The 69,879-nt window shown below is 46.7% G+C and overlaps 4 protein-coding genes across 5 annotated transcripts in view; 3 read left to right on the top strand and 1 right to left on the bottom strand.

Moving 5' to 3' along the window:
• Positions 1–8,671: 8,671 nt before the first annotated feature.
• CCNG1 (cyclin G1) lies at positions 8,672–16,500 on the top strand. Its single transcript, XM_004611457.2, has 7 exons — positions 8,672–8,899; positions 9,700–9,963; positions 12,566–12,819; positions 13,620–13,698; positions 13,800–13,898; positions 14,736–14,930; positions 15,283–16,500. The coding sequence occupies exons 2-6, from the start codon at positions 9,700–9,702 to the stop codon at positions 14,925–14,927; spliced, it is 888 nt and encodes a 295-aa protein (XP_004611514.1). The 5' UTR covers positions 8,672–8,899; the 3' UTR covers positions 14,928–14,930; positions 15,283–16,500.
• Positions 16,501–22,227: 5,727 nt separating this feature from the next.
• On the bottom strand, positions 22,228–27,416 carry NUDCD2 (NudC domain containing 2). The gene is made up of 4 exons (XM_004611456.2): positions 27,163–27,416; positions 24,745–24,793; positions 23,942–24,093; positions 22,228–22,743 (listed from the first exon to the last, which is right to left on the bottom strand). Exons 1-4 carry the CDS (start codon positions 27,349–27,351, stop codon positions 22,660–22,662), a joined length of 474 nt encoding a protein of 157 aa, XP_004611513.1. The 5' UTR covers positions 27,352–27,416; the 3' UTR covers positions 22,228–22,659.
• Positions 27,417–27,940: 524 nt separating this feature from the next.
• On the top strand, positions 27,941–58,929 carry HMMR (hyaluronan mediated motility receptor). The gene is made up of 18 exons (XM_055126909.1): positions 27,941–28,077; positions 29,896–29,976; positions 30,881–30,960; positions 34,362–34,406; positions 37,232–37,420; positions 39,247–39,330; positions 39,413–39,513; positions 40,924–40,998; positions 41,117–41,292; positions 44,846–44,994; positions 45,099–45,313; positions 48,098–48,190; positions 49,146–49,292; positions 50,721–50,870; positions 52,050–52,149; positions 54,295–54,471; positions 56,605–56,764; positions 57,488–58,929. Exons 1-18 carry the CDS (start codon positions 28,032–28,034, stop codon positions 57,505–57,507), a joined length of 2,088 nt encoding a protein of 695 aa, XP_054982884.1. The 5' UTR covers positions 27,941–28,031; the 3' UTR covers positions 57,508–58,929.
• A 3,845-nt stretch (positions 58,930–62,774) lies between these two features.
• The window catches only part of MAT2B (methionine adenosyltransferase 2 non-catalytic beta subunit), a 19,163-nt gene continuing 12,058 nt past the window's right edge, over positions 62,775–69,879 (top strand). The window contains exon 1 of one of the 2 annotated variants that reach the window (XM_004611455.3): positions 62,775–63,113. In XM_004611455.3, the coding sequence (XP_004611512.1) occupies positions 63,084–63,113 (30 nt within the window). In that variant the 5' untranslated portion in view covers positions 62,775–63,083. Of the gene's footprint in view, positions 63,114–65,459; positions 65,630–69,879 lie in introns of those variants that run through there. The other variant, XM_004611454.2, reaches the window with a different exon arrangement.

Raw genomic sequence — 69,879 nt, 5'->3', positions numbered from 1 at the left:
TCTCCGAGGACAAGTGAGAGGATATTGATGCTGTGGTAAATATACGTAGTGGAGACTACCCAGTGGCAAGGAATGATGAATTCATGCAATGTGCTTCAGCCTGGATGGAACATTTACTCCACGGCAAAGTAAGTTAGAAGCCAGACAAATGCCAGGTGATCTCACTTATCTGTGGTGTCTGGAATAACAGGACAAGGGAATGCCAGGCACCACGGGTGGGGGAGGGGGTGTGGGGATACCCAGATTCCAACAGTCCCTAGATTACACAACTGACAGAGATGGAAGGAAAGAAACTGGGAATGGGGAAAGAAGAAGAGGCAGACAGGAAGTACCGAGGCAGGGGCCTAGGATATCCGCACTGGCGATGCAGAGGGATGGCATATTCATATATCAAACTGCAAAGCCAACAACTCTGGAAGCCGGAGGTGCCAACGAAAACCACCAAAGGGAAACACGCGCCTGCCCAGGAGGGAACCTGGGGATGCTGGCAGAGGACAGCTGATCGGGGTTGGAACATTGCATGCCTGAAACTCAGCTATGAACCGTTTACAATAGCCAGAATCTGGAAAAAACCCGAGTGCCCAAGAACAGATGACTGGTTAAAGAAACTTTGGTACATCTCCATAATGGAATACTATACAGCTATTAGAAAAGATGAAGTCAGATGCGTGCCAAAAGTAGACTATAGATTGGACATGAAGGCCACTCAATGCCTCTATTGCAAACTACTACACCCAACAGGAGAGAGAACAAAAGGGAATGCCCTGCCACAGAGGTGGGGTAGGGGGGGTGGGGGGTTGGGGGGTGGGAGGGATACTAGGAACATTGGTGGAGGAGAATAGGCTCTGGTGGAGGGATGTAATCAATCACTGTATGACTGAAATGCAAACATGAAAGTTCATAAGTTTGTAACTGTACCTCCCGGTGATTCACTAATAAAAATTTTAAAATAAAAAAAAAAAAGAAAAGATGAAGTCATGACCTTTGCATATAGGTGGATCAACATGGAAAGTCTCATGTGAAGTGAAATGAGTCAGAAAGAGGGATAGACATAGAAAGATTGCACTCATTTGTAGAATATAAAGTAACAGAATGGGAGTCTAACACCCAGGAACAGCAGAGGTAAGTACCAGGAGGATTTACTCCACGGCTTAGAAGCCGGCCTTGCATGCTGAGGGCGAAGGCAGCTCAGATAAGAGAAGGGACCACCAAGCAAAGGGTGCTAGGAGGACCCATTCAGGATGGGAGATGCAGGCTGAAAGTAGACTATAGACCAAACATGATGGCCACTTAATACCTCTACTGCAAACCACAACACCCAAAAGGAGAGAGAGCGCAAAAGGGAATGCCCTGCCACAGAGGCGGGATGGGGAGGGGGGGACAGGGTGGGGGTGGTGGGAGGGATGCTGGGACCACTGGTGGTGGAAAATGGGCACTGGTGGAGGGATGGGCACTCGACCACTGTGTAACTGAAATGCAAGCACAAAAGTTTGTAAGTCTGTAACTGTACCGCACGGTGATTCACTAATAGAAAATTTTTAAAAATTTATAACCTAGTAAAAAAATCTAAAATTCAGAAGTACAATAAACCAAAAATTTGCTAAAAGAAGAATGTGGTAAATAAAACAAAAATTATTTAAATATAAACCAGAAAAAAATTTTAAAAAAGAAACTCGGCTGTGAATAACTGTGCAAATCACCAGTGCTTTGAAAAAACAATTTCAAGAGAGAGAGAGAGAGAGAGAGAGAGAGAGAGAGAGAGAGAGAGAGAGAGAGAGAGAGAGCGCTCTGCCTTTCATCTGTGCCTTTCCACATACTGTGGCTTTTGTCCCTTGCCCTCTGTGCTGACCTCCGCATATGGCCAAATCTTGCAAAACCCCGAACAAGAGTCACCGCTTCTTGGATGTCTTCCCAGAGAATTCCCCCAGCCTCCGGGCTGAAGCCTCCTCACGTGTTCCCCTGCTGCCCGGAGCCCCACCCAGCCACCGGCCCTCTCCACGCCCCCCCATCTGCTGTCCTGTAACGGTTTTCATTTTACTCGGTCTTGCAGACAAACGGCCTGGAAGGGGAGACAGCCCCCATCTTTCAAATTGTTCCTGCACACTCATCTCCAGCCTGTCCAAGGCCAGGCTCCCCTTTTCTTCCACCCCAGGCAGATGTTGGGGGTGGTTTTTCCAGATTCTGGCTATTGTAAACGTTCCATAGCTGAGTTTCAGGCATGCAATGTTCCAACCCCATCAGCTCTCCAAGCTTTGCCAAGAGAGAAGCAACGCCCTGGGGCTTATGGATTGCTAAAATGCAGATCACAAGGGATTAAAAAGAAGAGCAAGGGGGAGACAGGGCATGGGAGGGAAGGCTCTTGCCTTGCATTAAAAATAAGAGCAAGGGGCTGGAGCCATAGCACAGCGGGGAGGGCGTTTGCCTTGCACGTGGCCAACCCGGGTTCGATCCCCAGCATCCCATATGGTCCCTCGAGCACCGCCAGAGGTAATTCCTGAGTGCAGAGCCAGGAGTAACCCCTGAGCATCGCTGGGTGTGACCCAAAAAGAAAAAAGAAAAAAAAAAAAGCAAAGGGGAGAGACCAGGAGGGAAGGCGTTTGCCTTGCACTTGCTGACTCCCATTCACCCCCGGGTCATCATGGGGTCACCAGGTGCAGCCCTGAAAGCCCCCAAGCACTGCTAGGTGTGGCCAAAGTAATCTGCACCGCCCTGGTCCAGCCAAATCACATTTTCAGGCTTCTGAGCACTGCTTGGGAACCCCATTCACTCCCCTCCCCCATCCCTTCCCTCCATGGGAAAGAAAAACATAAAAGCCAAAGAGTAACTGAAGTGCGCAACTATGAATAGCTTTGTAAATCAGCCCAGCTAAGGGAGAGGGAAAAAAAATTTAAAAGGATGGTGAGAAAGGAATTGTTATGTATTGTTTGGGGGGGCATCCACACCCCCGCCCCCGCTGACCCCTGGCTCTGCATTCAGGGATTACTCCTGGTGGGTTCCGGACCTATATTGGATGCGGGGGGGGGGTTCTAACCCAGGTCAGCCGGGTGCAAGGCCAGCGTCCTACCTGATGTATTATGGCTCCGGTACCTCCAGAAGTGGTTCCTCACCCAGAGAGGTGCCAAGGATCATTAAGAACACAGCTGCGAGAGGTGGTGCCTGGGGGACGCAGGGGACAGGGGCGACGTCGGTCCTAGCCACTGGCCTTGGCACCAAGACATGGCGCAGAAACTGTCCTGAATCGTCACGGAACGGCCACAGCCAAGCCCAGGCGACAATCCACGACACGGGCTCACGCCTCGCGGTCAGTCTGGACCCCACCCCTGAGAACCAGCGGAAGCCACAGCTCCGGAGGGTGGCCCGGGGTCCAAGGCCGCCTTTCCCGAGCCTCGGATCCGAACCGGCCACCACGCTGGAGGGGGCAGTAGCCGAGAAAGGCCAGAAGAGCTCCCGGGACAGGTGCTGGGGAGGGGACAAGGGTGCAAGGCCGCGACCCCCACCGCACTGCCCAGGGGGGCTCAGAGGTGACCTGAGCGCCGGCCCCGCGTGCACAGACGCTTCGGCTCAAACGGACCTCGCATCTCGCTGGCCAGCAGCCAGTGGGGCTTAGGAGCGGCCCCCGTCGCTCAAAAAAAAAAAAAAAAAACTGGGGTACAAACATGGGGACGAGATAATTAAGAGGGCCGGGAAGGCCGCACTTACCGCGAGCCCCGGGCCGCAGGGACGCAGAGACGCAGCGGGACACGTGCACGCAGGGACGTGGGGAGGTGGGGACGCAGCGGGGCGGGGGCAGGGGCGGGAGCGGGGGCGGCTGTGGGTTGAACTGGGGTCGCACCGGCCTCTCACCGGCTCTCTCGAGGTGCCGAGGCCAGGCCCCGCCGTGCACAGGCCAGCTCCGGGGTTCCCTGTGGGCTGTGCGCTCTGAGCTGGCGCGCGGGCTGGAGTCCGCAGGCATGGGCAGGCTGGTTGGTGACCAAGGCGTTGGTCACCCGGGGCCTGTCCACCTGCCCCCTCTCCACCTCCCACCCCCCTCCACAGCTGCCTGCATGGTTCCTCTGCATCCCGCTGGGCCAAGGGTCCAAGATAAAGCAGGTGCCTTCTGGCCTAGCCCCTCAAACTAGAGAAACACGACCCCCACTCTGGGGTCCCCTGAAAAATCTTCAAGAGTTTGTTCTAAGTGTCAGAGAAGTAGTTCTGGGACGGGAGCGCTTGCCTTGCGCACGGCTGACCCGGGTTCGGCCCGCCAGCGCCGAAGAGGATGCCTGCAGTTCGGCTAGGACTGAGCCCTGAGCACAGAGCCAGGAGTAAGCCTAGGCATACTGCCAGGAATGGCCCAATCCCTCCTCCACGCGTCCAACTTTGGGTTAAAATCCCTTTATGATTTTTAATTACAGCATCCCTCGTTTATGTACCTGAATACCTGGTGTCGCAAAGACTTTTCTCTCGGGTTTTTTTTTTTTTTTTTTTGGAGGTGGGGTGGGAGGCTACACCCAGCGGTGCCCAGGGCTGGCTCCTGGGTCTGCACTCAGGGATCTCTCCTGGAGGGACTCCTCGGAGGACCACACGGGGATCTAACCTGGGTCGGCCCTGTGCAAGGCAAGCAAACGCCAACCCCCGTGTACTATCTCACTCTGGCCCCGACTCAAAGACTTTTCTCTTGGCTAAAAGGCCTTGGAGGCGGAAGGTTGAAGCAGCCCCGCCCGTACTGAGCACCTGGCCGAGTTGGAGGAGCTCTTAAAGCCTTAGGAGGGATCGGGGTACAGCAGGGAAGGAACTGAGCTAAGATGCTTGTGTGTGTGTGTGTGTGTGTGTGTGTGTGTGTGTGTGTGTGTGTGTGTGTGTGTGTGTGTGTGTGTGCGCGCGCGCGCGCGTGTGTGTGTGTGTGTGTGCGCATGTGTGTGCATGTGTGTGTGTGTGTTTTCTTTTTGGGTCACACCGAGCGATGCACAGGGGTTACTCCTGGCTCATGCACTCAGGAATTACTCCTGGTGGTGCTGGGGGTGGGGGGGGTGGACCCTATGGGATGCTGGGAATCAATCCCGGGTTGGCCACGTGCAAGTCGCATCCTACCCTCTGTGCTATCACTCCAACCCCAGCATTTGATTTTTAATTAAAAAAAAAAATTTCTTTTTGCCTTCCCAGTGATGCGGGAAGGGGTCGGGGAGGACCTCAGAGCTCCACTTGGCAGTGCCAGGTTCAAACCCGAGGCCTTGTGTAAGCTTGGCGCCCACCCCAGTATCCTCAGTGCTATGGGTCAGATGGCAGCTGAGATCCTTTTGATCTTGTCTGGCATCGCAGTGGGATGCACGGGCACCCAAAAGCTGGGGACAGTTGTTAAGGAGCCTGAACTGAGGGTCAGAGTCAAAGCTTCCTGGGCTCTCTGGGCTGCCCGCAGCTGTTGGGAGCTACCCTATGAGTCAGCGCTGAATAGTGGTGTGCAAGCATTTGTTGTTGTTCCTCAGCAGGCTACAAAGTAGGGATTATGACTAAAGAGGCCCCTTGGGGCTTGGATTTCGTGCCCAGCAGCCTCCTGGCTCTGATTGCTAGCTTCGGGGACTCCTTGCACTAAATTGCAGTTAGAGGAGAAAGTAGGAAAACCGGAACTGAAAATATCATGGAGTCTAGAAAATACCCTAGGAGTCATTCGCTTGAGAAATTTTTCATTTTCATGATTAAATCTCCACACCTTTAACAGGAAACCATAAGTACTAAAGAGCTCAATCTCTCGCTCTCTCTCTGCAAGAGGAAGTGACTGAGTCTTACATTTTGCTAATTGGGCCTTTTAAATTATGTAAACGATGGTCTAATTCTCATATGGGGTTACAGGGGTTACAATGGTAGTGGCTTAGGGGAAGGAGAAAAGGTAAAAAAGTTTATTTGGGAGCTGGAGTGATAGTACAGCGGGGAGGGTGTTTGCTTTGCACACGGACGACTCAGGTTTGATGCCCGGCATCCCATAGGGTCCCCTGAGCACCACCAGGAGTACCTACTGAGTGCAGAGCCAGGAGGAACCCCTGTGTATCACTGGTGTGACCCAAAAAGCAAAAAAAAAAAAGTTTATTTGGCTTCATTTTATTTAAAGTGTTTCTTCCAGTGTAGTTAAAGCCATTTTTTTTTGCCCCACAGTATGGGACATTCTAATTTTTTTTTTTTTTTGCTTTTTGGGTCACACCCGGCGATGCACAGGGGTCACTCCTGGCTCATGCACTCAGGAATCACCCCTGGCGGTGCTCAGGGGACCATATGGGATGCTGGGATTCGAACCCGGGTTGGCCGAGTGCAAGGCAAACGCCCTACCCGCTGTGCTATCACTCCAGCCCCGGGACATTCTAATTTTTTAATAAAAGGTATTAACCAGCTACTCAAGTAAGAGGAAAAACTTTTTTTTTTTTTTTTTTTTTTTTACTTTTTGGGTCACACCCGGCGATGCACAGGGGTTACTCCTGGCTCTGCACTCAGGAATTACCCCTGGCGGTGCTCAGGGGACCATATGGGATGCTGGGAATCGAACCTGGGTCGGCCGCGTGCAAGGCAAACGCCCTACCCGCTGTGCTTATCGCTCCAGCCCCGGAAAAACTTTTATTACATAAAACAATGACCTAAAGCTTTGCATGGGAATTGTAAGTATAAATATGATGTTGACATGGGTAGATATGATTTATTTCATGTTTAATAGGATTAAACACCATTTTTGTTTGTTTGTTTGTTTGTTTGTTTCTGGGTCATAGGGGTACTCAGGTCTTATCCTGGCTCTGTACTCAAGGATCTCTCCTGTCAGGCTCAGGGAACCATATATGGTGCAGGGATTAAACCCAGGACAGCTGCCTACAAGGCAAGTACCCTACCTGCTGTTAAATTTTGCAAGGAACTCTTAAGGCTCCTATTCCAGATTGCACAGCCTTATCATAGATAAAACAGTTAAATATATAATTTGGGCAAGGAGTGTGGCTCAGTGGTAGAGCACATGCCTCTGTGAGAGATCCTGGGTTTGATTCCTGGTACACACACACACACACACACACACACACACACACACACACACACACACCACGTGTTTGATTAATAGACTGTCATCAAGTGTTCATTGGGTCCTCGGGAAGATTCCTACATTTTATATTATAGCCACTATTTAATCCTCTCTATATCCCTATGAATAAGATTCTTCTACTTATTTGTGAGAAAAGAAAATGGAAAGCTACAACGTGATTTTAAAAGTTTGCAAATAATCACCTAGTTAAGTAGCCCATGACTTGAAAAGTTCGTTTTATTCCAAAATTCATGGACACGTTCTTGTAATCGGTGTTTTAAAATCAAATTAGTTTATAGGTTTTCATTTCCCACTGCTACATAATTTAAGTTCAAGGAGGATCAGCACCCCTTCCCTCTTTGTCCAACTGACCTGACTTAGTAATTTTGAGGGGAAAAAAAAAAACAACCTTTTCTCTGGAGTTTTCCTCCAGCGTCCTCTCCAGAGCCGCACTCTCCTTTCAGGCCTCCTTCTATAAACTTGGCTCGGGGAAGTGCATGGCAGGGCAGAAGGCTGAGCTGCCAGAGTTTCACTTTGCTCAAAGCATATTTAGTGAGCTGCAAACCAGGAGAGGCCAGAACAGACACATCCGCTGGCAGTGGGTGAGAAGTGGTGGCTGTTTCCCAAGGACCTGACGCAGGCTCACAGAGAGCCAGTTCAGTTACTGTAAATGCAGAGAATTAATTAATATGCAACGGGAGAAGGGGGTCCTGGTGTTTAAAAATCACTTTTCCCCCCATGTATTCTTCTTAACTGTTTGCCACGCTTCTTCAGCTTTAAACCATGAGGGAAACTACTTTCTTTTACCATTTCAACTTGCTTTAAAACCAGATTCAGAAAACTCACTTCCCAAAGTTCAGAAGGAGACACCTCCGGAATTTAATAAACTACATCAGAAAATTCACCACCTGTCACTCTGATGTTTTCTTTAACTGTAAGCTGTTCATGATTGAGTTTCAGTCCTACAGTATTCCAACACCCATCCCTCCACCAGTGTACATTTCGCAGCACCAGTGTCCCCAGAATCCCTCCCCCCACCCCCCACCCCTACCCCCTGCCTGCCTCTATGGCAAATGCTTTTCTTCTCTCTTTCTCTCTCTCTCTCTCTCTCTCTCTCTCTCTCTCTCTCTCTCTCTCTCTCTCTCTCTCTCTCTCTCGGGCATTGTGGTTTGCAATACTGTAATTTTTATCAAGGATTTTTTTCTTTTTCTTTCCTTCTTCTTCTTTTTTTTTTGGTAACCGGCCACTGTATTTTTAGAAAGAAGAGGCAGAGTCACTCTCCTCAAATACACGGAACAAAAACTCCGAGTACATTTTTGGACCGATACCCGGTACAGCCCGGTTGCCAAACAGTCTTTGCTCGGGGCTTGCCACTTGCGGCTGGGGTGGGATCGAAGCAGCTTCGGAAGATTATTTGTCCAATGAGCGACGCCTCCAGGTAGCGGGGCGTGGCCTCCGGGCGCCGGAAAACTTGGAAGTGCGTATCCTTAAGGAAGTCTGTGATGATTGGCCGAGCGGCGCCCTTGAGATTACTTTCATTGGCCGGCGGGAGCCATCCGTCCCAAGGGCTCCGCCAATGGGCCGCGGCACGGCACCCCGGCCCCGCGGGGTGGCCCCGCCCCCCGCTATATCTTCGGGCCGGCCGGGCGCGGCCGCGCAGGCTCGGAGCTGACCCTGATGCGGCCGGCGGCGTCGGGGCGGCCGTGAGGAGACCTCCCCCTCCCCACGACGGTGCCACCTCCCCGGGCCTCGCCCCCGCTCGGCCGCGAGCCCCCTCGCCGCGCTAGCGCCCTCGGATCTCAGACCGCGCAGGGGCGAGGGGAGCGCCGGCCCGGGGAGGGGGGTCACCGCCGAGGAGCCGCGCTCGCCGACAAGGTGAGCGCCGGACCCGGGCTGGGTGAGGGGCGGCCGAGCTGGGGCGGGGGTCCCGCGCGGATGGGGGGGGGTCCAGTCCACGCCGAAGAGACAAGTCCAGGCTAGCCCGGGCGAGCCTTAAGGGGCGGCGCCCCGCGCCCCGCCTCCTGGGGAATGGGGCGGAGTGTCTGTCTGTCTGTCTGTTTCGGGGGGGGGAGGTCCCCGTGCCCCCCAAGTCCCGTCCGCCTCCACAGCCCCGAATCCCAGCTGGGCTGTGCCCCCCCCCAGTGCCCGGGACCCAGCGTGTGATGCCATAACTGGGGGTGCATCCCGCACCTGAGCATCCCCCCCCCAATTGCCCCTGTATCTCGGCGGGCGGGGGGGTCGGGGGCTCGGTGGAGGCAGACCCCGCACCCCCTGGACACACAGGTGGGCGGGAGCCGCGGTCCGGCTCGTCGTTAAATCACCCGCCGCCCGCCGGGCACGTCGTTGCCTGGTGCCCCCGGGCACGCGACCCCGCCCGTGTCCAGTGTCCAGTTCCAAGCGTCGGTGGTCGGTGTCCGCGCTCGCGCCGGAAGCTGCCCACCGGGAATGGGGCTTTCTCCAAGCTACATTTTTTTTTTGTCTTGAAGCTTTTTTTTTTTTTTTTTTTTTTTTTTACTTTTCCCTCCACCCCTCCCCATACCTCCTTCACCTGGAAGCCCCTCCCAGGTGCTCCTCGGCCGGTGCCCGAGGCCGGCCAGTGGCCAGGGGCGCCCTGCGAGGAGCCGCCGGCGGCCGGGAAGGCTATTCTTACCCCCGCGCCCGCCTGCTATTTATAGATGATCGAGGTGCTGACGGCCCCCGACGCCCAGAAGCTGCTCCAGCAGCTGGACGCGCTGCTGGAGCAGGAGTGGCGGTGTCAGCCCAAGGCCTGCGGCTTGCGGCTCATCGAATCCGCGCACGACAACGGCCTGCGGATGACCGCCCGGCTGCGGGACTTCGAAGTCAAAGACCTCCTCAGCCTCACGCAGTTCTTCGGCTTCGACACGGAGACCTTCTCCCTCGCCGTGAATTTGCTGGACCGCTTCCTGTCCAGGATGAAGGTGGGGTTGCAAGGCGGGGGGGCGCGTTGCCCGGGCTGGTCTCAGACGGGGGGGGGGGGGGGGGGGGGGGGGGGAGGGAGGGGGTTGCTGGCTTTGGGGCTGGTGTGCATATATTTCTTTTTTTTTTTAAAGCCAAAAACCTTTCTCCCAGTAAATTAAGCCCACACGTTAAGGCCGTTCTGTATTATTGATGAATTCTGTCTTCTTTATTCAGCAGAAGTTAGAAAGAACTATGTGAGACCTTGACTTCCAACACCAAGAAGTGTGAGATGAAATAATCAGACTCCCAGCAGAAAGAAGCGGGAGTTGTTTTTTAAGTTGTGTTTCTTGGGGAGGCAGGAGAGAGAGAGTTCAATGAGTTAGCACTCACCGTGCACACGGCCCACCTGCGTTCAATCCCTGGCGTGGTCCTGACCACAGAGCTAGGAATAAGCCCTGAGCACCACCGGGTGTGGCCCAGATACCCCCACAACCCAGGAAAAGAATGACAAGCTTGGGGCCAGGGGTTGAAGTCGGTAATAAGAACACTTTGCCTTGCATGTGTAAGGTCCTGGGTTTCATACCCACCAAATATATATATATGTATATATAACAAGTCTCACAGTGGAGACGTTACTGGTGCCCGCTGGAGCAAATCCATGAGCAACGGGATGACAGCGATACAGTGATATATATATATATATATATATATAAAAGCATTAAACATATATATAATTTGTAATATATTTTTATGTTTACATATATTTTTTCCCCTTTAATGCTGTTAACAACCTGGTAAAGTTTTATTTCTTCAACTCTACTTTACGTAAACCTACTATTGTTTTAGCTTTAGACCTTGTTATAGGCTTGTCATGCCCAGCATCCATTTCCATTGAGTAAGTAGAGGATCTTCTGAAGGAGGAAGAGAAGTTAGAAACATGTTCTAAAATAAGCAAGACATCTGTGTAGCTCTTAGTGTTCAGGTTTGGTGTTTGTTTTGTTGTGTGTGCCAGGAATTAAACGCTGGTCTTCATACATGCAAAGTATTCATTCTTCTACTGAACTCTGCTCCAGCTTTCAGAATTTAGCTTTTAAAAAGTTATCTGCCTTTCGGCTGAAGAGACAGTACAGCAGGAAGGGTGCTTGACTTGCAAACAAATGAGGTTCCAAGTTTTCCGGTGCCCGGAGGCCACGCCCCGCTACCTGGAGGCGTTGCTCATTGGACAATATTTTGCTGAAGCTGCTTCGATCCCACCCCAGCCGCAAGTGGCAAGCCCCGAGCTGGGTTCGATATCCAGCATCTCATACGGAGCCCTGAGCACCAGCAGGCGTTAATTCCTGAGCACAGAGTCAGGCGTAACCTCAGCATCTCTGGGTATGACCCCAAAACCAAAAAACAACAACGAAAATTTTATCTGCATTTTATGTTTAGCAGTGTCAGTAGTTGATGAGGTACTGTGATAATTAAAATGGAATCAATTTTCAGTCCTCAGCATCTAAAATTCACTCATTGACACTAGGTGTCTCTTTAGGTACCAAGTGCAGACTCTACAGGTGATTTTAAATGCTACATAGAACAATGTGCACCTGCTTTATAAGCATATTAAAATTTTATGTAATACTTAAACTGATTACTACCATATAATAAAAGACTTAAGAAAAATTTACATTATACGTCTAATAAGGCGTATAATTGGTGAAGGAGTTCCAAGAGAAAGAGAGCACACGTAATAATACTTTGTTATTGGTAAAGGTAAATTTCTTTTGATTTGTTTTTAAATAATTTTAAATTATAGTTTAGGTGTGGTGTTTATTTTGGTTTTTTGATCACACATACTATCTGTGATGCTCCTTAAACTGTTGTTTAAGTTTCAATGGACTACAGGCTACCCGTAGCGTAATGGATATGCCAACAACAGTAACAATAATTCTTACAACGAGAAACGTTACTGGTGCCCACTCGAACAAATTGATGAGCAACGGGATGACAGTGATAGTGACTTTACAACGTAGACATTCAGAAAAATGATTGAAAAACATTGGTGTGGTGGATTGAGCTTTATAAGGCAGCATAAACAGTATGTGCAATAGCATGCAAAAAGTTATTTAAAACTTCTAAAAAAAATTAAAATAATTCAGTGCACTGTGTTCTGAAGTCACCCACATCCCCGCTTGACCTCAGTTAATTTTTTTTTCTTTTACTTTATGGTGCTCTCTCCCTACCTCCCCCCACCCTATTCCTGTCTCCCTTCATGTTTCTTAAATAAGACTATTTTATTTTATATGTGAAAAAAACAGACTGGGAAAACACAACTTTGTGGGAAGCTGACCACCTAATTGGTCCAAATAGAAAGTGTTCATTGTTCTACAGTAGCAGATGATATTTTATGTGCTGAATTCAAACACCCACATATTGAAATTCTGTGTAGTATCTCAAAAACTGGTTCCAAGTAGGGTTGCCTCTAGGCTTGACAGGGTACAGCTGAGGTGTGACTGGATTTTTCCTAAATCTTCACAGTTGAGAAATATGCTTTCAAGACATATTTTTGAAATGATGGGTTGGAGTTGAGGAAATTCTGTTATCTCAATGTAGGAAACAAAGGCGTGGATTTATCCTTTCTAGGTACAACCCAAGCACCTTGGATGTGTTGGACTGAGCTGCTTCTATTTGGCTGTGAAATCCATCGAAGAGGAAAGAAATGTCCCACTGGCAACTGACTTGATCCGAATAAGTCAATACCGGTTCACAGTTTCAGACTTGATGAGAATGGAAAAGATTGTACTGGAGAAGGTGTGTTGGAAAGTCAGGGCAACCACTGCCTTCCAATTTTTGCAGCTCTACTATTCACTCCTTCAAGAGAACTTGTCATCTGAAAGGTATGTTGAGCAAAGGAAACCGGGAAATCGAATTGATGAATGAGATTCACCAATGCTGCATAAACTCAATTATCCTGGTACAGTTCTAATCAAAATGAGTAAAATAACAACTGCAGTCTTTGAGTACTACTTCACTTTTCCTTAAAAGTGAGAGGACTTTCTGTTGTTAATGGCTTTTTAAAGCCTGTGAAGGCTTTTTCTTGGGATTAGATAAAAGGACCTTTGAACTTGTAATTACAGTTTCCATTTATAAACCTAATTTATAAAACCTAGTAGCAAAGACTAGCACAGAAACCTGGGGAAAGTAACTTTAGTGGAAACAGAAGTGGATTCCTTTTTTAAATAAAAAGAAACCTTGACAAATGTAGCCTGATGCTTTTCATGGTCCAGCATTTAAATCTCACATATGTCTTGGGGACCGGAGAGATAGGACAGTGGGTAAAGGCACTTGCCTTGCATGTGGCTGACCCAGACGTGATAACCATGAACCTACCTAGTTCTTCAAACCCCCCCAGGAGTGATTCCTGAAATCAGAACTAAGCCCTGAACATTGCAGGATGTGGCCACCAAACCAAAAATAATAAAACTTTTTAAATGAGTAAACTCCACATATATCCTAAAGAAGTTAATGTTTCTGTAGAGGGAAACTCATAATATCAAGTAATTTGTTTTCTTTAGTAAGTGTATACTTAGCTTCACTTTAAAAACTGGTTTCAAAATTTTTCTGAAAATTTGTCTTCTGACTCGATTTAAATTTATCTACATAAAATTGCATTTACTTTGTTTTTTTTTTTTTAAAGGAAAAATACCCTTAATTTTGAAAGACTAGAAGCTCAACTTAAGGCATGCCATTGCAGGCTCATATTTTCTAAAGCAAAGGTAAGCAGCTTACAGCTATTCGCCTATTCCAAGGTCTGTTTTTTTATACTATGTCCGAATATTTTAAATCAACCTTTACTTCAGAATTAAATTTCTTCTAGCCTTCTGTATTGGCGTTGTCTATCATTGCGCTGGAGATCCAAGCACAGAAGTGTGTAGAGTTGACAGAAGGAGTAGAACGTCTTCAGAAACATTCCAAGGTATGTCATTGCCGTAGTTCATATCCTGTTGATCTCTTTATGACACTAAGCCATTTGTATCCTCTCCTGTGCTACAGTGGGACATGTCTGAAAACTTACTTTGTGCATCCTCAAAATCTTCTGATGCGGAAAGACATGTTACCATGTTAGGATCGCAGTGATTTCTGTAGCTAAATATGGTGGTACTCAGTCTGCCTTCCGGTGCCATCTCAGTGCACCGACGACGCTGGCCCAGGGGTTCCCAATTGAATCCCAAAATGGATTAGCGCCCCACAGAGATGTCTCTGGCCTCCAACCATTTACAATCTTAGGATTCCAGAAGCTCGCGACCTCTCATATTCAAAGTGAGCAATAAAACATAAATGACCTAGCATCTGCCCCTGACAGGCAGGCTTGAATAGTGATGGGAAAATTCAGGCAAATGATAATGCCCCAAAGTAGAGTGTATTGGGGAAATTGTCCCCAATTAGAGGCAGGGTGAGGACTGGGATGGGGGTGGGGAGATACTGGGGACATTGGCAGTGGAAAATGTGCACTGGTGGAGGGACGAGTGTTCGATCATTGTATGGCTGAAGCTCTAACATGAAAGCTTTGCAACTATCTCAGAGTGATTCAATAAAAATAAATAAATACAAATAAATAAATAAATATGGTGGTATTCTGAGACTCCATTCCAGAGACACCTACATCCACGTTCGGGGGGTGTAATTTTTCTTCCTTTACTTTATGGGGCTCTCTCTCTCCCGCCTCTCATATTTTCTAAGTCCTTTTTACTTTGAAAACACATGTGATGGTATTTTTAATTGAATAACTTACCTCTTAACAACCTGCATCCAGATAAACAGCAGAGATCTGACCTTCTGGCAAGAGCTTGTCTCCAAGTGTTTAACTGAGTATTCGTCAAACAAGTGTTCCAAGCCAAATGTTCAGAAGCTGAAATGGATTGTTTCTGGGCGCACTGCGAGGCAGCTGAAGCACAGCTTCTACAGGATAACCCACCTGCCAACGATCCCGGAACTGGGCCCTTAATCGGTAAAAATTTCAACCTAAACTTAACACACAGTAATGACCTGTTTTCTCTTCAATTAAATGTTAACATGTATTTATTTTGGTGTTTGGGTCGTATTGTGGCTATGCTCAGGGGTTACTGCAGGTTTCCTGGCTGAGCTTGCAGGGGACCCAATGAGGCGCTGAGAATCGAACCCAAATGGGTTGCAAGCAAGGCAGGCATTCTGCCTGCTGCACTATCACTCCAGCCCCTAAAGGTTAATATTTAAACAGTTCTCCACAAGATTCTGAACTTTAGATAGGAATGCTTCATTTTTAACAGTAATATTTGTTGGGCAGATGTACTATAACAAACTTTTGTTTTTGTTTCAAATAGGCATCTCCAACAACAGAAACCCTGAAGCCTTTCTTTACAGTCCTGAGCTATGAAATATGTTACAACGAATGTCAACTGTGAAGCCTCAAAACATCACAACCGGATTAGGATGGAATGTTCTGAGATTTGAAAAAAACTGCCTAATTATGCTATGTTGGTATTACCCTTAGGTTTGAGTTCATCTACGAGGCATAGAAATCAAAGCTAAGAGCATAAATGTGAAATACTAATGACAGGACAAAGCTGGGAAAGTAAACTGTGAATCTTCATTCTCATACTGATGCAACTTTCTATACTGAGTCAATATACTGTATTCCGATGCTATTTAAATTTGAATGTAAAACAGGTTACAACAAAACCAACATTTCACAAATGCACTTTTAAGGCATAGCAATGGTCACTGTTACAGGTGTGTAAATGGTTTCTTGGTACCCATAATGTTAAGATAATCCAGAGGCATGGAGCTACATCAGAGTTACATTTAGATTTGAGGGCATTTTCTGTAAAGCAAAACTATAGTCATTTTGGCATATGACATTTAAAAAATTTTTTTCCTAGAAAACGGGTGATGTTTCTATCATAAAAAGGTTTTATATAAAATATACTGCTTCAAACTAGTCCTATTGAGAAACTTTTTATTCTATTTGTAACTCAAAAATAACATCACTCTGAAAAAAAGCATGCTGATTTAATAACACTCCAGAAGTTTTTGCTAAAGTTTTTTAAATAAAACTCTTCTACTGCTCCTAATTTAGAATTTTGATTAAAAGAGAATATACTTTCACTAACTGCCACTGTTGTGCCAAAATGATTTTAAGAGAAGAGGCATTCTCCTGATGATAGGGTTGCTGAGGTAGTATTCTAATAGGTCAGTAGATAGAAGGAGATCAACAGTGTTACAAGCATTGCAAACTGCAACGTACTGCCACGGATAGCCACACACGCTGTCTGTAATCAGTTTTGATATCATGTTATGGATAAATATGCACTGGGAAGAAAAACACAAAAACCAAAGAACCACATGGAACCACAGTATAGCTTATGACTGTTGTAAAACCATATTCTGTGGGTGACTTTTCAGTTTTCCCGAGAGGTTCATGTATTTCAATATTTGGACTCCAACAGGGCTACTTTTGAGTCAGCAGCAGAACTTGAACCAACTGCCATTGTGTTTTTGGTACTAAGGCATCTACCTTTCAATAAAATTATTGAAATGCATTCCATTGCTGAGTGGTTTTCTTTCTTTTCTGATTGAATTAATTCTTGGCAATATACCAGGACCAAGATGAGCAATGATTGCTCTTCACTGAATTTAGCATATCAGATACCATGGCAGCAGAAACGAAATCTCTTTCAGTAACATGATTATTACCTGAGGGATACCTTAACTAATTGTTTTAAGTAGACACGAGGTAATAATTAAATGTGCTTAGTGTGCACTAAAAAGCAGGTGCCGATGCACTATTGATCGCTTGTTGTTTAGACTCATCACTGCCACGGACATACCAAGTACAGACTTACCCTCTGAGCCAATCAACCCAACTGAAGTTCTTTCCCGACTGGTCGAACACCTTTCCAGCTTGGAAGGACCAACACCTGGAATCCTAGGTTATAAAACATTGTATCTGCCTGTTTAGGTCTAACTCAGTAGTTAGGGCTGAAAGTTTGAACTATTCATGTTTAATCCAGCAAGGCAGACACTACAAAGCAATGACTGACAAAGAAAAACTTAGAATTTGTAAACGCAAAAGTTCCTTTGCGCTTAAGTGACCCTCGTAAGATTATTTTTTGATGTTTTTGTGAGTTTTTTTTGGCAGGTGGGGTGGAGCACAGCTGCAAGGTATCCTTGGGAACCAGCCCAGACTCTGTGCTTCAGGGTTGCTCCTGGCAGTGCCCAGGGGACCATCCAGTGCTGTGCATAAAGTGCACAGAACCCAGGCCTCCGCCATGCCATGCGGGCACTCAGAACTGTTGAGCCATCTCCACTGCCCAGGGGTTCTTTTCAAAAAGAGCCCCTAAATATATATGTGTTTTTAATGAAGTGATACACTACCTAATAACCCATTACATAACAATTTTTAGGTTTCTGATGTCAAATGTTTTCTATGAAGCATCTCAAGTGATAAACTTATGTTATCCCTGTTATGTGATGATCGAACGGATGTCATCCTTGTTTATTAATTAACTGATTAGTTGCAGGTCAAAACCTGGCACTTAAGGTATTCCAAACCAAGCATTATACCAAAGTTATATACTCTTTCATTAATTGTTCGGACCACACCTAGCAGTGTTCAGGGGTGACTCTTGGCTCTGTGCTCAGGGATTACTACTGGTGGTGCTCACAGGACCCTATGGCACCAGGGATCAAACTCGGGTTGGTCATGTGCAAGGAAAGCACCATACCTGGTATACTACTGCTCCAGCCCCCAAAGGCTATGCTCTTTACTAGTATTACCTCCCCATAGAGAAGATGTGAACCATGAAATTGTGTGATCACCAATCGAAATGCTGGGCCAAAGATGTGGTTTAGTCTTAGAGGGCAAGCCTCACGATGGGTGACTGTAAAAAATGTTACCCTCAAGAATTAATTTAGCTTGTGTGAATAATACATAAATTTGTAAAATGAGCTTTTTATTGCGGTATTCAACAAAGCGGATGTAAGAGCAATAAAAATAGCCAAAGGTAGCAAAGGGCAATAATTGATAAAATAATTCACCAAGACAGACAATCCTAAATATAAATATAAATGCCATGTGACATCTCAATCTTAAAAACACGAAAGAGCATAAATGACAGGACTAAAAGGAGCAGCAGGAAACAGTTCAATTATAGTAAAAGATTTAAGTCTTCCTTTTAGTAAATTCAAAAATTAAGATATTAGCAAGGATGCAGATTAAAAGCTACCTTAAAATAAAGTCTCTTGCCCACACACCTGGCTGTCTTCCCCGGGGGGCCCCTCAGAGGGGATGGGCTCCAGCTTCCCTCCCCGCCCCAAGCAGAGCTCCCAGTGGCCAAAGACCACCGGAACCTAGCCACAGCAATGCTCAAGGCCCCTCTCCACAAGTTCAGACAAGTCTCACGCATGAAGGTACCGGCAGAGGAACCCAGGTGTGTGTAATCCCATCAACAGCCAATATCCAGAGACTATTAAAAGCAAGCTCCCAGATATCTTATAACCTACTTCTCCCTCTGGGAGAAACTAGCAAGCTACTGAGAGTTTCCTGCCCACATGGGACAGCCTCCCAAGCTTCCCATGATGTATCCATATGCCAAAGCCAGTCACCAGCTGAATCTCATTCGCCTGACCCTGAAAGAGCCTCCAATGCGGATCATTGGGAGGGCCGAGTAGAGAGAGGCTTCTAAGATCTCAGGGATAGGACGAATGGAGAGGTTACTGAGCCCACTCGAGCAATTCGATGATCAACGGGATTTCGTGATTCGTGTGATTCGTGATCTTAAAATAGTGGGGTCATCACCTGTATACTCAGCCCAACTGCATCCCAGGCTAGGAAAACCGTAGGACATTTACAAGAACTGAAATCACACAATGATTTCTGACCATAAATCAGAAATTAATAGCAGGAAACAGGAAATCTCCAAGGACTTGGCAATTAAACTGTAAGACTTCTGCTATGTTAAGTCATGGCTCTAGAAGAGGATAACACTTTTTGAATAGAATAAAAGTGTCGAATTATAAGATGCAGCTAGTCCAGTTCTTAGAAGGTTAGTTCACAATAGAAACTTTTTGGGATCAAACAAAAAAAAAAGTGTGGAGTTTTGAGGCTACATTTAGCAGTGTTCTAAATGTAGTTCAAGGGTAACGACCGGCAGTGCCATGGGACAATGTGACTCCGGGGATCCAACACAGGCCTCCTGTGTGTAAATCATATGCTCCAAGTGCTCTGAACCATCTCAGTTCAGCTGAGGTTTTTGGGAGGGTGTTTTTAGTGCCTGGGTATACTCCAGGGCCTCCCAACATGTCCAACATTTGTTCTACTACTGAACTACTGGAGCGATAGCACAGCGGTAGGGCGTTCGCCTTGCACGCAGCCGACCTGGGTTTGATTCTTCCGTCCCTCTTGGAGAGTCCGGCAAGCTACCGAGAGTATCCCGCCCACACGGCAGAGCCTGGCAAGCTCCCCGTGGAATATTCGATAAGCCAAAAACAGTAACAACACATCTCACAATGGAGACATTACTGGTGCCCGCTCCAACAAATCGATGAACAACGGGACGACAGTGCTATGACAGTGCTACTGAACTACACACATATATATACAAATATACATATATGCATATATATACATATGTATGTAGGTGTGTGTGTGTATATATATATATGACCTTCAACTTTTTATTAAGGGCAAAAAGGTCTCAAATCTATGCTTCCACTTTAAGCAGCAGCAGCAAAACAAGCAAAAGTAGTACTGTATTTTTAGAAGGTTGGGACTGGAAATCAGTGAAATCAGTTTAATAATAGAGAAAAATCAATAAAACCAAAATCCATTTCCTTAAAGAGACCAATAAACTTGATAAGCTTGTAAGAAGAGTGAAAAACACAGAAACAACCAGTCTTGGGAAAAAAAAAAAAGGACAACTCCAAGCTAAACGATTCCAAACTAAAGCTATTAAAAGAATGACAAATACAGCACAAAAGAACTCTATGCACATAGCTAGTTAAGTGAAGCTCTGTAATAATTTTTAAAAGTGGACTTCTTTTGGGAGAGGGGTGTGCTAGGCCACACCATGGGTGTTTTTTTTTTTTTTTGGGGGGGGGTTGTCAGCACTCCTGACCCATGCAGTACCTGGGGTCTGCAGCATGCAAGGGTTTAGGATAACAGAGCCTCAGGTAGTTTAGGTTTATTGGGTTACTCCCGTTACAGTGCTCCCATTCCTCTTTGCTTATTTGTAGCTTCTTTCTTAGTGTTCTGTTGACTTGTAAATATTGTTTTTCCTCTTCTCCTTGAATCCTTTGCATAGTTTATTCAGAGCCAAGTCCTTTTTGTATGGACACAGGAAGACTTAGCAAATGCTATGCTTTTGTAACCTGGGAGTCATTTGACTCTACATGATATTTTCCTCCTGGGCATCTATTCTCTCAACCTAAGCCTCAGCTGCTCTTACTTCCTAGCACCCCCAAAAGCAGGGTCCCGACGAGGGACGAGACGGACCCAGGGCAAGCGGTGAGTTGTGTGCTAGCCTGGCATCGAGATGGGCCTGGCCAAAGTGCCGAATGCTTAACTATAAGTTAAGAGCTTGGTCATGGACAAATGCTGTCATGATCCAAACAGTGATATCTAGATTTGGACCCTGCTAGGGTGAGGAATGATTAATCTGGCCTGAGTGTGTGGTCTGAGTTTGTGGCAAGATGTTGCCAGGAGAGCTGCCTTGCAAGCCTCAGTGTATCTCTTGCTATGTCCACACAAAAAATAACTAGTATTAAGATGTTAATGAGTGTTTGGAATAAGGAGAGGAGAAAAAACCCTTAAGAGGTATTTTGCCTAAAGGCAGTCAGGAAGGGCTTTGGAATGCCCCTAGGCTGTGTTCCCTTTGAACCTGACAGCCCTCAGGAAGGGCTTTCTTATGTTGATTTTGCTACCTGGCAGTGTGTAACCTAGGTGCCAGGGCTAGAGAGGAAAGAGGGAGGAGAGAGATAAGAATGGAGGCTGCAGAATGGAGGCTCCAGAGAGAGGATGGAGCTATAAGTGTGGGAGATGGGAAAGATGGAAGATTGAATAAATGGTAACTAATCAGCAACCAGCTTGGTCCTTGTTCTTTCTTCACCTGTCCTTGGCCAACAGCCTTCCCGATCCAGTCCACACATAGCGGTTCCAGAGCACCGAACGCGGGCGGTGAGACAGAGCCACCCAGAGAGCCCGTGAGTGCACATGCCCGTCGGTGTACTTTAGTTTTTTTACACAAGGGTAAGAGCCTAAACACCTACATTAGCGCTCTGGTCTCAACTATTTAAAAAATCTTATTGGCAAATTCCACAAAACAAAAATACCACATCCCAATTAGTAACACTGATGACAAACCAAGATCAATACAAATAGAAAAGGAAGCCAGAATAGCATAGCAGGTAGGGCACTTGCTTTGCACGTGGCAGGCCTGGGTTCACTATCCATATGGTACCCCAAGCACCAACAGGAGTAATTTCTGACTACAGAGGCAGGAGTAACCCCTGAGGATTGCTTGGTGTGACACACACACACACACACACACACACACACATACACACACACAAAAGAAATATAAACAGAATACAACCACTGACCGCTATTTTAAATCAAGTCACAAAAATCCTCTATAAATAAATCGAGATATATAAACTATGATCTAGTTTGAGACTGAGAGTTACAAGCTGGTTCAAAATATTAAAACAAGGGGCTGGCGCAATAGCACAGCGGGTAGGGCGTTTGCCTTGCACGCGGCCGACCCGGGTTCGGTTCCCAGCATCCCATATGGTCCCCCGAGCACCGCCAGGAGTAATTCCTGAGTGCATGAACCAGGAGTAACCCCTGTGCGTTGCCGGGTGTGACCCAAAAAGCAAAAAAAAAAAAAAAAAAAAAAAAAAAAAAATTAAAACAAGTTGATATAATTCGTCAGTATTAACAGTGCAAAGAAAAAGCCCATCAGTTTTTTTTTCTTTTTGGATCACACCCGGCGATGTACAGGGGTTACTCCTGACTCATGCACTCAGGAATTACTCCTGGTGGTGCTTGGGGGATCATATGGGATGTTGGGAATCGAATCCCGGGTCGGCCGAGTGCAAGGCAAACGCCCTACCCGCTGTGCTATCTCTCCAGCCCCAATAAACTAAGAAATTCTTACTGAAAAAAATAAACTTATTCAGAATGTGTTTGTGGACTGTCTTTGCCTTTTCTAATTTTTGCTTAGTAATTTTCTTGGGTAAATTGGTGTAATAGACAAAAGGTTCCACAATTCCTATTTAGAAAAGTTTATTGAACATTATCCCTGCATCATACTTATTGAAATTAAAATTCAATTTTCCCTGAAGGCACCCTGTTATTTCACATGACACATAGCCTAATATCTTTTTTGTATTAAAAATACAAGTTAAATATGAAATTAGTAAAATACAACATATAAAACCTCATGCTGAGCAAAATTAAGTCCAAAAAAAGTTACTATATATTAATAAAGTAGTCGCCACAGTATTCAATGTTTCCCATATAAATCATTTTTGAATGCGATTTTAGAACCATATTTAAATATATTTTGCAAATTTGTTAACTGTAGGCATCTACATTTTTCTTCCATCACACAACCTGTTCCTTTGATCAAAGTGGCAAATTATGCTAGGCTCCACATAATGCAGCAAAGAAATTTCAAAAATAAAAATACAAATGATGGTTATTTCTCAAGATTTGAGAAATCTGGTCCACCTTTAGAGTAGTTTCCTGAGATTTCTGCTCCACTGAAGTCAAAACCAGGATTCTGAAAAAAAAAGAAAAAAACAAAGAAAAAGCATTATAGAATAAAGCATATGGAAAAATATAAGTAACCCTGAAGAACATGGTAAAAAGATACCAAGTAAAAACTTCTATAAAAATGACAAAAATATGAAAGGAACCAAACTCTCCATGGTCTTCAAAATATAACTTAAAGCCATAAAGAATTTTTCCATTTTCATATTTATATTTAATAGTTCTCCATGCACTACAATGCTGGCATACAGTGTCTGCATAGCAAACATACTTTAGTATCAATGTGTAAAAAGATGTAACAAGCATTTTATACATGCTACAGTACACACTAAAATATGCCACATAGGGTTCTGGCAATCTCTGAAGTGTCCCTCACTCAGGCTTCAGTCTTTTGGGCGGGCATTTTTATCTACTCAGCAAACATTTACTGAGCCCACAAGAGTCACATGGAATTTAAAACTGAAGAAAGATCCCAGCTCCCGTAGTTCCCACTCTTAATAGGTATAAATAATTAATAAGCCTTGTAAGCCTAATAAGTCATTGGAGCCTTGGTCAGGAAACATTTCTATCAAGAGCCTCGTAGGAAACATTTGAGGTTTGCAGATCATACAGTCTGTCTAAACGACTAAGTGCTGCCATTTGTTTGTTGAGTCACCCACCCAGCAAGGCTCAGGGGTTCCTCCTAGCACTGCACTGAGGAACCACTCCTGGTAGTGCTCAGGGGACTATGAGGGATGCTGGAGATTGAAACAGGGTCAGTTGTATGCAAGGCAAGCGCCATCTCCGCTGTACTGTATTTGGAGGCTCAGGCCTCCAAAAGCCGACCGTCTCTATAGGAAAGACAACGCACAGAGCGTGGCCTTACCAGTGCTCCAGTACAACTTTACTTCCACAACAGTCAGTGGTTTAGATTCGATCACTAGACACCGGATTGCCAGTGTCTCAGTGTTAAAGGTGGGTTTTAGAGAAGACTAGCTTGACCGAAGTAAAGAGAATAACCAGAAAGCTAATGGACGAGTCATCTAGGGATTCCAGAGCTGGAGGTGAGAAGTGGTCAAACTCTGAATCTATCTGGAAGCAGTGCCATTAAGATGTCCTAACAAACTGGACAGGGTACATGAGAGAGACTGGAATTGATCTCTGGCCCACAGCAGTTGAGTTTTAATTTTTAATAATAATCATTCTGTGCACTCTGGACAATGCCTTACCTCTTTCTGGAACCTCTCGAGCGTAAGTTTCCTCTGCATCTGGTCTTGGACCCAAGGATCAGCTGCATATTCAGATTCTAAAAGAGATGTCCAACAATTTGCTGCATCTCTCTTTGTCTTTGTAAGAACAATCCGGACCATTTTTCTGTCCTCTGGGGAGAAAAAGAAACCTACAAATTATGAAATCATCATGTAATGTGAAATATCATTAAAAATTCTTTGTCCCTCTCGGAGAGCCTGGCAAGCTACAGAGAGTACCGCACAGCAGAGCTTCGCAAGCTTCCCGTGGCGTATTCCATATGCCAGAAACAGTAACAAGTCTCACAATAGAGACGTTACTGGTGCCTGCTTGAGCAAATCGATCATTAAAGTTCATATTAAAAAGTTCATCTTCACATATAACTATTTTCAACGTAATTCTATTACCATACCACTCATTACATGTTCCCAGCTTATACAACAAGGTGGGGACATACTAAGTTTCAAAACCGATTTAAGCTTAAAAAAGATTCTATGGGTCAGAGGAGTCATTCTGGGCAGGAGAGATGGTACAGAGAGGAGATCGCTTGCTTTGCACATGGTTGACCCAGGTTTGATGAGGAAGAAGTTAGGAGGAAGCCCTGAGCATTCTGGGAGCGATCCTTCCAGCCCCCCATCTTTAAATGAAGATGAAATTAACCTTTAGAAATGAATATTACATAGGATAATACAAAGTTATAAGCATGTGCACTTACAACCTATATTACAGATTACTTCAATAACAACGTAAAAATATTCCGTACACTTTAATAAAATATTCTTACCCAACGTCCACGTTCCTTCATCAGCTATGGTAGAATCAAAGAGTTTACCCTGCAAAAGAAACACAGAGAATTTTGATAAGTTGTATACTTTTCATGATATCCATTGAATCTAATTTCCTATCTGCTCTACATACAATTGTCTGATGCGGTTAAGTGTATGGGGATCCAAATTTTATCCATTACCATTTATAGGTGTTCAACTGTGAGTTTTCATCTAGCCAATAAAATAAAGCTAAGTTTACTTGTAATATTTACTATGAAGAAAAGTGCAGGATTCTCTAAACAAACATCAGGGCTCCTTAATTTTCAGAAGATGAAGAAAGTCATTACTGCTTAGACAAACGCAGAAGTACTATGAAATGTTTTACCAATTAAAGTTAACTACTAAAAAAAAAATAAAAAATATAAACTGACTTTTAAAAAAAGTCTTTAGGGGGCTGGAGTGATAGCACAGTGGGTAGGGCGTTTGCTTTGCATGTGGCTGACCCGGTTCGATTCCCAGGATCCCATATGGTCCCCCGAGCACCGTCAGGAGTAATTCCTGAGTGCAGAGCCAGGAGTAACCTCTGTGCATTGCCGGGTGTGACCCAGAAAGAAAAAAAAAAGTCTTTAGGATAAACTTAGAAACACTAACTTCTTTCAGTTGGACAAGAGGCATTAAAGTAGTACAGACTGTACTAAATGTCAGGTTACTTATGACTGAATTCCGACAAACTCTTCAGTTTGCTCTGTTGCTACTTTTAAATTTATGTCTTAGAAAACGAGACTTCCAGGTATACAAAGAAAAACCACATGTTTTAAAACTGCCAACACAAGTGGTGGAGGAGTGGGGAGGAGAGAAATACCTACGGGTTTTAAATCTACTCCTTGACTCCGCCAGTTATTGTTGAATTCCCAGTCTGACTTACAACTGAACTGGAATCTTTATTTTTTTATTTTTTTTTGGGTTTTTGGGTCACACCCAGCGATGCACAGGGGTTACTCCTGGCTCATGCACTCAAGAATTACTCCTGGCGGTGCTCAGGGGACCATATGGGATGCTGGGATTTGAACCTGGGTCGGCTGCGTGCAAGGCAAACACCCTACCCGCTGTGCTATTGCTCCAGCCCCTGAACTGGAATCTTTAATCACTGCCCAGCAAAAATGCAAACTGCCCAAATAGCTCGGAAACAGGGTCAAGCCCTGCTTCAAAGGGCCATCAGCGCCTCTCACAGTTTCTGGTTTGTGCAAAAGGAGTGGTACTCAACAGCACTATGCTTTATTATTCTACAGCAGGTATTACTCTCCGCTCTACATCTGCATCCCAGGATGGTTCCCGGATGCCCTCCTGAGCCTGGCACCCACACAACAGCACCATGTGGATGCCCTGATGGATGGAGCTCATACCAGGAGGAGCGGGGAAATAAAACCAGAAAAGCACCCGGCAGAGCCCGGAGCCCAGGTTCATTTCCTCCACCACTCAGTGATGCTGTCAGAGGCAACATCTGAGGAGGAAATCGTAAACTTCCAACCTCGCTGATTGCATTGAACTAGAGGCTAAAATTCGGAGCCATTGGGGAGAAAGACAGGGTCCCGGACCCACACGGGGGGCTTGTATTAGTATTAAAGCAGCTTAAAATGGGGGCACCTGCACTTCACAAATAACACGCAACTTCTGAGAGCTTTGTGTCCCACCATCTCTGCACCCGCCTCTCCTCTCCCCCCCCTGCATTAGGTTACTGCTCTTTCCTGCCATCTCTCGCTCCCTGCTGTCCCATCGGGGCTGCCCATGGCAGACACTCTCCGGGTGCAGCACCCCAAACCTTACTGCAAGAACCTGTTCCTTTGAGCCATCTCTAGGTGATGTTATCAGCCCAAGCCCCGCGGAGGGGGAACCCCCCCTCCCCGCCCCCCGCAAAAAAGGGGTTTCCTTTGACTCATTAAAAACAACTGGAGAAGAGGGGCTGGAGAGATAGTCCAGCGGGCAGGGGAAAATGTGAACTAATAAACGGAATGGTTATAGCAAATTATAATAGTAAATAAAACTTGACTTCACAAAGCAATAAATGGAATAATTATAGTAACGTCGAATGCATCACTGGCCCATCCTGTGGTCTGCTTTGCAGGCGCGGACAACCCGGCACCCCCTAGGCACCCTGGAACCCGGACAGGAGTGACCCTTGAGTACAGAGCCAGGAGAAAAACCCAGAGCACTGCAGGATGTGTGTCCCCGCCCCCTCCCCAAATATATACAGGGGGAGGGAGAGGAAAATAGAGAAAGGGGTGGGTGGGGGGCTCCAATTCAGGACTGGCCTTTGGGGATCCCCTTGCAACCCGGATTTATCCTTCCTCTCTGGGCGCCAGGGGAGCCGCAGCGTCCCGGGAGACCGACACCCCGCCCCCCGGTGTGCAAGTAAAGACCCCCCGAGCCGGCGCTACCTTCAGGATCTCGCGGCCCCCCACGGCCAGGGCCACATGCCGGCTCTGCAGGCCGCACTGGATGTCCTGGGCGCGAGTGCCAGGCGGCACCTGCACTTCGATGAACACCTCCTCCAAGGTCTGGTACCACTGGCCCCACGGCGTCCCGCACGGAACCACGCCGCTGCGCTCCTCAAACGGGGCCGACATAGTCCACTCGCCGCGCCGCCGCCGCCGCCGCCGCCGCCGCGCCCCGCCCCCCGCCGCCCCGGCCCGCCGGGCGAGCAGGGCGCATGCGCCGAGCCCTCCGCCCTCGCCCCACTCCGTTCAGGCCACGCCCCGGTCTCATTGCTTCGGGTCACCGCACATGCGCAATAGGGCGTCGTGGCACGGAAGTTTTTTTTCCCAACTTTCTGTGTCCTTATCAAGACGCTGGCAGCGCCTAGTGTGAGAGTATTGGAGCGCGGAGAAGGCGCCTTCCAAGACACCGGTGGAAGAAGGTTTGAACCAGAAAAGAGAACTCCCAGCGCGGCCACTCCTATGACGTCGTGGTGGGGAGGGGGTGTCGGAGAAAGAACCCAGGTGAAGTGCGCTTGCGCAGAGGCTGTTACTCCGCCCGCCTCTCCTTCGCCTATTGAATAATTCCATTCCTGATTGGCCAGGCTGAAAAGAGCTAGTCTCCTATTGGCTGCTGGCTTAAACCCGTGGGCCACCTGATTGGAACTCGGCTAGATGCCGGTGGCACGTGAGGGGTTCCGGTTCTCCCATTGGCTAAAGCCGGGTAGGCGGGGAATGAGCGGGAAGATTTAAATTGAAAACAATTAGGTGGCCGGCGGCGGCGGCGGCTGGCTATTGCTGAGAAGCTCCGGTTTGTGCAGCTGGGCGTCAGCATGTCCTTTTCCAAGGCTCCTCTGAAGCGGTTCAATGACCCTTCTGGTGCGTACGGGGCACAGAACTGGGGTGGGCATCTCTGGAGGAAGCTCTTATGCCCCCCTTTTAGGACGCGACCCGGGCCCACTTCATCGGTTCATTCTCCTGGGATAGATGTTCAGCATCTCCTGTTATCCTTATTTAACGGATAAAAAGATTAAGACTTAAATTTGGTCATTGTCACAGGCCCAAACTGGTGGAACAGGGGCTCGAACTGGTGGGAACTGGGCCTCTAGTCCTGAGCTCTTGGCCTTGGTGCAGTGACCAGGGAACTCCGGCAGGTGGTTGATTGGCACTGAGCAGTGAGTGGGTCCCCCAGGAGGTGCTGGGGCAGTGCCCAGCTGGGACTTGTTTCTTTTCCCCCTCAGCCGGTGAGGGCTACTGGCTTTTGTAACTGTCGAGCAGCCGCCCTTGTTGGAGCCGACCTTCCAAGCCAGTGGTTTCTCATTTATTGTCTGCTATTTCAGAATGTCACCTGCTATACACTGTTTCGTCTGTCCGCCTACACATGGTTTGCACCACTCTGTTCTCCAAGGAAAGGCCAAGTGAGAAAGGATCTGCTTAAGCTTTTCCTAATTCAGAGTGTCAACCACCGTACGACTTCCCAGATTTCTCCAAAGTGCATATTTACAACAAGGGGTTTGTGGGTTTGTTTGCTTTCTACTTAGATTAGGCTGAGTTCTCCCATATGGCATTTTTAGGCTCACTGTTTGAGCAGTGATAATGACTGTCCTTTTGGGTGCTTTTGTTTATTTAAATAAAATAAATAATTTTGGGGGCCGGAGCGATAGCACAGCGGGTAGGGCGTTTGCCTTGCACGCGGCCGACCCGGGTTCGATCCCCAGCATCCCATATGGTCCCCCAAGCACCGCCAGGAGTAATTCCTGAGTGCAAAGCCAGGAGTAACCCCTGAGCATCGCTGGGTGTGACCCAAAAGCAAAATAAATAAATAAATAAATAAATAAATAATTTGGGTTGTTTTATTTATTTTGGAAAACACTGGCTGTGTTCAGATCTTAATTCCTGGCTCTTTGCTCAGGGATCATTCCTTGTGAAGTTTGATTAACCATATGGAGTGCTGGGGATTGAACCTGGGTCAGCTGTCTGCAAAGCAACACCCACCTGCTGTACTATTGCTGTGGCCCTATCACCTGTATATGAGGCACTCTAGCGATTTCTCATTTACTCTAGCAATCTTAACCACACTGTGAGATACTGGGTTTTGGGGTTTTTTTTCCTTTTGCTTTTTGGGTCACACCTGGCAATGCACAGTGGTTACTCCTGGCTCTGCACTGAGGAATCACCCCTGGCGGTTCTCAGAGGATCATATAGGATGCTGGGAATTGAACCCGGGTCGGCTGCGTGCAAGGCAAACTCCCTACCCGCTGTACTATTGCTCCAGCCCTGAGATACTGTTATTGCATCTGTGTTTCGTGAGTTATGAATCAGCCAGTCATTGCTGGCCAAGATATTTGTTGTCCCAGAAAACTTGTGGTGTCTTCCAAAATAACCCATTCCTTCTGATGATGCCTCTCCCCAAATCTCTTAAGACGTCACATCTGGGATGTGTGTTACTAAAGGAAAAGTCCCTAGAGCAGATAAGTGAGCCCCACCAGGGTTTCCCAAATATCTGATAAGTGTACACACTGGATTTTGACCCAATCACTAGAGGCTCAGTCCTTGGGGATCAAGTGGTGCTGGGGTCACACCTATGGCTCCTGCATGCAGAGGCCTCTCTGGCCCTATGGCAGGTCTTTAGATCATCAGTAACCTTTGTGGAAACATTAATGCTTACGGTTCTCCTAGGCTGCGCACCATCTCCAGGTGCTTACGATGTGAAAACTTCCGAAGCAGTAAAAGGACCGGTATCTTTCCAGAAATCACAAAGATTTAAAAAGCAAACTGGTAAGTAGATGAATGGCTCTGTACATTTTTAAATGGGGGAAGAATAAAAATATAAAATAGTGATGCTGTTTAAATGCAGTGCTCTAGTTGAGGCGTTTCTATCTATAGTGCGAAGCTATAACTTTATTTCACTATTATTTTTATGGAATTAACACTGGTTTATAGCAGAACATAAGCATTATAACTATGTCTGTACATGCTACATTGTGATTGTAAATCTTCATATTCAGCTTAGGAAAGGATCACAGAATAATGCTTATGTGGACATATGGCCAGGAAAATTAAGCCAGAAACACACACACACACACACACACACACACACACACACACGTACTATCTCCCATTTATTAATTACTTCAACCCTTCTATCAGAATTATTAGGAAAATCAAAAACATGCCAGATGTGTGAAACATACTGTGCAACTGATGATTTAGAAATGTGCAATTAAGAATAACTTTATAGGGGCTGGAACAGTTGCACAGCAGGTAGAGTGTTTGCCTTGCATGTGGCCAACCCAGGTTCAATTCCCAGCATCCCATATGGTCCCCTGAGCACCATCAGGAGTAATTTCCTGAGTGCATGAGCCTGGAGTAACCCCTGTGCATTGCCGGGTATGACCCAAAAAACCAAATAATAATAATAATAATAATAACTTTATATTCAGTGCAAGTTGAAATAAGCAATTTGGGAATTGGGTCCAGGCAGATAGCACTCAGGATTAATGTGAACCCTTTGTGTGCAGAAGGCTCAGTTTCCATTCCTGGGACCACGGAGCTCCTGAGACCACCAAGGGTGGGCCCAAATGAACAAAAACAAAACTTTGAAAATTTGCTTTATTATGTTTTATTGGTGGTCAAAGTGTGCAGGCCTTGACCACGATCTGTACAATTTATTTTATTGCAGAATCACAGCAAAGTCTTAGTGGCAGCAGTGATACAACTCAGATTGCTTCAGCAAAAAGGGCTAAGACTTTGAGACCAAAGGTGAGGACTCGTAGAATTCATTCTAACTTGTTTCTCTCCTGGATCCCTGAAAACCTCTGCTAAGGCATTGCCTTCGATGACGTTGAGTAAAGTATATCAATGAAGGCTGTAAGTTTGTCGATTCAGGAAAGTTTGCCATTAGGATTCTCGCACGCTTAATATCTCCACTCAATATATTGTGTTGGGATGTGCCCGGAATGACAAGGTGGACTTCATTTTCCACTCATTGCTCTCTGAGTAAGACTCATGGTACTGTTTAAAATTAAGTGATACAGGGGCCGGAGCGATAGCACAGCGGGTAGGGCGTTTGCCTTGCACGCGGCCGACCCGGGTTCGATCCCCGGCATCCCATATGGTCCCCCAAGCACTGCCAGGAGTAATTCCTGCGTGCAAAGCCAGGAGTAACCCCTGAGCATCGCTGGGTGTGACCCAAAAAGCAAAAAAATAAAAATTAAAATTAAAAAATAAAATTAAATTAAGTGATACAGTGCATATGCTGTCCGAGCCCATATGCTGCTTGTGCCCGCGTGCCTGAGCACATGTGTCGCCTGAGCGCATGAGTCACCCACATCTCCCCTTTTGAGATGTGTACTTTTCTGTCTAATGCTGGGATGTGTGGGGGGGACTCTCTCTGCTCTTGGAAAGCCTGCACTCTCCCTTGCACTGTTACTCACTCTCTCTCACTTTCTATTCCTCGTCCCCTTCAAAAGCCCTCCAAGTAAAATCTCTTTCACTTGAAACAAAAATAAATAAAATTAAGTGATGCTCTGATTTGTTCTTATAGTTTGAGCTCCACTTTTTTTTTATTGTGGGGAGAGTAGTATAGGTGAAGAAAAAGAGAAACATTTTCTAAGAAGTTTTCTACTGGGATACGGCCGAGGAGTTAGATTAAATTCTTGCTAGTTTTATGTTCTGGCAAGTGCTGGCTATGACTGTTTCCTGCGAGTTACAAAAATGGCAAGCTGGGGATTGGCTATAGTTCCCAAGTGAGTGGACCAAAATGCCTGGCAGGTAGGAGGCCTTGAGTTAGGTCCCTGATATTATGGCCCCTCGTGTTCCACCAGATGTGGCCCAAGGGAGTCCCCTCAAGCATCAGTGGGTCCCAAGCAGTGAACCTCCCTCCAGACCTGTATGGCGGACCAAGCATTTAGTTATAACCTAACAGCAAGCTGTACTTGCTTAAAAAGTTGCTCACGAGGGTGTTGGAACACTGTATGACTGAAACCCAATCGTGAACAGCTTTGTAAGGGTCTATCTCATGGTGGTTCAATAAAAAAATCTTTTTTAAAAAAAATACAGAATTTTCAGCCACTGAGAAAGGAATAAAAAGAGCTAGCCACCCAAAGAAAAACAGGCTGGAGCAGTAGTATAGCGGTTTTGGCACGTGCCTTCCAAGCTGCTGACTGGATTCGATCCCTAGCACCCTGTATGGTCCATTGAGCCCTGCTAGGAGTGAACTCTGAGCACAGAGCCAGGAGTAAGTCCTGAGTGTAGCCTAAAATCCAAAAGAAGAAAAAGGAAAAAATATGAGTTGCACAACTTCTTGGTTTTTGGAATGTGAAGAATATATAGATTTAGAAATTTAAAGCTATAGTTTAAGCTAAGACTGGTTCTCTCATTTGACAATTATCTTAGTCTATATACATGAAATTCTGTATGCACTGAGCACTTGAAACTGAAGAACTCCATGTGTAATATTTTTTAATATATATGTGTATAGACCTATAGGCTCAATTTTGTTGCAACTCCTTTGACTGTTTTCAGAATAACTCAACCTGTGAATCTATTTTTCTTTCATATGTATGGTTTATAAAAACTAAATAGAACTGTTTCTTATGAAAACTAAACATCTGGCTAGAGATTTCTTGTAAGTGTTTAAACACACTGAAAAATTTTGAAAGATGTACCAAAAGTTATGTTATTATTTTATATGATGCTATTATCCCTAATTATAATAATATAGTAATGCTAATTATAAATATATGTAATGATGCTAATTAATTATAATATAATTAGCGTTGAATCCTTTTATTTTTATTTGCCACACCGATAGTGATTCTTTTCTTGGAAATTGATGTACTTATGAACTGAAATTTCTTGGAGAAAATAGTTCTGAAATTTTAAATTGTAGAATTTGTGATCCTTCTTAGAAAACCAAATTATATGCAAGTTTGATTACACCTCCTAACTTATAGGCTTTCTTGATGGAAAGTGCCATCAGATGGGCAATTAATACACCTGAGATTAGTGACTTCCTTCTCCAGTTCAGAAAGAAAAGAAATATTTGCATTTCTCCCACTTTGAGATGGAAAAGAGGCATTTTGTGTTTGTTGTGTCAAGTACTGTTGCATCTAAATGATGTGACATAAAAATGATGTAGATTTAGAATGAAGGCAAAGGGAGTGGAATTAGTGCTTCTGTTGTTTCTCTTTATTTCTTAGAATCTGTGTCATTTTATTTCCTGTTTGGGTATCAAAGTTGAAATTGATTTTTCTTTATAAAATTATTTACTTACTCAGATGGCCTAATTAAATACGACGAAACATTTTTGTTTAATGTTAGAAAGGAGGCAGTCAGCACCTTTTATTTATAATTTCTACCTGTTGTTTTCACTGGGCTTATGAGAAAAAACTGATATCTTTGGGGGTGTATGTTTCTACATCTAAAATAGTTTCAGATCGAAGAAGCTTTTCTTCCATTTTTCACACAATGTTTAATAGACTCAGTAAAATGTTTCAAGTAGAAAAGTGCTATAGGAAAATGATTTTCTGATCATGAAAAGCCAAGTCACGGTCACTGTCATCCTCATGCGGGCCCAGTAACGTCTCCATTCACCCTAGCCCTGGGATTTTAGCAGCCTCTCTTTACTCATCCTTCTCAACGGTGCCACATTAGAGGATCTTCAGGATCAGGGGAATGAGACCCATCATTGTTACTGTATTTGGCATATGAATGCGCCACGGGGAGCTTACCAGGCTCTCCCATGCGGGCAGTTAACTCTCGGTAGCTCGCCAGGTTCTCCGAGAGGGAGAACTAGGCTATCAGATGTTGCGCGGCCACGAATGCAGGAGCTTGGTTTATAGTCTCTGGATGTTGGCCATTGATGGGATTACAGAGCGCCAGGGGCAGTTTCTGGGTGTGACTGCCTAGCTACTGGAAAATGGGGAATCTGGGTGGAAGAGGCCCAGTCCTGATCCGAGTAGCCTTGGAGATCTCGGCCCTGGGTCCCGCACACCTGGATTCCTCTGCCAGTTCCTTCATGTGTGAGGCTTGTCCGAACATGTGGAGAGTGGCCTTGAGCATGTCTGTGGCTGGATTCTGGAGGCCTTTTCCAGAGGAAAAGCCAAGTATGGCTCTTATATTTGTGATACTTCAATTTGTTTATTTGTTTTAAATGGCAGGAGTCTCCAAAAAATGACAAAGCTTTGAAGACGCTGAAAAAAGAGGTAAGCGATGCTTTCAATGTCTTGGAAAACAAATGTGCCCCATAATGAAAAAAGAATGACAGATGGAAGAGACCAGGACTCTGGCACCATCTGAGTAACCAACGGGAGCCATGCCCGTCCATTTCGACATTCAGAGGATCCTTTGAGTCTGGTTGTCTGTGAGCTGAAATCAGTGAAGTCAGCTTTGTACTTGGCTTTGGGTCAGATGCACGATAACCCACTTCAGGAAAAAGGAGTAGTTGAACATTGACATGCTGGCTCTTGCAATTATGTCTGATCGCGTACTGAGATGTCCTCAGAGTTATTTTTGCACACACTTCCTCTCTGCTAGTCTATTGCTAAGACCCTTATCAGCTGGAGAATTGCTGGGTGAATGAAATCCAAGCAGATTTGTGGGAGATGATGATGTGACACTAACCTGATAAAAATCTCTCCCCTAGACATCTACCTTCAGAAATTAGTTCTTGGGGCCAGGCTCCAAAGTATGTTTTTGCTGTTGTTGTTATTTGTTGTGTTTGGACCACACCTGCAATGCTCACGGCTTACTCCTGAGCATTTTAGCACTCAATTCTTGTCCAGAACAATCATTTCCAACTGTCATTGTCATCGTGGTCCCTGCTCCATCCTAACTGCCCTCGCCCTCTTCCTGCCACTTGTGACAAGCTTCCAACCGAGGGCCAGTCCTCCTGCCCTCTATTGTCCGTGGGTAACAGTCTCATACTGTGTTTTTTTATAACACACAAATGAACGCCATCACTCTGTGTCCCTCTTGTAAGTTATTTCACTCAGCATGATACTCTCCATTGTCCATCCATTTATCAGCAAATTTTATGAGTTTATTTTTTTTCTAACAGCTGTGTAGTATTCTATTGTGCACCATAGTTTCTTTATCCAGCCATCTGTTCTTGGGCACTCGGGTTGTTTCCAAATTCTGGCTCTTATGAATAGAGAAGTGCAGATGGTGTTTCTGCTGTGTGGTTTTGGGCCCCGGGGTATATTCCTAGAAATGATATTGCTTTTTAAACTTACCAGCTACTTTACGTGATACATAACCATGCCATAAACAGCCTTTGGACTAATATCCATGGCAAACCTATTCCAGTCCTCATCGTCTGCCAACATCTGTAAATTTGAAGTGCTTTTCTTGGGAGCCACTGCATCATTTTCCTTCAACCTGGGAAACTCCCTGATTGTACAGATTTACAATTGACAGGTGTAGCTAATTTCTTTTTTTTTTTCTTTGAAAAATCTACCTTTCTTTGAAAACATTATTTCTCACCTTCCTCATCTTCCTATCACAAGTGATATTTTCACTGGACTGGCGGTTTCATGTCAGATGTACACACTTCCACTTTTTAAAGATGTTATTCCAGCTTCCACATTTTCTGTTGGCCAATAAGTGACTTTCTTTTTACTCTAGTAAAAGCCACCAAATAATGGTTTGCCTTGCTGTAGCCTATGCGTTTACCCAGCTCTGCCTTCTTGAATTAAGGGAGTTATCGGGAAGTAGGGAGGTAGGTCGAATGGTTGAGTTCATGCCTGGATGAGAGAGGCTCTGGGTGCTGTGGCCCGATGGCCCCTCACCTCCCAGCTGGCACCAGGCCCACCTCCACACCTCAGTGCCCACTGGACCCACAATCGTTGTAGGCTGAGCTCTCTTTTTAAAAAAGCGGTGCATGTCTATATGTATATGTGTATACACAAACATACATGTATATATGTATACACATATACATATGTAGCTCTGTTGCATTGTTGTCCCATTGTTTGTCGATCTGCTTGAGTAGGCACCATTGTGAGACTTGTTGTTACTGTTTTTGGCATATTGAATATACCACGGATAGCTTGCCGGGCTCTCCAAGAGGGACGGAGGAATCGAACCCGGATTGGCTGCATGCAAGGCAAATGCACTACCCACTGTGCTATCGCTCCATTTTATATTATAGTACTGTCACACTGTCGTACCGTTGTTCATCGATTTGCTGGAGCGGGCACCAGTAATGTCTCCATTGTGAGACTTGTTGTTACTGTTTTTGGCATATCAAATACGCCATAGGTAGCTTGCCAGGCTCTGCCTTGCGGGCAGGATACCCTCGGTGGCTTGCCGGGCTCTCTGGAGGGATGAAGGAATCAATTTTATACTATACTTTATATTTTTATATTTGAGGTAAAAAAAGTAACTCCCTTTTATTGTTGTTGTTTTGTTTTGGGACCACTCAGTAATATTCAGGGGTTACTTCTGGTTCTGTGCTCAGAAGTCACTCTTGGTGGTGCTCAGGGCACCATATGGGATGCCAGGGATCAAACCTGGGTTCACCACTTGCCAGGCAAATGCTCTACCCTGCTGTACTATCACTCCATCCTTCCCCCCAAAAAACTCCCCCCTCCCCAAAAAAAGCTCTTGCAAGTCAAAATACCTCGTAAGTAAATGGTTTGATTATGCCCTCAAATGTGTTATTGTTAAAGTCTCCTTTTTATGCTTGGGGGCGAGGCAGGGGTGTGTTAGGCCTTACCCTTTGGTGTTTGGGGAGTTGCTTCAGTGATGCTGAACGGACTCTGTGTTGCTGGGATCTAATCCGGGTTCGCCACATTCAAGGCGAGACTTGACCCCTGTTCCCTGTCCTGTTTCCTTGGCACGTTCTTACAGCTCTTTGAGGCGTAGATTAAAATGGATCTGAGTGTTCAAGGAGTCAGCAAAACTGGAGTGTCCTGAAGGCGTCACGTCCAAACCCCTCTTCCGGGAGCTTCGGTGCTCCCGGGTCGCATCTCCGTGTCTTGGCTTGGGCAGCAGCAACTCCCCCGTGTGCTCTCTTGTTCCCACCCAGATCCGGGTCCTGGTGCAGGAGCGCAGCCTGCGGGACAAGCGGATCCAGGATCTGGAAGCAGAGTTGGAGAAGGTGGAAGCCAAATTCGTCTCGGAGGTCAGGGAGAAAACCTCTCTGTCTGCGCTGAATGCGTCCCAGCAGAAGCAGCTCATCGAGTTAAGCCGGATAAACGAGCGGCTGAAAACTAAGGTACGGTGGTGGCAGCGACGGCGTTTGGACGAACAACACACACGGGGTGTTTTTCTCACCTGCTGGCTCCAGAACGTCAGGCTCTGGCGGAGACCCTCTCCTCTGTACCAGGTTCCAAACAGCTCAGGGGGACCCTCCAAAGGGTTCCTGTCGTGCCTTCAAATAAGAATTGTTGCTGCTTTTTTGTTGTTGTTTGCAGTTGTGGTACCTGACACATCGGGGGTCATCAACAGGCAATTTTTTGTTTGTTTTTGTTTTGGGGCCACAGCCAGTGATGCTGAGGAGTTATTCCTGGCTCTGTGCTTAGGAATTATTCCTGGCAGTGCATAGGAACCATGCTGGGGATCGAACCCGGGTTGGTTGCATAAAAGGCACGTGACCTACCTGCTGTATTATGGCTCCGACCTCCCAACAAGTCACTTTTTTAACATAAGACATCTTAATTGTGGTACCTGGCACATTATCAGCGAGCGTGCCAGGGTACCAGGTACACTCCAACCCTTTGGGGACTGGAATGAGATTCGAATAAAGTGATGGATGGACTTCGTGTGTGCAATCATTGAGCTTTTTGTGGTTTTTTTTTTGGGCCACACTGAGCAGTGCTCAAGGCTTTTTGGCCTTGCACATGGCCAACCCAGTTCAATCCCCAGCACCTCATAGGTTCCCCTCTGCAACACCAGGAGTGATCCCTGAGCACAGAGCTGGGAGCAACCCCTGAGCATCTCTGGTATGGCCCCAACCCAAAACGCCCCCTCCAAAAATAATCATCATCACAGATTTTATGCCAGTTTTTTTTTTTTTTTTTTTTTTTTTTGCTTTTTGGGTCACACCCCGCGATGCTCAGGGGTTACTCCTGGCTCTGCACTCAGGAATTACTCCTGGTGGTGCTTGGGGGACCATATGGGATGCCGGGGATCGAACCCGGGTCGGCCGCATGCAAGGCAAACGCCCTACCCGCTGTGCTATCGCTCCGGCCCCAGTTTTTTTTTTTTTTTTAACCTAGAAAGTGGAATTGTAATCTTTATGTGAAACTTTTTTAAACTTTTTTTTTTTTTTTGCTTTTTGGGTCACACCCGGTGATGCTCAAGTGTTACTTCTGGCTTTGCACTCAGAAATCACTCCTGGTGGTGCTCAGGGGACCATGTGGGATGCTGGGAATTGAACCCAGGTCGGTCGCGTGTAAGGCAAATGCCCTCCCCGCTGTGCTATGGCTCCAGCCCCTACACATGGACTTCTGAGCACCTCCAGGAGTTCTCTCTGAGCACAGAGCCAGCAATAAATCTTGAGCACTGCCAAATGTGGCCTCCCAAATTAAAAAAAAATTGTACCAGTACTGCTGTAAGTAAAAACAAGATGTGACAATTATGCAGTGATGACGATTTATGCAGTAACATACTTAAAAAATACAAAAATAAAAAGCAATCACGGGTCACACTAAAGAAAAAGAAACAAAAAAAGTCACCATATAAAGCATTAAGGGTGGTGTTGGGTGTTGGTCAAAACTTTCATCACAGGCAACCAATAACCCTGGTAATAGTCCAAACCCCCTAACCCCCAAAATAGAAATACCCAGTATTTAAGGGACTTGTACCTAGCGACTCAGCAGAGATCATTTCTAAATTTCTGCTGTTTTCTTTTTGGGTCATGCCTGACAATGCACAGGGGCTACTCCTGGCTCTGCACTCAGGAATTACCCCTGGTGATGCTCAGGGGACCCTATGGGATGCTGGGAATCGAACCCGGGTTGGCTGCACGTAAGGCAAACACCCTACCCGCTGTGCTATTGCTCCAGCCCCAAAATTTCTGATGTTTTCCGTTGCACTTAGTTTTCAGAAACCAGAGCGCGGAGTAAAGGAACTCAAAGCCTGGAGCTGCCGAAGGTCGGCCAGCAGAGAGACGCGAAGCTGAGGGTGAGTGATGCCCGCCCCAGCTGGCCGCCAGCGCTCGCCCGGGCCCGCTGGCACCCCCTGAGGCAGCCTCTCTGTTCCCCAGAGCACGACGGCTCAGCAGGAAGGCAAGGAGACGAAGCTGCAGGTCACCCAGAGGAGCCTGGAAGAGTCCCAGGGGGATGAAGCCCGGCTGGAGGGGACACTGTGAGTGGCTGAGAGGTCGAGGGAGGGTCTGGGTTCAAAGTGACTCACCTTTCTGCGCTCCGATCCCTGAGATTGTCTCGCCTTTCCTCATGGCTTCCCTCGTCTCCTTCCTGATGGTGTCGTCCTTCCCTCCCTCTGAAAGAAATCCTCTTCCCGGCTGGGGACTTGAAGGCCACACCTGGCTGTGCCCGGGAGTGATCCCTTGCTTAGTGCTCAGTGTCCGGGAGGGAGCCAGCATCAGCTCGAGGCGGAGCAGTGTCCTTGCCCCTCCTGATACTCTCTGACCTTTCCCCCCTTGCAAAGTCATTTTTTTTTTAGAGGGCAAAGGTAAAGATATACTTGATTGATCACAAGGCCGTCTGGAATAAAGACTTTGTGACACACAGGTGTTACAAGGTATGAGTAACTTCTCTTTGGTGGTGACGTGGAAAGGCCAGGAAGGCTACAGAAACAATGACCTGACACTTGGCTTATCCTTGGCTATACACTCCTTTTATCCGAATATATTTGGAAAGTTTCTTCACTTAACTGAAAGACAACTTTTCTTTTGAGGGGGTCTTTGGGCCACACCTGGCAATGCTCAGGGGTTACCCCAGGCTCTGTCCTCAGGAATTACTCATGGTGACGTTAGGGGGACCGTGTGAGATGTCAGAGTTTGAACCTGGGTCAGCTGTGTGCAAAGCAAATAACTTTCTTATCACTGTTTTAGTGCTCCAGGCCTACACAAACAACTTATTTTTATAAAACTTTGTAACAGCATAAAGTATCAAGTTGTTTGTAATATAGTTGTTCGGGCATTCAGTGTATCAGCACCAACCCACCATCCAGCAACCTTTCCTCCACCAGTATCCTTAATTTCTCACCCATGACCCCCTTAGCAGGCACGTATTGCTCATTACAACTCAAAGGCAAATGGAATCATCCAAAAAAAAAAAAAAATCAAAGATGAAAAATCAACCAATTATCAAAAAGATTAATAAAGGTCAATTTGTGACCTTTTGTTGTTGTTATCTCTTTGTTATCTCTTACACTGGTGTTACTAAAAATCATTGTCTAAGGATTGACTGGACTGGTTGGTGCTGGTTGGACCCTCTGTGTGAAAAATAACTTAAGTGAAGAAGTGGCTTGGGTGGAGGAGTTCGTGCTGTTCATGCAGGAAGCTCACCTCCAGTCCCCATATCCTGTGGCCCCCTGAGCACCACCACGAGCGACCATTCCTGACATCAGAACTCGAAGAGTAGGTTCCAGCACCTCCAGCTGTGACCCCGGTTTCCTCTCTGTCTATGTGAAAGTGTGGACTGCCAAGGTCAGCGGGGCTCACAGCACGGTATTTGGTACAAGGAAGTATTTGATGTGATTATCATGTGTGCATATGGATTTGAAGGGTTTTTGTTTTGTTTTGGTTTTCAGCATTTCCATGGAGAAGGAAAAGACTGATGAAAAATCTGACACCGAAAAACTCTTAGAATACATTGAAGAAATTAGGTAATGTGAATGCTAGCTTCAAACTGAACCCTTACCGAATAGCGATGAGTAGCCAGTTCTCGTCCTCTCTGTTCATTCTCCCCCCATGTTGAAGCAAAAATCATTTGCTTCATTGCAGCTGTGCCTCGGAGCAGCTGGAAAAATACAAAGTAGAGATAGCCCGATTAGAGGAACAGCTGAAGGAGAAGAATCAAGAAGTTTTAAGCCTTCAGCAGTCCCAGGAGGAGAGTGTTATGTTGTCGAGCAAAGTGCAAGACCTGGATTCGAGATGCCAGCGGCTTGAGAAAGAAAAAGGTATTGTGACCTTTCTCCTTGTACTTCACTCAGATCAGTACGCTGCTCTGTGTGATCTTTATGGAAAAGTTAGGGGGTTTTTTGGCCTTGATTTGGTTTTGGTTTTGGCATTACCGTACCTGGTAATGCCTAGGGCTCCTACGCAAGCTCAGCGCATCCCCTGGGTTGTTCCTGGTGGGGCTCAATGGACCGTGTGGTGCTGGGACTCAAGCCCTAGCCTCCTGCATGCAAAGTGCTGCTCCAGCCCCTTGAGCTGTCATCTTAACCCAACCTTTTGGAAACAACTTTTTTGTTTGTCTTGGCGTCATACCTGGTGATGCTCAAGCATTATTCCTGGCGCTGTGCCCAGGAATCACTCCTGTCTTGCTTGGGGTAGGTGCTATATGGAATGCCAAGGATGAAACCCAGACCAAGAGCAAGGCAAGTGCCTTGCCCGCTATACTATCGCTCAGGCCCCTTAAAACAACTTTTAAAAATAATGACCTAGAGGCCAGAGCGATAGTACAGCGGGGAGGGCGTTTACCTTGCACATAGCTGACCCAGGTTCGATCCCTGCCATCCCATATGGTCCCCCGAGCACTGTCAGGAGTAATCCCTGCGTGCAGAGCCAGGAGTAACCTCTGAGCATCGCCAGGTGTGACCCAAAAAGGGGGGGGGGAATTCTGGGCTAATATATTTCAGAATTAACATGAAATAGGTAAGGCCTACTTACACAGATTTTCTCCCTACACTTTATGTAAGCACTGTGGCTTGCAGAATTGTTCATGATGGCTTGTTAGAGGCACTCAGTGTTCCGACACCAACCCCACCACCATTATCACCTTCCCGCCACCACTGTCTCCACTTTTCCCAACCACTCCTAGAAACTGCCTCCACAGCGGGCCCACAATCATTCATTTTATATTGCTTGTTGTCAATTTCTAACTCAATGATCAGAAAGTATTTCCTTAGAGGAAAATTAGTGTAAATTGTTGTATGTCACCCTGGAGACATTAAGTCCTTGTATGGGCGATTACTAAGGTGTTGTTACAGGTTTGGTCTGTCAAGATCCAATCTGGTGTGCTACTACTGGATTGTCACTGTTGTACAGTTTGGAGATGTTGCTCCAGGCAGTCCAGAATTCTTAACAGGATGGTACAGTTGGAGTTAAATTTTTGACTGGGCAGCGGCTCTGGGGATGTGTATTGTCACTGCCAGGACTTCTGGAAGTACAGGGGGTTAGGGGAAGGTAGACGCAGAGAAAGCCTGTGGATATCTGTCACAAAAACCTACATACCTGCATTTTCAGCAGGTTGATTTCTGGGTTCGGGAGAGCCTGGCAAGATCCCCATTGTGTATTCATGAGCCAAATGCAGTAACAAAGATGGGTCTCATTCCCCTGACCCTGAAGAGCCTCTAATGTGGAATTGTTGGGAAGAACGAGTAAAGAGAGGCTGACAAAATATCAGAGCTAGGATGAATGGAGACGTTACTGGGAGGCCCGCTTGAGCAAATCGACGATCAATGAGATGACAGTGATACAGTGATATAGAAGAAAGAGTTTTAATAAAAAAAAAATAAACATATATATATATACATATGTATATATACATATATACAAATTTAGACCCCCTGATTTACAATGTTTTTGGTAAGCAGTGTCCCACCTCCATTCCCCCCTCTCCCACCAGTGTCAGAATCCCTCCACTGATGACCCAGCTTTCCCTCCTACACCCACACCTTGCCTCCTTATTCAACTTACTTAAAAAGATTTAATCCTTATGCTTTGGAGCACATGTGTACAATAGCATTATTGTACACATGTACAATAATGTGGCTCTTAGCATTTTGGTGTAACCAGTCGCCTCCCCTCTACACTGCCCAAGTGTCCAAGGTCAGTGCCAGGGTCCCTGTTATCATCAATCCCCTCCTCCTCCTCCTCCTCCTCCTCCTCCCTCCCCATTCCCCGTCTTCCCAGACATGGTCATTTCTGCCATCCAGAGCCAGGGGTTGCTTACACCGATGCCTTCTACCCCCTTGCCCTGCTACTCTGTGTACCGGAAGTGAGTGCAGACATGGATGATTCGTCCTTCTCCCCCTGCCTTCACTGAACACAGTGCCTCCAGCTCCACCCAGGTTGCAGTGAATCACCTGCCTGATTCCATTTTCCTTCCTGGCTGCATAGTATTCTTTCGTCTGTATGGCACAGCTGTATCCACCCCTTTGTCCTCAGGCCTTTTGGGTGGTTTTCCTGCTATTTTGTTTGTTTGTTTTGGGGCCATGCTCATGGGTTACTCCTCTTGGCTCTGCACTCAGGAATCACTCTAGGCAGTGCTCAGAGGGCTCTGTGGGATGCCGGGATCAAACCCGAGTCAGATGCAGGCAAGGCAAGACCTTAGTCCGTGCACTTGCTCTCCAGCCCTGTCCTGGCTATTCTCAGGAACACGTGTGTTCAGGTCTCCTTTTGAATTAGTGCTTTCGTGTCAAAGAACTTTTATAAAGCACTTATAGAAACATTCACCAAAATAAATTCTTTACATGAGGCTAGGATTTACAACATTATAACAGATAATAATATCTATATATTAAAATATACTTATTTTAATATGTAATTAACTTGGAGCCAGAATGATAGTACAGCTGGGAGGGCCTTTGCTTGCATGCAGCTGACCTGGTATTTCATATGGTCCTCTGAGCACTGCCAGGAGAATTTCATGAGTGCAGGCCAGGAGTAACCCCTGAGCATCGCCAATTGTGACGCCCCCCTCACCAAAAGACAAAAATAAACATATATAGTTAACTTCAACGATCTCCGTCAAGTTGTATTCATTAGGTAGCAACATTATCTCTTGGTAGGAGCAGAACTGGAGAGATAGTATGGAAGGTAAGAATAGTAACCAGAGAGAAGTTACAGAAGGTGAAGCATTTGTCTTTGACACAGAGGACCCAGGTTTGATCCCTGGCACCACCTATGGTACTCCTGAGCACAGAGAGGAGAGTAAGCCCTGAGCATAAGCACAGCTGGGTGTGGCTCAAAAAACAAACAAATTGGTAGGAACATAGAACTCAGTTTGGGGATTTTACGTGGTAGCATATAACTAGTTGGGTCTCTCAAAATTAATAGTAGTATGAGGGGCTAGGAGCGATAGCACAGCGGGTAGGGCGTTTGCCTTGCACGCGGCCAACCCGGGTTTGATTCCTCGGTCTCTCTCGGAGAGCTCGGCAAGCTACCAAGAGTATCCTGCCGGCACGGCAGAGCCTGGCAAACTACCCATGGCGTATTCGAGATGCCAAAAACAGTATCAACAAAGGCTCACAATGGAGACGTTACTGGTGCCTGCTGGACGACAGTGCTACAGTGCAGAGGGGCCAGAGTGATGATACAGCAGGGAGGGCGCTTGCCTTGCCCATGGCCAGCCCGAGGTTGGTCCCCGGCATTCTATATGGTTCCCTGAGCTTGCCAGGAGTAAACTCTGAGCCCTGCCGGATGTGGCCCCCGAACAAAACAAAAGACCCAACATCACATTAATAATTGCATCTAATTACAACATGGTTAATGTTTTCCTTTTAATAGAAGATCTCGTCTGTGCATCTAAAGAACGAGAAGAAAATCTAAATTCTGAAATGCAAAATGTGAAGGAGATGCTTGCTCTTGAAAAGCAAGAACATGAAAAACTCCAGCAGAAAGAGTTGGAAATGGGGTCCCTTCTGCAGCAAGAGAAGGTGGTTTATTCAGATGCCGTTGCTGGTTTTTCTCTGCTACCATCCATGGGTTTCCCTGTGCAGCAGACGCGTTTAAATTGCCCGCGTCTTCTGTTCGCCTCTAGGAACGGTTCTCGACTCTTCAGCAGAAGCTGTGTGCCTTCCAGGAGGACATGGGCAAAGAAAGGAGCCTCTTCGAAGAGGAGCTGCAGAAAGCCCTGCAGGAGCTGGAAATGTTACAAGGGAAGGAAGAGCAGGCTGAGAAGCTGATCGGGCAGCTGGAGGAGGAAATAAGGGCTAGAGCTGCCGAACTCCAACTTCTAGAAGAAAGGCTGAAAGGGTTTGTGTCATTTTATTTATTTATTTTTTTTTGGTTTTTGGGGTCACTCCCAGCAATGCTCAGGGCTTACTCCTGACTCTGCACTCAGGAATTATTCAGGGGACCATTTGGGATGCTGGAGATCAAACCCAGGTCGGCCTCGTGCAAGGCAAAGGCCCTCCTCGCTGTGCTATCGTTCTGGGCCAGGTTTGTGTCTTTGTGACCTGGTATTACTCCTTTTCTTTGGATATTAAAAAAACAAAACAAAAAAAAAATCCTTTTTTTTTCTTTTCTCTTCGTTCACTCTGACTTTCCCATTCAGCTGGTGGCTGATAGAGCAAATGGATGATGTTGGAATGATTAGGGATGTGAGGAATAGACGCAGAGAGGTAGAGGAGGTGCACAGTATGTGCCTAGGAATAAGTTTGAGCCTCAAATGTGCAAGCCTGGCCCTTTCACCAACTGAAGCCAGCGTGCAAATTACTGAGCACTTGCGTACCGGGGAGAAACTCAAGGCTGGAGCTGACGCTTTCTCTTGGGAGACCCAGCCGGGCTCCGGACCGCTGCCAGCACCATCCGGGCGGGTCCAGAACATTAGAGGAGAGCTTGAGTAATCAGTCCCAAGTTGGGCTTCCTTTGCTGATTTTTCTCATTTTGGGGTGTGGGGAGATGGGGTTTGGGCCACACCCGTCAGTGCTCAAGGCTCACTGCTGACTCTAGACTCAGGGATCTCTCCTGGCAGTACTTGGGGAGCACATGGGGTACCAGGATGGAACCCCCATCAGCTGTGTGCAGGGCAAGTGCTCTGCCCGCTGTACTGTTGCTCTGGCTCTAGGTTCCTTTACTAATAACAGGTGTGGAGGAGGAGGTGGGGAGGAACTAGAACTTCAAAAGCTACAAAGTCCACCTTTTTGTTTTGTTTTGTTTTGTTTTTTATTGCTTTTTGGGTCATACCTGGTGATGCACAGGGGTCACTCCTGGCTCTGTGCTCAGGGGACCATATGGGATGCTGGGAATCAAACCCGGGTCGGCCGTGTACAAGGCAAACGCCCTACCCGCTGTGCTATTGCTCCAGCTCCTGAAGTTCACCCTTTGACAGTAACATCTGTCTTTTTTTGCCAGTATATTTCCACATAGTGTAAGTTAGAACGTTGTTAATTTTGTTTGGGGGAGCACACTTCCAAATAAAGAAGCAAGACATTTGAAATGAATGGACCACTGGAAGGAAAAAGATTACCTTCACATGCTTTTTCTTTTCCTTTTTAAACTCTAATTGCATTTTACTTTCATCATATCCTTGCCCACTATATTTTCCTAATCGGAATGCATTTCATTTGTTGCATTCAGGTGGCAAATAGATAGTCTTGCCATTTTAACCTTTGGGTTTTCATCTCGAGTCCTTGGTTCCTCACAAGAAAAGGTTCTAGTGAGTCACCAAGGACTAGACGTGAGCCTGTATTATTGCTAGATGTTTCTAAAATCGAAACAACACCCTCTGTCTCGGCTGATATATATATATATTTAAAAAATTAAAAAACATATACATATATTATATATTATATACATTGTGTATTGTATATAATATATTACATATACATATATGTATATATGTATATATTTTTTTGAATTTTTTTATTTTTATTTTTTTGCTTTTTGGGTCACACCCGGCGATACTCAGGGGTTACTCCTGGCTTTGCACTCAGGAATCATTCCTGGCGGTGCTTGGGCGACCATATGGGATGCTGGGAATCAAACCCGGGTTGGCTGCGTGCAAGGCAAACGCCCTACCCGCTGTGCTATCACTCCAGCCCCTCGGCTGATATTTTTATTACTAATCCTGTATCTTTTCCTAATGAATGAAAAAAAAAAAGAGAAAGGAAACCAAGGTTCTTCATACCACAACTTGGAATGGGATTAGATCTATGAGCTGCTATGAGCAGTCTCAGGAAACCAGCATATTAGAAATTTGGGGGTCTGGAGAAATAGTCCGGTGAGTTCCCATGCTTCCTTACATGCAGCCAGGAAGAAGCCCCGAGCTTAGAGTGTGGCCCCATAATTTCCAGAAGGAAGCAATTAAAAGATGATTCTTTCTAACGCAGATTCCTAAGTGTAAGGTCGGAAATGGGGATGTATCGCTAGGTCTGTGAACCAGATGTGTGGTCCTGAGCAAGACGATCTAAATTTCTTCTATTTTCTACTTTACTAGATAGAAGAGTTGTGCGTTGCAGGCCCTTAGCAGCAGTGCTGCAGGGAGGACGTTTGCCTTGCACACAGCTGGCCTGGGTTCGACCCCTGGCATCCCATGTGGTCCCCTGAGCCCCACAGGAGTGACTTCTGAGTGCAGAGCCAGGACTAAGCTCTAAGCACCACCAGGTGTGGCCCCCCAAAAAAAACTAACCCAATAAATAAACATGTTGGGAGAGGCAGGTCCTCTATGGAGAGCTAAGCTCTCAGCATGGGCACAGAGAGAAGGTTCGGGATGGCTGCTGTTGTGAAAGGGATTCTCTCTTTCTGTGTCTCTCTTCCCTCCCTCCCTCCCTCCCTCCCTCCCTGTCTTTCTGTCTCTCTCTCTCTCTCTCTCTCTCTCTCTCTCTGTCTGTCTGTCTCTGTCTCTCTATTCCTTCCTCTCCCCCTTCCTCTCCCCCTTCCTCTCCCTCTCCCTCTCCCTCACCCTCTCCCTCACTCTCTCCCTCTCCCTCTCCCTCTCCCTCTCCCTCTCCCTCTCCCTCTCCCTCTCTTCCCCTCTCTCCCTCTCTCCTTCTCCCCTGGGTTAAGAAGGATCCTTTGCACTTTCTCTGTCCTTAGGAAAGAGGCAGAGCTGGAGCGGAGCGCGGCTGCCCGCGAGGATTCTGCGCGGCATCTGCAGGAGAAGCAGGCCGTGGAGGCCGAGTTCCAAAGGTGAGAGCGTGGGCGCCTCCATGGCGTGTGCATGTGCGTGTCTGTGTGTGTGTGCGCGGGTGACCAGGATGGCATGGTCGCTGGCCCCTGGGGCCTTCTTTCCCCTCGTTCTGTCCCTTGTGTCGCCCGGGCTCAGACTGGCCTCCTCCCTCTGACTGGCTTCCCTGAGCCCAAGACCCACCCCCTGATCCGCCCACGTAGCAGCGAACTCCCAGGTCTCATCTTTCCTGCCCGCTGTGTGCGTGCATAGGGCACAGCTTCTGTAGCCATCTGTCACTGCACTTTGGGGTGTCGCCGAAGCCTGGCTCTGCCATTGGGGCTGCACACAGAGGCACGTGGATCTTTTTGAATGGATGCGGTTGTGTCTGCTTATTGTGCCGTCACACCCGCTGGTGCTCGGGGCTTACTCCTGGCGGGCTCCATAGACTATCTGAGGTGCCAGGGATTGTGCAAGGCGAGCGCCCCATCACTCCGGCCCCTGCTTTTGGGTTTTTGTCATTCCCTGAATCTCTCCCTCTCCCCGTATCCAGTCTCTCCCTCGCAGCCTCCAGAGGAGAGAGCTCCCGTCTTCCCTTGCCCGCTCCTGAGCCCGACCCTTCACACACCTGGGCTGATACACTGATACACGATTGCCTTCCGTTCCGCTCTGCTTTGGTCCAGTTTTGTCTTCCTGTTCCTTCCCCAGCCCCTGGTGCACCCAGGTCGGGAGTTTCCTCACACACGGTGGGCGCTCGGTTCATCTTTCTCTTCTCTCTCTGAAGGAGCCGGCACATGCCCCGCCAGTCTCTTCTCCCTGTCCTCAGCGCTGAGTTCAAGTGATACTCTAAGATTCCGTCTGCTCTACGGAAAAGTGTAGGGAAATAGAAACAAACCAGCTGTGGGGGTGTTGTGGAGGCAGCTGATGGGAAAGGACTTTAACATCTTTTATTTTTTTTCTTTTCTTCTGTGTAATAAGCTATAAAGCATTCACAGCAAGGGAGATCGACGATCTGAAGCTAGAAAACTCATCCCTGCAGGAGAAAGTCGCCGCAGCTGAGAAGACCACGGAGGATGCTCGACACGAGCTGGCGGCCACCAAGAAGGCAAACGAAGAGTGTGCCAGGTGTGTAGGAGAAGCCAGTGCCCGCCCATACTTGGCGTCACGTGGGCAAGGTCGCGCTGCTCCAGCCACTGGATGTGGCTCCTAGCCTGCTGCAGTTGGAGGGCTGGCTCTGGATGGTCGTGTATCTCGACTCTACGCCGCCTTGGAGAAAAAGAGGAAATCAGAGAGAGCGGGAGGGGGAACTCAGTATATCGGAGCACGGGCTTTCCCTGGGGGAGACCCAGGATCGATCCCCAGCCCCTCATGCTTTCCTGAGCACCGCAGGGAGCAGAGTAAGCCCTGAGCACAGAGACAGGGGTGACCCAAGCACGATAACAAAAGGGGGAAACCAGAAATGATTTCCCTAGGGACAAAACAGAAGGAGGAGCTGGAGAGGAAGTAGAGGCAGTACAGGGGTTAAGTCTCCTGCCTTGCTTGTGCTTCCCCTGGGTTGGATCCTCTGTCCCACACGTAGGAACGTAGCACCCCTGAGCAGAGAGCAGGAGTAAGCCCTTAGCACGGCTGGGTGTGGCCTCAAAACAAACACAAATTAAAAAACCCAAAATAGAGCCCAGAGAGATAGCCCAGCCAGCAGGTCCCCTGCCTGGTCTTGCATGCAGCCGAGCCAGGTTCAATCCTGGGCACCCAGGAGTGATGGCGGGAGTGATTCCTGAGCATCTCTGGGTGTGACTGAAAGCCAGTACATCACTGGGTGTGGCCCAGAAACAAAACTGAACAAGCAAAAGAGAAATGCCTGGGAGTGTCCACGAGCAGAGATCATAAAAACAAGAAACAAAACCCAAAATAGAAGGAGCTTGATATTTCTGTGACTTGAAGTCAGCAAGAAAGGGAAAGAGGTGTCTGAGTGGTTTCACTCATATGTGATATATGAATAATTATAGCTAAAGAACTGGACTGGAGTGATACCACAGCAGGTTGGGCGTTTGCCTTGCACTCGGCTGACCCAGGTTTGATTCCTCCATCCCTCTCAGCCTGGCAAGCTACCCGTTGCGTATTCGATATGCCAAAAACAGTAACAGCAAGTCTCACAATGGAGACGTTACTGGTGCCCGCTCGAGCAAATTGATGAACAATGGGATGACAGTGCTACAGTGCTATAAAGAACTGGCGAGAAAGAACAAGGCTCTTACCTAGTCTTCCGTGAAAACAACTGTTAGCAGAGGCAGGAGGATGGGGTGGGAGTGATGAACAGAACAGAGGGGTCTTCCTGGGAGTGGAACAGCACTGGGAGTTTGCAGGCAGAGACGACAGTCGCCAACCCCTCAAATGTAAACCACTGACGTGCCAGTGCCAGGTCTTTGAAAGCATTTACTCAGTTAAAAAAACAAAAAACAAAAACTAGGAGCTTTTGGAAGAGTTATTTTTTTAAAAAAAAAAAAAGTGTTAACAGCTACGAAACGTCTAGTGAGCTGCTCTCTCCCACCCAAGGCGGCTGCTGGAGCTGGAGAGCCGCTCCGCCCTTCAGGAGGCGGAGATGAAGCAAATTGAAGCCGCTTCTCTTCAAGAAGTGACGGGCTTGCAGAACCGACTCAAGCAGCAAGCCGAGGACTTCCAGAAACAGCTGGAAGACGTGGAGAGGTAATTGAGCCGTAGAGTGCAGGGGTGGGGGGGGGGGGCCGCTTTGGAGCTGCTTTTGGAATTTTTCCTGGCTCATGCACTCAGGAATTACCCCTGGCGGTGCTCAGGGGACCATATGGGATGCTGGGATTCGAACCCGGGTCGGCCACGTGCAAGGCAAACGCCCTACCCACTGTGCTATCGCTCCAGCCCCTGTTGTTTTGTTCTTTATGATGTTGTTGTTTGGGTTTTGTTGTTGTTGATGTATTCGAGGGAGGGATGTGTGTGGGGGGATGCCAGGACTCAAACCCAGGGCCTCACACCACATGCAGTTCAAATGGTCGACCTCTGATCTCTGACCTCGGCCCCGTGTGTGTTTTTGCTTTAATATTCATGCTTTTTACTTATTTAACTTTTTGTTTTGTTTTTGCTTTGGGGCCATGCTTGCAAATGCTCAGGTGTTCTTCCTGGCTCTGCACTCAAGCACTGCTGGTTGCGCTTGGGAACCGTCTGACTGCTGGGGGCCGGACCCACGTGGGCATCTAGCTGAGGTCATGTGCAAGGCCAGCACTGTACTATCTCTCCAGCCCCTTATCTACTTATATGTTTGGCTTTGGGGCCATACTCAACAACAGTGCTCAGGGCTTACTCCTGACTCTGTGTTCAGGGATTACCCCTCCCTGGCCTGATTTTCAGGTTTCATTCTTTGGATGATCCTTGATGTGAAAGAAAAACAAGTTCTTAAGAGTTGTCAGAGAGAGGGCCTGGAGCTATAGCAGAGTAGGGAAGGCATCTGCCTTGCACGCAGCTGACCCGGGTTTAATTCCCAGCATCCCTGAGCACCACCAGAAGTAATTCCTGAGTGCAGAGCCAGGAGTAACCCCTGTGCATTGCCGGGTGTGACCCAAAAGGCCAAAAAAAAAAAAAAAAGAGTGTCAGATTTTATGATAAACCCCTAAGGGTGTATCAGCATAATTTGAGTTTTTCCTTTTTAATTTCACTTTAAGTCTTTCTAAACAACAGGGCCAGGGGCCATGGACACACTGGTGGTGAGGAGGTGTAATTTTACTATACCTCTGAGATAGAGGTGGTGCCAGGGATTGAACCCAGGTCAGCCACATACAAGGCACGCTCCCTACCGCTGTACTATCGTTCTCACCCCTACGTGTTTCTTATTTTAAATTTAATTTTCCCTTACAGGAAATCTGGAAAAGAAAGCCTCATAGCAGAATTGACTGAAGAAATGAATAAGTGGCGGCTCCTTTATGAAGAGCTGTTTAATAAGACAAAACCTTTTCAGGTGAGTCCTGGAAGACGCGCTTGTCTCTGTTTTGGAAATTCCCTGTAGTTTCTCGGAAACATCATCTTTCTGAACATGTACAGAGACCTGTGACTTCCTATGACGGGAGTCTCATGCACTTTTGTAAAATGTCTATGCACAGTCTTTCCATATGGAGTCTTTATTGGGTTAAACATTTGGGGGTGAGGGGCTGGAGCGATAGCACAGTGGGTAGGGCATTTGCGTTGCACGCGGCTGACCCAGGTTCAATTCCCAGCATCCCATATAGTCTCCTGAGCACCGCCAGGAGTAATTCCTGAGCACAGAGCCAGGAGTAACCCCTGTGCATCGCCGGGTGTGACCCAAAAAGCAAAAAAATATTTAAAAATTGGGGGGTGGGGGCTGGAGCGATAGCACAATGAGTAGGGCGTTTGCCTTGCACGCGGCCGACCCGGGTTCGATTCCCCACATCCCATAGGGTCCCTCGAGCACCACCAGGAGTAATTCCTGAGTGCAGAGCCAGGAGTAACCCCTGTGCATCACTGGGTGTGATCCAAAAAGAAAAAAAAAATTGGGGATGGGCAGAAAGATAGCACAGCAGGTAAAGCAATCGCCTTGCATGTGGCTGACCCAGGTCCCACCCCAGCATCCCAAATGGTCCCTCAGTGCCCTCCAGGAGGAATGCAGAGGCAGGGGTAAACCCTGAGCACTGATGGGTGTGGTGGCAAAAAAAAAAAAAAAGAGCCAACCAAAACATAAAGTCAAAATAATTATCTTCCAATCTGGTGGTTAAAATTAATAGAAAATTCTGCAGATCATATACTTGTGATGACTGCTCATTTAATTTATGTAAATTGATTTATATAACTGTGAATGTACATCTCTAATCAATTTTATCTCTGTAAACTGGTTATGCGTGTTTTGTTATGATCTGTCTCACAGCTTCTCAAATTAATAGATGGATCTTAAAATTTCAACAGCTAGGGGCTGGAGTGATAGCACAGCAAGTAGGGTATTTGCCATGCACGCGGCTGACCCAGGTTTGATTCTCAGCATCCCATATGGTCCCCTGCGCATGGCCAGGGGTAATTCCTGAGTGCAGAGCCAGGAGTAACCCCTGAGCATCGCTGGGTGTGACCCAAAAAAAGGAAAAGAAAAAAAAATTCAACAGCTAACTTTTTTTTTTTTTTTTTTTTTTTTTTGCTTTTTGGGTCACACCCAGCGATGCTCAGGGGTTACTCCTGGCTTTGCACTCAGGAATTACTCCTGGCGGTGCTGGGGGGGACCATATGGGATGCCGGGGATCGAACCCGGGTCGGCCGCGTGCAAAGCAAACGCCCTACCCGCTGTGCTATCGCTCCGGCCCCTAACTTTTAATCTTGTGACTTAAACGAAGCAGGGTTCCTTAGAATATGGAGTTAGCATATGTTTGGTCCAGCTCATCTGCCTGAGCCTGACTGCCCTGATTTTCAGGTTTCTCTCCTATTTTGATGATCCTTGATGTGACAGAAAAACAAGTTTGCAAGAGTGTCAGAAAGACTATCACAAACTCCAAGAGTGTGTTAGCATAATTTGATTTTCTTTCCTTTAATTTCACTTTAGTTCTAAGTCTTTCTAAACAGCAGGGCCAGGGGCCAGGAGCCACAGACACAGTTGGTGAGGAGGTGTTATTTTACTATATATCTGAGCCATAGAACCAAGAAAACCAAAAGTGTTAGATCCAAACTACAATCATAAAATATTGAAAATGTGTGTGTTGGTCCAGAGAGATGAGGTGGGTTTGTACACAGCAGACCCCGGCTCAATTCCGGTACCCCATGTGGTCCCCCAAGCCCCACTGAGAGTGATCCCTGAGTGCAGAGCCGGGAGTAAGCTCCAACACAATTGGTGTTGCCCTCAAACAAAAGCAAACTAAAACCAAAACAGAAGAGAAAAAAAAAAGTGTCTGTCAAGGAGACAGACTGGGGGACATTGGTGGAGGGAAGCTGACTGGTGACAGACTAAGTATCGGGAAATTGTACACCTGAATCTCACTTTGTAAAGTCTGATTTACAGACTAACTTGGTGACTAACTCTGTAAAGTCTGATGCCTAAATAAAAAATAAATCATAAAAACGGGGGAGGGGGGTAAAAAAGAGTCTTTCTAAACACACTTTTTCCCCCCAGGTGCAACTGGATGCGTTTGAAGCAGAAAAACAGGCTCTGTTGAATGAACACGGTGAAGCTCAGGAACAGCTAAATCAACTCAGAGATTCCTACGCTAAATTACTGGGGCACCAGAATCTAAAGCAAAAAATCAAGCACGTTGTGAAACTGAAAGATGAAAACAGCCAGCTCAAATCGGTGTGTAAACTAACACAGTGCCACAGAACACGTCAGGAGAGGGTGTTCTTGGTTTTGTGTTTCAGTGATCACTGCCTACTACTTGGGGAAGTGAAGTGAAGGAACATGGGCATGTCTTCCCACCCTCACCCCCCACCGCCCCCCAGAAAAGTATTCATCCCTCCAAAGGCTGCACATTTATTTTTGTCTTTTATTTAATTTGGCTTTGGGGCAGCGCCAGGTGGTGCTCGGGGCTTCCTCTTGGTCCTGCTGAGTATGTGGGGCAGCCTCGGGGTTGGCCGAGTGAAGGCGTGTCCCAGCTCTCTGCTCCCAGACAGAGGGGACCATAGAGCATCTCCGCGTCTGCTCTTCTAGATGCTCCTGCCTCTGTCTTTGTCCACAACGGCGGGACCCTTGAGTGGCGGCATCTGTTCTTCCCCATCCTCACCAGCGTGCTGCGTCTCCTGTGGCTTCTCCGGGGAGGCGGGGTCCGGGGGCGCTGTCTTTCCCCCTCTCTGACCCACAGAGGATCAGCTCTGCCACTTGCTGGCTCATGCTTCTGTTCCTTGGAGCAATTCCCTGCCCATCCCTGGGCCGGAGAGGCGGGAGCCAAGTGACTGTGTGCCGACTCGGGGGTCTCTTCCCCAGTTCTCTAGCCAGCATCGCCCACGTGTCTGGAATCGCTTGTCCGTTCCCTGGCCCCTCTGTCCTTTTGAGTCCTGGGGCTGGACCTTCTCGGAGCTGTTGAGTGGGTTCCCATGAGAGAGAATGGAGAGCCTCGTGGTTCCCAGCTTTCTCCGTCCGCCCAGGGTCTCTGAGCCCGAACTCGCTGGAACTGCCAACCGTGGCCGTCTTTTCTCTGGCGCCCCATTGTTGTAGGAGTCTGGTGCCCAGCAGACTAGGGACAAGGGTGAAGGGGTGGGCTGGGATGTAGCTCAGAGGCGCCGTTCGCTTCTGGACCAGGGGCAGCTGTGCCCTCACACCCAGCTTGAGTCTCTGTCTTGTTAGGATCCCTCCCTCAGCCACTCAGGCTCTAGCCGCAGGGAGCCAGAGGCCAGAGAGAATCGCTGAGCTCCCGTTCCTCCCCGTACAAGCGTCTCTACCTGGGGCTAGGCCCAGAGGCTCTTTGGAGACGCTGCCAAGGTCTCACTTGGCATCCTGGTGCGGGGAGGGGACTTGGTTCCCATCACGGAGGCTCTTCTTGCCTTTGCCCAGTGTTCATAGCGTTTCCTAAACTGCTGTTTTCTTCGTCGGGTCTTTAGCTTTCTCATCAGCTTTCAGAGACTCTCTATGGTTGTTTGTATGGGGTTTTTTTTCCCAGTAAGTGTCTCCTGGGAGCATGTCAGGGGAGTTTTTCAGACTGGCATACCAGAAGTTGGGTTTCTGCGTTGCATCCTGAGCAGAACTAACTTTCTTTCTTTCTTTCTTTCTTTCTTTCTTTCTTTCTTTCTTTCTTTCTTTCTTTCTTTCTTTCTTTCTTTCTTTCTTTTGTTGTTTGTATGTTTTTTTTTTTCCCAGTAAGTGTCTCCTGGGAGCATGTCAGGGGAGTTTTTCAGACTGGCGTGCTAGAAGTTGGTCTCTGCGTTGCATCCTGAGCAGAACTTTCTTTCTTTCTTTCTTTCTTTCTTTCTTTCTTTCTTTCTTTCTTTCTTTCTTTCTTTCTTTCTTTCTTTCTTTCTTTCTTTCTTTCTTTCTTTCTTTCTTTCTTTCTTTCTTCCTTCCTTCCTTCCTTCTTTCTTTCTTTCTTTTTTTTTTTTTTTGCTTTTTGGGTCACACCCGGTGATGCACAGGGATTACTCCTGGCTCCAGTCTCAGGAATTACTCCTGGCGGTGCTCAGGGGACCCTATGGGATGCTGGGAATCAAACCCTCGTGCAAGGCGAATGCCCTACCTGCTATGCTATCACTCCAGCCCCCTGAGCAGAACTTTCACCTGAATTTTTTAGACCAGTAGGAAGGGCAAGAGAATTTGGCACTTTGTCTGAGAAGGTCAGACATCTTTTTAATTTAGAGCCATAAATTTGTATCTATGAGTGATTTTTTTCTCTCTTAGGTTGACGCATGGGCCTCTGTGAACTTTTGCTCGTTATAATTATAACAGGTTTCACCAACATGATCTTTAATAGGTGCTTTTGTCTTTATTTTCTTTACATAGGAGTTGTCAAAAGTCCGCTCTCAGCTTGCCAAAAAAAAGCAAAGTGAGTTAAGGCTTCAGGAAGAATTGAATAAAGTTCTGGGCATCAGACGCTTTGATCCCTCCAAGGCTTTCAATCATGAGAAAGGGAATTTTGTCCCTAAGACCCCCTTAAAAGAAGGTAGGAAATGAATAAAATGTATTTATTTCTTTTGGACTTGATTGTAGCACTCAACACAGTATCAATCTTTTCCATGTGTTGATACTTTCTTGTGCCAAAGAAATTTTTAACTGAGGACATTCATTATAGAAATGCCCTCTGCTCTTTCAGCCCTCGTAATCTCTTGAACACAGATTGCACTTCTTTGTCTATTTCTTTCCTTGCTTATTTCTAATCTGAAGAAGCAGTGTTCTCTCGATCACATTTCCCTTTCTGTCCTCATGTATTTCGAAGCAACTTTCATTCAATAAAAACTATCTCACTTGATGAAAAAATAAAAGCCTCTCACCCCTTTTCCATACTCTCGATTTTCCAGATTCTCCTCCCCCCTTCCCCTACGCCCCTGGCATCCTTGGGCTTCATTCGGGTGATGTGACATCTGTCTAGCTTGAAATCTTGTCTCACTTTTGCTCTTCCTTCCTCCCCCCCCCACAACCTAATTATTCCTCTAACATACCTTTACTTTCAAGTACAATGTCAAATTGGTATTGGACAAGTAGTTTGTGTCTGTTGTCTGTGGGTCTTTGTACCTTTTGTTGACACTAAACCAGAATTGTTTCAAACTCTGAAGAAATGTGGCTTCGTCTTAGGGGAAGATTGGAGGTGTTTGTCGAGAGATGGTTTTGACGGGTGGGTTTATTTTCACGTAGCATTCTGATATGTCTCTTTTAATAATCCTTCCAGCCAATGCAAACTGCTGCTGAGCTCCCGTGGATTTTCCAGGATGGTGCAAGTAAATCTCTGAAACCCCTGTCGCAGATGATTTTATTCTTACTGCTATCCGTTGTGCTTTTGTTGCAATTGATGCTGCTGTGTTGTACATTATAGTAGCTTCCTGTCCTGGAGTGCAGGAGAGGAAGCCCCACACTTACCACGATGGTGCCTTCTTTTTGCTTCCTCTTCCTCTTCCTCAATCTTCACCTTTATCTCCTTGTGCTGTACTTCCTAACGGACCCGCATTGGTAAAGCCGACCCATAACAAATGAAACGCCCGTGTCAGAGGCGACTGGGCGCATGCTTGTCATGCAGACGGCCCGGGGTTTGAGCCCCAGCACCACCTGGTCCTCTGAGCACAGACAGCAGTGTCCCTAGAGCACTGAGCTAGGAGTATCCCTGGAGAACCTCCGAATCTGGCCCTAAACCAAAAAACAAGTTAAAAAATAAATCAGTCTCAGGGCTGGAGAGAGAGTACGACAAGGCATTTACCTTGTCGAAGTTAGACTTGAGTTTGATCCCCGACGCCCCGGTGTTCACCCTCCCCCCATCTGAACCTTGACACCCCATATGAGCCTGCCAGCAGTAATCCTTGAGCACAGAGCCAGGAATAAGCCCTGAGCACTGCTGGGTTGGTTCAAAAAAAAAAAAAATTCAGTCTACTTTCTAGTCCTCTATTCTGAAAACTTCTTTGGAAGATGATAATCCCGGAGTTTGAAATTTGGGTGATTTTATTCCCCCCTCAGTTTGATGCTAATCTGCACTTGTTAAATGGGACTAAAACTCCATGTTTTGTTCTGGCCCTTGCTTTGATTCTCCCTGTAAGATCAGTCCTGCCCTGCTCACTGCCCAGAGTCCACTGGAGATTTGGTCAGGGACTCCACGCTGACCTCTAGCTGATCTTAGAGGTCAACTTAGTCTCTGAGTTGGTGAATGATTTGTAGGGTGCCAACCCCCCACCCTAGTTCTAAGTTAAAATCTAGGGTCAGGCCACAGAAATTGAATTTATAATAAACTTTTGCATTTAACTCTTAGTTAAACATGCTAAAAATCTGAGAAATTACCTTTTTTTTTTCTTTCTGGGTCACACCTGGCGATGCACAGGGGCTATTCCTTGGCTCTGCAACCAGGAATCACTCCTGGCGGTGCTCAGAGGACCTTATAGGATGCTGGGAATCAAACTCGGGTCAACTGCAAACGCTCTATCTGCTGTGCTATCGCTCCAGCCCCTGAGAAATTACTTTAACTTCTTTAGAAAATCTTATACTTCCTGTCTTTTGCCTGTCTTCTGGTATTTGATTAATAGTCATTTAATATGAAATAAAATCGCACACTAAGTTATTACTTACCCAGATTATTCAACTTGTGTTATATGAAGTTGCAGAAATGCTTCTATTTAAGGTTTATTTATTGCCTTTGCCCTCCCTCCCTTTTGTCCTTGGTCCCTAAAATCATAATAAAATTTCGCTTTCAAACCGAGTAATTCTCCATCTGATTTAAAAAATATCAGATTCAAACCATGCACATGATTGGCCACTTTTTAAAATAATGTTTCTCCTTTAATAGACTGACAGAGCTTAGTAGACGAACTTTCTCATTAGTGCATAGCTCATGATTGATCCTTACAATGTCGTTTGAATTATGTTCAGAAGATATATAGTACCGAAGTTTGAAAAATTGTATAGGAACATTAAATAGCGTAAGACGTCCGCTTTTGCATCAAGATGAAGTAAAAAGGATTGGATTTACAGTTCTTCCCCCTGTTACACACACACACACACACACACACACACACACACACACACACACACACCACCACCACCACCACCACCACCATTAAAAGGGATTGGACTTACAGTTCTTCCCCCTGTTACACACACACCACACACACACACACACACACACACACACACACACCAAAAGGGATTGGATTTACAGTTCTTCCCCTATTACACACACATACCACACACACACCACACACACACCACACACACACCACACACACACACACCACCTCCACATTCTTCCCCCTATTACACACACACACACACACACACACACACACAAAACACACCCCACCACCAAAAGGGATTGGATTTATGGTTCTTCCCCCTAATTCACACACACACACACACACACACACACCACCTCCATGGTTCTTCCCTCTATTACACACACACACACACACACACACACCACCTCCACCTACGAGACGGAAACAGTCAAGGCTGTACCCTGGAGAGATGTCTCAGACACACGCAGAGCAAGAGAAGCCAACAGGCACCCAGCCAAGTAGAGAGTCCAGAGAGCCCAGAGTAGCAGAACTTGGCAGGATACTGGTCCGTTTGGCACAGAGGAAGCGCGGCAGAAGGCGCAGCCAGGATGCACCTCAGTACCAGCCAGCAGCCACGTCTCAGAACTCATCCCCAAATGGAAAGTCATGGTCCTCAAAACCCACACGCAAGTCTGGACATTCTGTGGGTTTCCCGCACGCACACCGGGAGTGGCTTCTGGAATCCTGGGGGAGGCAGACAGCTTCCCGCTTCACGCTCAGTCTTGGGGACTAGTTGGTCCTAAAATAAGCGCTATTGTGGACTCACCTAACAAACAGGTGATAGGCAGACTCCAAAGGATCAGAACGTTCCCAGAACCTTGATATATCCTGGCCTGAAACTCAAGAGTATTTACTGAATTATAGGAAACATCCAAAGCAGTTATTTCATATATGTGGAAACTGAGTAAAAGATGCAGAGGGTGAAAAGACCAAAAGGAACGTGTAGAGCTAACTAAACACAAGATATGGGAAACAGCAAGCTCTGCCGGAGTGATCGGGCTTAGGCATAGCCCAAGACGTCAGGAAGGAGCTTTAACAGCCATGGGAACTTCCTGAAAGGAAACTTGGGCAGAGCGTTCAAAACCTCAGCAGAGCACCAAGGACACCTTTCGGCTGTCGCAAGCCCCAAAGGAGGAGACAGCAGTTACTGAAAGAAGAAGTAATGGCAGAAACATAGCAGGAAGGAACTCAGCCCAAGCATGGCAATGAATAATAAGCAACAAACTGCAGAACACCAGCAATCGAGAGAGACCATTCTGCAACAAAGTCAGCAAAATCCGTTTTCAAAAACAGTGGAAGATGAAGAACTGGGAAGATGACTCGAAGTGCAAGCTTTGTATGCAGGACCCGGCTTCTATCCCTGACACTGGATTGTCCCCAAACACCAGGGGAAGACCCTCCGAGCACCAGCACTGTGGCTCCAAAACCAGGCATGTGGCTCCAAGGGAACCTGCTATCTTGCATGTGTGAAATCTGAGGTTTGATTCCTGACACAACCAAAAAAAAAAAATTTTTTTTTTTTCAAATGAAAACAATTCATGTGCTTTGCCAATTTGTGGTGGTTTGCTTGTATTTCAAAGGAAACATCAGGTAATTGTCTCTCAGTGTTTCACTTTTATATTTCAAGAATTTGGGGAGGATTTGGAGCTTACATGCAGTGATGCTCAAGGGCTGACTCCCGACTGCACTCCAGAGACCCCTGGTGGTGCTGAATGACCCTGTGGGATGCTGGAGATCCTATCTGGGTTGACCGTGTGTAAAGCAAGTATCTTGCCCACAGTACTTTACCCGCTGAAAGAATAGTTTTTTAGCATTATTACCTTATAAGTGTTCTTTAAGTATTCTCTACATTGAGATTTATGTATGGAGAATCTCTTCCAGTGTCTTTCTCTAATTTGAGGCACTCTGATTTACAGTAATGTTAATGGTAGGGCTTTTTCCTGCTTGCAGTGTTCCAGTACCACACCCCCAACTAGAGTGGACTCCAAGGCTGTATTTTATTTTCTTAACATCTTCTTTCAATGCACTTTTTTTTTTTTACCTTAGTTGACAGTGATACAGTGACCTTAGTTGTGTGTATAGGGTGGTACACCCAGCTTACTCCTGACTCAGGGAATCACACTTGACCCCACTACTATTTCACTATCCCTGATGGTTGACCATGTTTAATTTATCCATAGAGAAAGAGCTTTGTGGTGGGGATGGAGCATTTGCCTGTCCTGTGGCCGACCCAGGCTGGGATTCTCAGCATCCCATATAGTCCCCTGAGCATCACCTGGAATAAATCCTGAGTGCTGAGCTCAGAGTAACCCCTGAGCACAGTTGGGTGTGGCCCCAAACAAAAATAAATAGTGTGTGGCCAGAGCCTTAGTACAGTAGGGAGGGCACTTGCTGTGCATGCAGCCGACCTGGGTTCAATCCCTGGCACCCCATGTGGTCTTTGGAGCCCACCAGAAGTGACCCTTGAGTGAACTCCTGAGCCAGGAGTCTCAGCCCTTGAGCACCACGGGGCTGGCCCAAAAATGATAAGGAAAAACTATAGTTTTCATTTCTTATAGCCTGCATATGTCCAACCGTTCACCATGTGCTGAGAGGGTAGACTGCACGGTGATTTTGCAAAACAGATACACGGCAGTTTTGTCAGTTCTGCAGTCGTTACAAATCCATAATCGAGAGTAGCGGTTGAAATTTAACTGAACGTCTAAACCACGGAGTTGGAAGAAGCCGCGTGCTGGATGGTATCTGCCTTCAGTTTACAGAAAGAATTTAATAGCTTCCCTGGTACTGTCAAGGCCAGTGGGAAGGATCTGACAGGTTTTAATTGCTAGATGCTGTGACTGCCAGTACCTTTTATGACTCTGCCTTGTTGTTAATGTTATTGTTTTGGAGCTACACCTGGCAATGCTCAAGGGTTACTCCTGACTCTGTTCTCGGGAATCACTCCCTGGCAGTGCTCTGGGAAGCCTATGGGAATGCCAGGGATAGAACCCAGGTCAGCTGTGTGCAAGGCAAAAGTCCTACCCACCCTACTACAGCTCCGGGACACCTTTTATTGCTCTTTGAAATGGTTAACTAGAAAGGGGAAAGAACTCTGGGGTTTATTAGAATTCGCTGTCATAATGCACAGCTAATAATAAGCCATTCCCCCCCCCCAGCCCCCTTTTTTTCCCTTTTTTTTTTTTTTGAATCACCCTGAGATACACAGTTTCAAAACTGTTCACGATTGCGTTTCATACAACTTCCGGACACTGGCCCCTTCACCAGTGCCCACTGCCCGCCACGCCACCCGTGTGAATAATTCATTTCCCAGCAGGGAATCAGTCGCATCACCGCTGCTGCCTCCGGCTTTTGTCCTGCAAAAGAGGAAATAGTCATAAGCCTCCGCAGGCTCCGGTTCGCTTCCTTTTCCGAGTGGGTTTTCCTAATAGTTTGCCTAATGGGCCCTCATTTGGCGGGCAATTAAACCTGGCACTTCTCATTGGGCCCTTGCGCCACGGCCACGGGGAATCAGCTGCCAGCTTACTGCCATGTGGGAGCCGGCCTGAGATTCCGGGATGGGGATCCAAATGCTAATTTAAACGGTGGGGTGAAGCCGCCGCTCACGTTTTCTGCAGCCCTGCTCTCTGCCGGCCGAACAAAGGCCCGCTGGGGTGGGGGTGGGGTGGGGTGGGGGGCGGCCCGGCTGAGACCTGCCCTGCTGTGGCTCGCTTTCCCTCGGAGGATTCTGGAATCATGCCCGAAATGCCAGAGGACATGGAACAGGTAAGAGCGAGGCTATTTAGGAAGTGAAGCATTCTGGACTCGGGCTTGCTTTCACGGCATCTCAGGGGCTGGGAAAAGCTGAGAATGTGGGTTTTTTTTTTTTTAAAGGGGGGGCGGGGGCGACCCATTTCTTTACTTAAAACATTTAGTTCTTTCAAGAGAAAACAAACTTTAATAATAGACCCTGGGTGCCAAGTTATGGAGAGCTCAGCAAAGGTTCATTAATTGACCAAAAGAAAAAAAAATACATATATATATATATGGAACCAGAAGAGTATTTCTCCATATTCATTGCAATGATGGTGAAGGTTCTATAAATAAGGAATTTGCATTTTAGGTGTGATTTTTTTTTTCTTCCCCCCAGCTTGTCTGACCTAGCAGAAATTTCTCTCTTTAACTTCTCTCTCCAGGCTGTTCTTTATAAATTGAGATTTAGCCACCACATGCATTTGAATATTGTCTGGTTTCCTTTCACACAGAAACGACCTGGCTTTATAAAGAAATTGATTAAAAAAAAATTGCTCCTAGAGATAGACCCAAGTTTTACTTGGCAAGCATCAAACTAGAGTTTGGTAATTTTTTTCTACCCCCCCACTTTTTTTTTTTTTAACAAATGCAGGCAAAAAATGGTTGCCTCCTTTGGGCTGCTGTGAGAATCCAGATGCTCTTTCTTTGTGCCTGTGCTTGAACTCTTATTTTTCTCTCTGAGAAAGGGGAGACCCAATTAAGGGTTGCAACACGGCACTGAAGAAATTCGTGGTTTGGCTTGGAAGGACGTGGATCTGCCCCACGTACCCTGGTCCTCTCTCGCTTTCTTTGTTGACTACTGGTTCTTGCTCATTTCCTGCAAAAATAATCCTCTTTGTGGTTCTCTAATAATGCTGAACTGAGGAACTGTATGTTAAGATGTGGATTAAACCCAAAATGGGGAAAACAAAACAAAAAAACGCAGTGATCTCAGGAACTTTAGGTTCACTTCCTTTTTTAGCTCTAAGAAAACTTTGTTTGCATACAAACAGCAAGCAAGAAGGGAGGGGCTGCTTAAGGAAGTCACAGGACCGATTTAAGAAAAACTATTTTTAAAGCCTGCTTATCTTATTGCTCCGAGGAACAAAAAAGAAAAAAAAAGGCCTCAAAAAAAATTCAACCAGTGGTCAGGATTGGGGCGACTTTCTGGGGGAGATAACGCATGGATCTGGAAAAAAAACTTTTTTTTTTTTTTAAATTTTTGATTGCTGGCAACTGTTGCTTTTTCTGCATGCCTGTCCCAGCCCGGGCTGCAGCAGATTTGGTGCTTTGGAATCCCAGAGGTCCGCCTTGCAGGCTGGCAGGAGTCTGCGTCCTCAGGACTGTTGTTTCTGTCTTTAACTTCGGGAAAGAAAAGCTGGGCGCTGGCCAAGCCTTACTGGAGTTCCCCGCGGTTGCCAGTCTTGCTGCGGCTCCCAGGGCACTACTTACTCCCTGTCCTTCGGTCTCCACCACCCCCTGAATTCGGGAGACCACCAAGGTCTTATTTCCAGATTCTTACTCTGTAATCAAGAGTAAAGTCTGAGAATCAAAATTCTTAAGAGCCCCCCCAATAATGCATACTTTCTGCACTCTTTCTGCAACCTTAAAAAATTATATACACCTATGTGCATATGTATGTGCACATATATATATATATATACCAGTTATAAAAATAGTTTGACATCTTTGGGATTTCACAAGCCTACCTTTTTATAGCATCTCTGAAAGACTAATGGATTCTTAATGACTCAGGATCCAACATTTTAATTTTTGTAACTTGTTTTTGAAAAAAATTTTTTTAATCCCCCGAAAAAAAGCAATAGAAATAAGCGATTCTATTGCTCCAGAAACAAGCCCACCGTGTTTTCCTCCCTCCTGTCACACCAGCCCATTTCTTTAAAATCTTCCTTTCCCTCTTTCTATCACTTCATCCTCCTGTTAGGCAGTGCATGCGCGCCCCCCTGCAAACTTCTTGGCCTGTTCCACTCTATCCTCTGTGTCGTCTCCGGGAGGGGAGAAGCCTGCGGGCGAGTCCACCAGCCTGCCCCGCCCCGCCCCTCCTCGCCTCGCCTCCTGCCCCCAAACCGCTTGTTTTTCCCCGCGCTCGGGGCCGCCCTTTGTTTGTAGTACCCCTTTAAGAGCCGGCGCGTGGGCCGGGAGCGCCCCTCCCACCCCGCCCTGCCCCACAGCGTGCCCGCCCCTTTTCCCGGGGCGTCCGCCGGCGTGGCCAATCGGCGCGCGCGCTCTTGGCGGAAGCCGGAAGCGGCGGCGGCCGGGTGGGCGGGCCGGCCGGGGAGCTAAGGGAGGCGGGCCTGGAGCCCGGGGCCAGAGAAGGAGTAGGAGGGGGTAGGAGGAGGGGGAACGGGAGCAGGAGCAGGAGCCTGAGCAGGACCCTGAGCAGGAGCAGGCGGCCCGCGGAGGCCGGCGGCGCGAAGACGGCGGGGATGGTGGGGCGGGAGAAGGAGCTCTCCATCCACTTCGTCCCCGGCGACTGCCACCTGGTGGAGGTGAGGCGGCCCCGGGCCCGGGGTGGTGGGCGTCGGGCCCTGGGGACCTGCAGGGGCCGGGGGCGCGCACTTGTTTCCAGCCCCCCCTCCCCCGGGGGGCCGGGCGCCTGCACCCCCTTGGCCCCGGAGCTGGGGAGCCGCGGCCGGGCGGCACCTCCCAGTTTGTTTACCTCGTGCATGCGCGCCCCGCCGTGCTTCCTCCCGCTTTGCAGCCTGAGCTTGCAAAAAACAACCCAGAAAACGGGCAGGTCGGTTTCTCTTGGCGCTCTTCTGCCTGGCCCCGGGATGGGATTTTCTTGCAAGTTTCGGATTTGATGTTTTGAGCTCCTGCCCTCCTTCCTTGGGTATCTTAGAACTTGGAGGCAGTGCGAAGGCACCTTCATCTTACTAAGGGAGTGAGCTGTGGAAAGCAAGGGGGACCTCCCTGCCCCCTCCTAGCCCAAGGGAATGAAGATCCCACTTGGTCCCAGCCATTGTTATGCAGTGAATGTGCTTAATTATTTTTGCTTGCCTAACCTCCAGGGAGGTGAGGGCTTTTGCTCTCTCTCTCTCTTTTTTGGTTGGTTGGTTCTTTTGTTTTTTTTTGGGGGGGGGGCGGGCGGCTCCATTTTGCAGATGCGAACATCAGCGTCTAGCAAGGGAGCTCTTAGCTCCCCCCCCAGAGTTCATCCATGCAGCTAGAATTGGAATTGTTACGTCTGTGTCTCCGGCTCTGCATCAGTAGGGGGGGTTACATAAAAGCAGCTTATTTCTGTGCATTCCTTCTCCACATCCTGCCTTCCCAGGGGTTCTATTCCAGCCTTCAGTGCCATTTATGAATCCGCAGAATCTGGTGCTCCCGGGGATAAGGGAACTTGTTCAGTGCTCAGACACCTAATCTCTCTTCTAAGGAGGGGAAGGGGTTGGCTGGTTTTCATAATGCAAAATTAGTGTGCTGCAGCTCCAGTCTCCGCAAGTAAGGTAGGGATGATGAGCTATTTAAACTTTAAACTTCTGTAACGTTCCGGTGTGCCCTAGACAGAGAGAGCGTAAGTTTACTATGTTGCACTATTTTTAAAGAGACTTTAGGTTTTGCAAGAATGTTTCTGATCTCCGGCCCTTTAAAAAAAAAAAATCTACTGGAAGAGATCTTACAGGAGGTCAGGATCTTACCTTGCTTGCTTGCCACTGGGAGTGGCCCCACGACAAAAGAAATCTCTCTGGTTTCTGCACACCAGCAACAGGCAGTTAAGTTCGCTGTAACTTACACTGCCCGTCAGATGGTTATAAAAATTGTTCAAAAAAGTGAATTTGTAACCAGACCAAATATTTTTAACTTACTGGTTTATGTTAAGTGGGCAGTTTTTAAAATTTTATTCTGAGCTCTTGGGATGTTTTGACAATTTATGGGTGGTGCAGAAGTAGTTCTTGGAGTAATAGTTCAAAATATTAAAAAGTTTATGTGAAAATCCATGTCTACGTCTTTACATAACTAAAGCTGTCGGTGGAGCGATGGTACAGGAGGTAAGGCAACTTGCCTTGGCGTCTGGCGGGCCTAGGTTAGGTTATGGGTATCCCATAAGGTTCGCTGGCTGGCACCACCAGCGGGAGTGATTCGAATATCCCTGGGTTAAGGGATATGACACACACAAAACACTAAAATAGCTTATAGCCATGAATAGGCTCATAATTTTCTTGCATTTCGTCCCAGGCACCAGAGGAGAAAACAGGAAGAAATTTTTAGCGTCTACTCATTTCAGAGCGGTGTTTATTTCATTTCCTAGCCCATAATAAATCTGTAGTGCTTTTAAATTTTTATTTATTTTTTAATTTTAATTTTATTTTATTTTATTTTTTACTGTGGAAACAGGAGTGCTCTTTGGGAGAGAGCTTTTCGGGAAAGATGCCTTACTCTCTGCATGGAGCTGGTGTGTCTGTCCCTTCTGGGATCAGGATCAAAGTTAGTGCCCCGGAGGTGAGGCCATTGCTTCCAAAAGAGGAAGTAGAGTAACTTCTCAGTACCATGGTGGGTGATGGAGCAGAAAAAAACTTAAATCTTGGTGAAACCAAACTGTAAAAGTCAAATCGATGGAAACATCCCAATATTCATTTGACTAGATCATTAAACAAGACAAATTTAATTTCTGATGCTAACTTCCCACCCCCTTCCTTTTGACTGCTGGCAAAAACCTTTATAATTCATAGTGTTACATTGTGCAGCTTCTTACTTGCCAGGCAATGATTACTCTTCAAATCCCTGCTTTTTTTTTTTTCTCTTTCTCTCTTCCTTTTCTTTCTTTTTCCTTTCCTTTCATTTCCTTCTTTCTTTACTTTTTTCTTTTTCTTCCTCTTCCTCATCCCCTTTTTCTTTCTCTTTCTCTTCCTCTTTTCCTTCTTCCTCATCCCTTTTTTCTTTTTCTTCCTCTTTCCTTTTTCTTCCTCTTCCTCATCCCCTCTTCTTTCTCTTCCTTTCCTTTTTTCTCTTTCTTCCTCTTCCTTATCCTCTTTTTCTTTTCTCTTTTTTCTTTCTTTCTCTCTTCCTTTCTTTTTCTTCCTCTTTTTCTCCTTCCTTCCTTCCTTTCTTTCTTTCTTTCTTTCTTTCTTTCTTTCTTTCTTTCTTTCTTTCTTTCTTTCTTTCTTTCTTTCTTTCTTTCTTTCTTTCTTTCTTTCTTTCTTTCTTTCTTTCTTTCTTTCTTTCTTTCTTTCTTTCTTTCTTTCTTTCTTTCTTTCTTTCTTTCTTTTCCCTCTCTGCCTTTCCGGGTGGGGGGTTCAGGGGGCTCAGGAGTGCTTCCCAGTAGAACCTGCCTCAGCTGGTTGTTGGCCTGGGTTGCCAGCCAGGCAGTGCTTTGGGGGCCCCCCAGAGTCTGAGGGATCAGCATGCAGTGCTGAGAGGTTTGAACTAGACAAGAATTGTCTACCCTGCCTAGCAAACCAAAACGCCATTTTTATTGGGGCGCCATGATTTACAAAACTGTTAATGATGGAGGATTTTGTGCATGTAGTGTTCCAACACCACCTCTAAATACTGACAGTGACTTATGAGAAGTTATTTTCTCCACCAAACCTACTTGTTTTTATTAAAATGTATCTTTTCAGGGGCCTGCGAGATAGTCCAGTGGGTAGAGCACTTGCTTGCATGCTCCTGATGTGGATTCTATCCCCAGCTCCCTGTAGGGCTTCTGAGCACCCCCAGGAGTGATTCCTGGAACCCCCGAACACCACTGGATGTGGCCCACCCACATTCCCCCACCACCAAAAACAAAAAGTACTCTATTTCTGGAGTGGAGAGTCTTTGCTAATTAGTGCTGTATTTTACAGACCTGAGGTGCTCTAAATTATAAGGTCACCTGGGCTTGTTTTTAAAAGCCACTGAAGGGGCTGGAGCGATAGCACAGTGGGTAGGGTGTTTGCCTTGCACGTGGCTGACCTGGGTTCGGATTCCCAGCATCCCATAGGGTCCCCTGAGCACCGCCAGGAGTAATTCCTGAGTGTAGAGCCAGGAGTAACCCCTGTGCATTGCCAGGTGTGACCCAAAAAGCAAAAAAAAAAAAAAAAAAAGCGCCACTGAAAAGCAAAAATCCTCATCACCAGCCCCTTTAGAAGATGCTTCTCTGTTTCACCCACTCGGATCATTGCAGGTAGAGTGAGGGTGGAAACTGGAGTCCAGGTTTTATACTCACTAGCGTCCTTTGGGGATCCTGGTGGTGCTTCTTTGACCTTTTCCAACAGAAAGATGGTGTTACTTCCATCAAGATAAATGACAATTGTTAGGGCTTAGAGAATGCAAATTTGTCCCCCGGGGAGTCTTGAACTTGGCCAGAGTTCAGGATCATGGTTCTCCAAACAGTTGGCAGTTTACCTTTGTCAGGTCAGCACCATCTGGGCCCTTGTTAGACAGAAATCTTAGTGACTCTCAAAGACTTGCAGGGGCGAGGTGGAGGGGTTGGGTGCCCCACTGGCCTGCTCTAGCCCTTCAGCAAAAATGAAGAAACTCAGAAGAAACCATAATCCTGGCCTTTGGTAGACTTCTCTCTGGCCTCTCTGTAGTATTTACCCTGTGAGCATTGTTTGCTGGTGGTATCTTTACTAAATGTGGCTTCTTTTCTTTTTTTTTTCTCTTTTTGCATTTTGGGTCACACCCAGCAATGCACAGGTTTCACTCCTGGCTCTGCACTCTTACCCCTGGCAATGCTCAGGGGACCTTATGGGATGCTGGGAATCACCCGGTTGGCCACGTGCAAGGCAAACGCCCTACCCTCTGGGCTATCACT

This window comes from Sorex araneus, chromosome 2 (genome assembly GCF_027595985.1).
Source record: "Sorex araneus isolate mSorAra2 chromosome 2, mSorAra2.pri, whole genome shotgun sequence".
Classification (NCBI taxonomy): domain Eukaryota; kingdom Metazoa; phylum Chordata; class Mammalia; order Eulipotyphla; family Soricidae; genus Sorex; species Sorex araneus.
Note: the sequence above shows the minus strand (reverse complement) of the source record. Positions and strands in the feature narration are given on the sequence as shown.

Coding starts and splice junctions, on each gene's coding strand:
- CCNG1 (XM_004611457.2), top strand. CDS start 9,700: ATGATCGAGGTGCTGACGGCCCCCGACGCCCAGAAGCTGCTCCAGCAG. Junction 9,964..12,565: donor GCTTCCTGTCCAGGATGAAG/GTGGGGTTGCAA, acceptor TATCCTTTCTAG/GTACAACCCAAGCACCTTGG. Junction 13,699..13,799: donor TCATATTTTCTAAAGCAAAG/GTAAGCAGCTTA, acceptor AATTTCTTCTAG/CCTTCTGTATTGGCGTTGTC.
- NUDCD2 (XM_004611456.2), bottom strand. CDS start 27,351: ATGTCGGCCCCGTTTGAGGAGCGCAGCGGCGTGGTTCCGTGCGGGACG. Junction 24,094..24,744: donor TGAAGGAACGTGGACGTTGG/GTAAGAATATTT, acceptor TTTTCTCCCCAG/AGGACAGAAAAATGGTCCGG. Junction 22,744..23,941: donor TCGAGAGGTTCCAGAAAGAG/GTAAGGCATTGT, acceptor TTTTTTTTTCAG/AATCCTGGTTTTGACTTCAG.
- HMMR (XM_055126909.1), top strand. CDS start 28,032: ATGTCCTTTTCCAAGGCTCCTCTGAAGCGGTTCAATGACCCTTCTG. Junction 49,293..50,720: donor GCAAACGAAGAGTGTGCCAG/GTGTGTAGGAGA, acceptor CTCCCACCCAAG/GCGGCTGCTGGAGCTGGAGA. Junction 50,871..52,049: donor CAGCTGGAAGACGTGGAGAG/GTAATTGAGCCG, acceptor TTTCCCTTACAG/GAAATCTGGAAAAGAAAGCC.